The sequence below is a fragment of the Camellia sinensis genome, chromosome 13 (assembly GCF_055761805.1).
Source record: "Camellia sinensis isolate YWXY chromosome 13, ASM5576180v1, whole genome shotgun sequence".
Classification (NCBI taxonomy): Eukaryota; Viridiplantae; Streptophyta; class Magnoliopsida; order Ericales; family Theaceae; genus Camellia; species Camellia sinensis.
The window spans coordinates 153,159,125-153,231,213 of record NC_138973.1 but is presented as its reverse complement, the minus strand read 5'-3'; the positions used below and the strand labels follow the sequence as shown (position 1 = coordinate 153,231,213).

Sequence of the window (72,089 nt, the reverse complement as noted above, 5' to 3'; positions counted from 1 at the left end):
CTAAGTATGTTGATTATGAAATGGAATTTGTGCAAGTGTGCAATTTTGGCCTCTAGGTGAGAACTGTTTCTCTGCTGCTACAGCAATGAGGTAACACATAGATTGGGTTGTTGTCATTGTCCATTTTGGTTCACTTGTATTTTGTCAGCTCTTTATATATATATATATATATATTCATTAGTTGTAACTTTCAGAGCAAAGCTCAAGCCATTTTCCTTGAGTATTTATTTTTTATTTTTAAATGCTTTATTAGTTAACGTGTTAACTGTGAATTGTAAACGAACCACTAGTTCATATAAACCTTCTCTTAAGATAGATTTTAGTGGCCTAGAAATGGCAATATCCAATTTTTTATTTTATGCGCGTTTTGGAGATAGAATCTATCATCTACGTTGATGGCATGCAAGTACTCTCTCCCTTATACAAATGAATATGAAGTTCAATTTTAATTGCAGGATTTTCTTAATTCTGTTTAGTATTGTGCTTTCCTGGTGGAAGTTTGGGTATCAGGGAGAGAGAAAGATAGGAATAGAGCTCATGTATTTTTCCCTCATGAAAATGCATGCAAGGTTTTTCATGGATTTGAAGGAGAATTGGTTTTGTAACTAACCTCATTATTTGTCATTTGACACCCAATGCTTGAACTTGCTAGTATTGAGGATATGATGTGGGAGTCTCATGCACGTGGGATGCCTTTTTTATTAGGAGTGATATTTTTTACTTAATTTGGCCAGTTGGTAACAGGTTTTTTTTTTTTTTTTTTTTTTTTTTTTTTTTTTTTTTTTTTTTTTGGGAGGAGGGGGGGGGAGGGGATCCCTTCCACGACATGTAACTTCACAAACACAAGAAGTACCCACCATCACATTTTGATCTTCATACATGTTCCGCAGTTTCAGGGTTAGGAATGTGGAGGATGCCATTGAGGAAGTGATTTGTGATGTTGAAATTTGTTAAGTCAAATTTTTTTTTTTTAATTTTATTTCATCAATATATAAATGCTTGTAAATGTTGTAAAAGGGGTTAACTTGAGCCCACTAATTAATTGGGCCTAATCAGAAAGCCCAAAATTAATGGGTCTAGAGAAATTATTGCCAAATGAGCCCAAGTGAAATCTATTGGATGGGCCCACGAGAAAGCCAACAAATTGGGCCGAGGAAAACCCATCAAGCTGACATTTCTAAAGAGAGTCCAACAAGTCCATCCGAGGAGGCGCAGATCATATGGGCATCCGAGGAGGTTAACCGTTGCTTTTAAAAGAGATGAAACCCTCGGAGGAGATCCATTCTCTGAGGTATTGGCTTAGTCTTGAAAGGGTTCAAAACTACGAACCTAGAGACCTATTTGAGCTCGGACTCGAAAGGATTCGGATCCACGAATCTAGAGATCCGAAGAATTTGGTTTCGTATGGATTCAAACGCAATCTAGAAGTCGCTCCGTTAATGAGTCCTAGAACACTTGCGGGCTCGGAGCTTTCCGGGATCTACGCACTAGAACCATGGGCGTGATGGAGTCCGAACAAAGGACTCGATCCCGAGGACGGTGAGTGTAGATAAATTCACTCTTCGGTTAAACTAGCCTATACTCGGGTCGATGTGGCCCGATCTAGGGGGTTCCTAAGACTCGATAATATTTGCGGTAGGGCGTTCTCTAGAACTACCCCTAACCCTTTTGCGGCAGGGCATCCTCCGGGTCTACTCCTGACCCCTTGGGATGATTAGGGATCATTGGTTAGGTGTGGCTAAGAAGAAGGGTTTGTCAAGAGGTTGATCTCCTTTTCAGGATTTTCTTTATCCTCGGAGAGGTCACTTCCTCGGACAATGTGGTTAGAGAGAATATTTTCCATGTGCCTTGCACATGGGCTCCATTTTACATCATGAGGTGCCTATAAATAGCATCCACCCATAGCTTTACAAGGGATGGATTTTGGAGAGATAATTCTTGGGAAGAACTAATTTCCCTTCTCCATTATCAACCTTGAGAGTGAAAGTGGGAGATATATGGGAGAGCCTTGCCATTATTCTCTCTCTAACTACTTTGCCTTCTTCTTCACCCAATCTCTTATCTCCATCATCTCTTTGATTTTGTGTTCTTAGTTGTGACTATTGAAGAATCTAAGCCTCTCATCATTTTCTAGAGAATTTGAATTTTTCTTTAAAGATCTTCGAAGATCTTTGAATTTTCTAACGACGTTCTTGAACCCTCTCATACATTTGGCGACTCCGCTGGGGAGGCAGATTGGTTACTGGTCTCAACGAGATCTGGAACCCACACAACTCCAGCAAGGATGGCGGAAAAGATGAAGTTCACCAACAAGGATCCTTTAATGGTGGCGATGACAGGACCATGGCTCCAGATCAACCACTTTTACGTGAAGCCATTCAAGGACTTCAAAATACTCAGCAAGAGATTCTTACCACTCTTCAGAATCTCACTCACACCATGTTGGTGATGAGTTCTAATTTTGCACCGGCGCCAAACGGAAATCAAACTGGTGGTGGAGTTATCCCTGCCAGAGTGCAAAATCAAATCTAAGGAGAAGTAGGCCCCAATCAACCTGTGGCTCATGGCAACATAACTGCAGTAACACATGCTCAAACCACAATAGGCAGTAACAGTTTGCCTACGTTCGGGATCCATGGCGTGCCAAGCCAAGATCCAATGGTGACTAGGGGAGGTTCTGGTGCAATGAATGGCACTCCGGTGACTGTTGGTGTCCAGGTAAATATAAGGGGCATGATGGTGCAAAAGGGGGCTCTGCCCGGACCTAATCTTATTACACCACCAGTAAATGTTACTCAAGTACCAAGCGGGCCTCCTTTGGTGTCGACAACAAATTTGCAAGTCCAACCTGGTATAGCTGCGCCGTGCAGTGGACTTACAGGCCTCAATTCAATATCCCATCCCCAACTGGCTTGTCCATAGGCGCTGATGGCCAGTATCGTCAAGTGTCTTCACCAATGATGAATTCTCAACACCATAATGGCCAAATCGCTCCTAGCTTGGTCTTCAGGTCTATAAGCCAAGTTCTGGGAATACCACTATCAAGTTCTCTCCCTCAACAATTTCTCACCCTTGCAGATGTGCAAGCCATGTTCAAGCTAGAACGGAGCAAGAAAAATTTACCCTTTTTGCCTGATTCGAATGTCAAACCACCATACCCTATCGAGATGTTGAGTTATCCATAACTCGAGGGGTACACAGTGTCGAAGTTCGTCAAATTCGATGGCAAACAAGGATATGCTTGAGAACATGTTGTGCGATTCATCGAGACTTTAGGTATTCATGGTTCAAATCACGTCCTTTGGCTGAGAGAATTCTCTAAGTCCCTCACTAACTGAGCATATAGTTGGTACGTTAACTTAGCCCCAAACTCTATCCGAAGTTAGGAGGAGATGGTTAACAAATTCCATGCCAAATTCTTTCAAATAGCTGAGAAAGTGACCACACTTACCATGTGTAAGGAAAAACAACTAGAGGGTGAAGACATTCTTGAATATATGAAGAGGTTCCAAGACAAAGCTGTGGACTGTCATGAGGCTGTAGAAGAAAGCTGCTTGGTCCAAATCTGTGTTGAAGGGGCATTGAACGGGCACAAGATGCTTCTTGTTAATCACAAGTTACCCACCTTCTCGGCACTAATTGAAGCATCTCGGAACATCAACATACCTCAGTCTTAGGAGATTAGGTTCGAGACTAGTTATAAAACCAGCTTCAAGTCATCCCGAAGACCTTCTGTCACTATGGCTTCTGCGTCTTCTACCCGAAAGTCGTAGGGAGAGGGATTCAGAGGTCAGAAGAGGAAAAGTTGTGAGGATGACACTTATTTTTCATGTAGTATTGAGAAGGTGAAGGCCTTAGTCAAAGAATGGGTGGCAGACGGGGAATTGAAGTTGCCTCCTATCGAAGAGCATTTATCGAAGAAGGATCGCGACGGCCCTAATTATTGTGTTTTCCACCGATCATTAGGACATCCTACAGAAAAGTGTTGGACGCTTAAAAATTTTTTTAGAAAGAAAGTTGAAGCAGATGAGCTAAATTTCAAAGAACAAGGGCTCTAGGGCATCCTACAAAACGTGGCTATGATGGCGTATGACAGGCCAATGATTAAAACAACTGAAAACTCGGAGGATGAAGAGCACTCCCTTAAAGACGCCCTCGAGCCAGAGGATGAAAAACACTTCCTCGAAGACACCCTTAAGCTAGAAGATGAAGAGCACTCCTTTGAAGACACTTTTGAGCCAGAAGGCAAGGAAGTTTCTTCTAGTGAACCATTTAATCCAGAAAGTAGAGTTGGTTACGAAGCATCCTTTAATCCAAGAAGAAAAGCATCATGTTTGTATGCCATCTTACTTTAATAAGACTGAGGAGTTGGTTAACTATCAGCCGCCTAGGATAGCGAAAAATCCATATCACTATGCAAAGACTCTCCAGAATAACATCAAGTTCAAATAGTTTTTCGATCAGCTCGGGCTTTCCAGAGAAGCAAGAACTGAAATTACCAAGTCCATTATCAACATTGCCGAGGCACACCATGAAGGAGGCATGACAATTGAGGGATCTATTTCGAGGAAAGCAAGGGAGCAGACTGATGCTATAATCTTTTCTGAGGCAGACTGGAAGTAGCCTTTTCCACACAATCGACCACTCTATGTGACTGCTTACATCAATGAGGTTGAGTTCAATAGGGCTTTGCTATATAGCGGAGCTTCCATCAATATCATAACCCGGACAACTCTAGAGAAGGCCAGGATTTTCGAAAACCAAATCGTGAAACAACCAGTAGTCATCACAAGTTTCAGAGGAGAAGAGAGAGTTACTCTGGGGTATGTGACAGTTGATTTGGGCGTAGGGGTGATTCGCTGGGCCACCAAATTTGATATCGTTGACTCCGAGACAAACTACCACATTATCCTAGGGAGGACTTGGATGCATAAGTACGGTGTCGAGCCTTCAAGTTACCATCAATGTGTCAAAGCCAAATGGGGAAATGAGACAGTGACTATAGAGGCTTCAGAAAGACTTTTTGGTACATGCGAGCCTTGTTACTGGAATGACAAACCAAAGGTCGAGTCAAGCAAAAGGCCATTGTCCCAACTCTCCTCTTTGCCCAAAAGCTATCTTGTCCCTCGAAAGATGATAAAAGCCCGAGAGGGAGGCAAGACGGTGTACTACTTATGAATGTGTGGGGGGTCAGTTTGTTCCATAGCTGGCCCCGAGTTGAAGGAAGAACCTTCCGATGAGGGCATAGTGATAAAGCTCGAAATAGCTCTAGAAATGTATACAAGATAGACCGAAGTCGCAACTTGAGCAACTGGTGAAAGCTTTCCAAATGACCTTGCAACTTTAGGGTAAAATGTCAACATTCCGTAGAAAAAGTTTATCTATGACATTTATAATTTGTATTTACGGCATTGTCCAAGAAGTGTTATCTTTCTTATGTTATAAAGAAATTTATTTCCTCCATATTGTATATCTCTATTAGAAGTTTATTTATTTTTCTATATTGTGAATCTTCATTATGTTATGTTGTTTAAGGCAGTTTTCAATTTTTGTTACCCCTCAAAGAAAAAAAGAGGAATAATAGACTCGGTTACCAACCTGAAGGGACCTTTCTTGACGCAGTAGAAGTGTACTCTCACTCAAACTTTTGAGGGACAGCCTTTGCATCCATTAGTTGCCTAAATAGAGTGTACTCCCACTCGGACTTCCGAGAGACAGCCTCCATTAGTTATCGAAATAGTGTGCGCTTTCACTCTGACCTCCAGAGAGCAACCCTTACTTCTATCAGTGCGAGCTTCCGAGAGAGAGACAACCCTTGTTTCCATTTGGACTTTCGAGGGACAACTTTTATTGCTATCAGTGCAAGCTTCAAGGGTCTTTCTTGCTGAAGTAGAGTGTGTGCTCCCACTCACACTTTCGAAGAATAGATCTCGCTTCCATCAGTGTGAGCTTTGAGGGATAGCCTTTGCTTCTATTGATTGCTAAGGAAGATAGTGTACATCTACTCGGACTTCCGAGGGACAGCTTTGCGTCTACTTGGATTTCCAGGGAACAATCTTTACTTCTGTTAGTACAAGCTTGGTAGACTCGGTTGCCAGCCAGAAGGGATCTTTCTTGCGGTTGCCAGCCGAAAGAGATCTTTCTTGCCAAAGAAATGAGTGTGCTTCCACCCAGACTTCTGAGGGATAGCCCTTTGCTTCTATTTGGGCTTCCAAGGGACAACCCTTGTTTTTATCAGTACGAGCTTCGATGATCTTTTTTGCTGAAGTTTTTCGAAGAACAGATCTCGCTTCCATCAGTGCGAGCTTCGAGGATCTATTTTACTAAAGTAGAATGTGTGCTCCCATTTAGACTTCCGAAGAAGAGCCCTCAAGACTCGGTTGTCTGCCAAAAGGGATCTTTCTTGCCGAAGTAGGATGTGTGAGCTACCATTCGGACTCCTAAGGGATAGCCTTGCTTTCATTTGAACTTTCGAGGGATAGCCCTTACTCTCATTAGTACAGGTTCTAAAGGCCTCGAGATCGTGGATTTTGCACAATAATTTATTTGCCTGAAATAGTAAAGTCGACAAACAATATCAATTTTAGATCATGATTCAGGCATTATCGAAATGGGGCAACATCAATAACTACACATTTGTTCTATTCTCTTCAAATTTTCAACAATGGTGCTCAACAACAAATTGCAATGGCCTTCAACAAGCCCACCAAGATTCAACAAATTTTTAAATTATTGCAGGGCTAAATTGTAAAATATGAATTTCAAGACTACATGTCTCTCACAAGTCAAGAGTCAACAAAAACCTTATTTCCCTCAATAGCAAAGCACTAGCTATTTTAGAAGTGAAAAACACAAATCCCAAATATATTTTTTGCAAGCCCAAGTTCATGAACAACAAAAAATATATATATATACACACACACATATATATATATATATATATATTCAAGAATGGGGTTTCAACAATCTGAAATAGCAACACTGTTAGTAATGGGCGCCCATGTGGCATGACCATTTGAATTTGAATTTGAATCTTATCCAAATAAGTTTTGAAATTGAATTCAAACCTATTTAGGATAGCCACTCAGGATACAGATATTATCTCCATTGCTGATATGGATAGATAATAATGACATATTATATATCTGGTATATGGGTTATGGGTGATTAAGAGAAAAACAACGTATGATCTGAGTTTTACCCATATACTGACTCTCTCCCAAAAAACAACGATCAAGTCATTTGCACTGTGATTTGTGTGGGTGATATTCATTCTGTAATATCACTTCACTGCTGGGTTGGTTTACCAGATTCTGGAAGCATGTGATTTACCCACGAGGTTTTATCATCTAAAGGTATGATCTAAATATTTTATCTGCTGTATTTTTTATACTTTGATTTACATTGGTATCAGAGCCATAAATATGGGTATTTTCGTGCTTATTTTATGCATTAAAATATGTGTATATTTTTTATATAAATATATATACATGTATATGCATGAATATTAATGGAGGAGGAAGATGAAGTGCACGGTTTTTTGCATTTTAACTCCATTAGATTGAGAGAGTGATATGCCTCTTTTTTTTATGTTATTTAAATGTCATTTTTAATGCCATAAATGTTTTTATTGTGAAAAATGGAGTCCGATAGTACAAAAATCGGACCAGAAAACACCCGGGAAGGCGGCGCATGTGATTCACGCGCTGTATGACGCCTCCCACCACGCGCTTTCACGCGCTAAGATGCGCTAGGCGCGTTTCCCACGCGCCCCCATGCGCGAGCTGTCCCCTCCCTTCCACGCGCGCGCGTTAGCCGTGCCGTTTCGAGCCGCGCCACGTGCGTAGCTACGCGCGCGCCATGAGCCGCGCCGCGTTGAGCCGACTCGCGCCGAGTTGCGCTGAGCGGCGGCGAGCCGAGCCGAGCCGAGCCGTTTTTTCCACGCTGGCTTGGCTCTAAGGCTCTGTTTGTTTGTTTTTAATTCTGAATTGCGTTAATTGGCCATAATTTATTCGTTATAGCTTTGTTTTAAGCATGGTTGGTACCGTTAGACTCAGAATTAAATTTTTTATCTTCTGTAAAATTTTGAAAATTTTATAAAAATAAAAAAATATTTTTCCTGAAATAATAATTCATTATTTCTAGTTTAAAATGCATTTGGTGTTGCATGATTAACTTTCTGGGGCTGAATTTTTTATTGTAGACTATTGATGTAGTTTACTATTTACTGGTATAGTTATAGTATTTTATCAGATTCTGGAATATTTATTTCTGATTTTATGTGTGTTTATTAGTTATTTAAAATTCCAGAAAATACCAAAAAATTTCAGAAAATTTCAGTATGATATACTTTCTGTTATGGCATAATTTAAATATTAAATACAGCATATTTTTAAGGTTTGTAATATGTTGTAATTAAAGGAGCATGATTATTTATTTATTTATTAGAATTCTATTATTAAATAAATATAGCATGAGTTATTTGTAGATTTACATTAAGATGCTATTGTATGGAATTTATCATGCTTTTTATATGCCATAGTCAGTGGGAGGTTATTCGGTTGAGAGAAATCTTTGTAGATTAACTCCCGAAAACCAATATTTTGCGCATAAATTAAACTAAATTTTGGATAATTGTCACTTGTGGCGCAAGAGATGATTACGAGCATAGCGGATTTTTGATCTTGCGACTTGTGTAATATTGTCACTATTTAATTTAGATTTTTGCGGCAAAATTATATTATGCTAATCAAATTAATCCTAATGCGAATTTGTCTCTAAATTGATTTAGCTTATGGAAGTTAATTTGGTTGACCTAGACTTAGTAGAGATGTTCAAATGTGAACAAACTAATCCTATTCTTTAGATGAGCAAAAGTCTTGGAGACTTTAGGTCAAACCTTAATTGAGCCAAAGTAAGGAAACATGACTCAAAGTCGCCGTGGTTTTGTTGCCTTGTTTGGCACAATAAAAACTAATGTGTGCGCTATGGTTAGCGGCACGCTACATAGTTTTGGTTGGCGAGTTTTGGAGTTATGAAATTAGTAAGCCCTCAATAGATTTGTATATGATCTTGACTAATGAGCTGCGCGGATTGACTTTGTAATTTGACTTGTAAATAATGTTACATCATTGGATGAAGTAACATTCAAGAGTCACGTCATCCAAGAAATGCGAGCTTAAATAAATTAGTCATTAAGTGTAAGACGAGTAGCCAGTATGAGCAGCATTTTGCTCTCTACCCAATTATTAGGAGTGGATGGAGCAAAAATTTCATGCACTATAATAGTGTGCGTTGAAGTATCACTTGAAGATTAAAAGATTAGCGCTTAGTAGCAGCAAAATCTATTAACTAAGTGAAAAGATTAGCGCCAAGTGGTTGCAAAATCTATTAGCATTGCTAACTTGTCTAAGTCTGGACACTTTGTTTCCACACTCAAGTGTGAGACATGGATGAGGTGCTTCTTTGTGTGATTCCTTTACTAGGCTAACGTTTTGAATAACATTTACCACTAAGCGCAAACGTTGCAGCATAGTAATGAAAAGGTCAAGGCTGACAAGGTTGTTATGACTCTAAGAATTTGACGCATGGCTCGTGAGAGCAAGAGCATTGTGTTGAATTAGACTATTTAGCCTAATTCGCGCTTAAGTTACTTCAGGAGCTGTCATAGTTGATAGCTTATTCTCTCCTTCTTGTGGATAGTAGAATTAATTGCAAGTAACTATGAAGCGAGAAATAGATATGGCAAGAGGAGTGTCGTCATCTTTCAACTAGATGTATTAAAGTGTATGGAGAATGAAATTGACTTGAAAGTGCAGGGGATTAGCACTTACTAGTTAAATTTGCGACTTAGGCGCAGTTGATATCTCCATGACATCCTTTTTATGATCTAGTGAATATGACTTAGTCGTGAGTCATTACCTAGTTGGGCCTAAACCTTTAAAACTTGTCTTCGAGAACTCACACATTAAGATGATTGGAATTAGTTTATGACGTTGGTCATGAACTAGTGGCTTATTATACTTAATCACATTAATGAGATGATGACACGATGGTTTGAGTAGGCCTTCTCGGGCCCACTCGCTTATGACATCCTGCTCTCATGTGAATGTGTAACTTTGTTCGCAATGGGTGCGCACAAGTAAGTAGGAAAGCCGTAGAAGGTCATTTGTTTTGGCGCATTTAGTCCACTATGATATTTGTGACTAGATATGTGTAAGGGTATGATAACTAAGCCTCAATCTCGACACATTTATAGATCACGATACGCATCTGAGTCAAGACTATTTGATCTCCCATAAGTCAAAAGTTTTGAGATGATTTTTGACATTGCACATATGAGGTTGAGATCAATTAGATAACAGCATTCATGTTTTTAGTTTTTGACCAAGGTGGCGAGTATCTATTTGAGTTATTTTTAGAAAACTCTGTGAAGAGAGATGGATGTTAGAAAATTGATTATTCCTAGTACTCAACAACACAGTGGTGTAGTAGAGAATAAAGAATTAAATATTGTTAAAGTTAGGTGGATAATGGCGCAAAATGTTTCCCAATTGGAAATTGCACTAGTTTGTTGCCTATATCCCTAACTATGAGCCCTCCATATCAGATTTTACACTCCAATTTTGAGTAATAGGTTAGTGGAGAGCCATCTATGGGCGATCTGTAACCGTTAAGCAGCTTATCTTTATGTTACTTCTCATAAGATTGTGAAGTTAAGACCTAGGGTTCTATAGCGCATTATTGTATGCTGTCTTGTAAACACAAAGGGTCGTGTGGCGCATTATTGTATGCGGTCATGCAAACCCTCCGGGTCATGTGCATATAGGTAAGCAGCTTTGTGGTAGTGTAACTAAGTCACATAAAGTTTTATTAGTAAAGGTGACGTGAATAGAGTTTTCGGAAGTCTATAAGATGGAGAATTCCAAGCATAGCGCTCTATGTAGCCTAGTTGAGAATGGAAAGAAATTTCCAATATCCTAGGGACAGTGGGAGCGATGTGCCTACTAATGGATTGCTCCATTAGAGAAGAATACTCTACATTCTTAGTTGCGTGGTAGCGAATGTGAAAATTTTCCACGTCATCACTGGGTGATTGAGAGGGAAACATTCATGATTGCTCCGCAAGATGATAAAGAGCCTAGGATAATGCCTAAGGCTCTAGTCTCCTATTTTTAGAAAGTGGATCAATGTTGCGCAGTTTAAGACAAAGTCTTTGAGGATTAACCATTTTTTATAATTTGGTTGACTTTCCATTATGACGCAAAACTGTTGTAAAGTTATGCGTAATTTGGATAGTCATTGTTGAGGCATAAGGCTCACTAGATACCAAAAAGTCGCACCATTGAGGAAAGTGTAGACCATGAGAAGACTTCCTCTTGGGGAGTGAGGTTATTTTGACTTAAGCTATGATTGACATAAGTTCGGAATATTGATTTGTGGACATTGTGACCCAACATTCTCGTTAGAGAATTGGATAAGTAGATCCGTAGGGATTTACCTTCTGCTTTTATGGTGAAAAGTTTGGAGCGTAAAAAGGTTGCTAGCTCTAATAAATCTTTTACAGCCTAAAACAGTTATCCAAATAGTGGTTCTTAGATTTCGTCAAGCCATGATAGGCCAACGATGATCGATGAAGACCACTGAGGCATGATCAATGGTCCAAAAGAAGTTTTTCCTTACTTAGTCATTATGAGCCAGGAATTTATAAGGTTGTCGCCACCTAGGGTGGGCAGTCCTCTATTTTAGATATGATGGACATGGGTGATGTAATTTATATGCTCGGATGTATGATCCTTAGGGATTGTTTTAGGAAAATTCTCGGTTTGTCTTCGATGACTTACATAGAGAATATCCTAGAATGATTCTAGATGCAAAATTGCAAATCCATTGACCTACCTATCGGTAAAAGCCAGAGCCTTAGCTATTGAGTGAATCCTCGTATTGTCTTTGGGAGAAACAGATGACCTATATTCCTTGATCTTTTGTTTGTTGTGGAAGCCTAAAGTACGCTATGTGGGCGTATTCGGCATGATAAGTGTTATCTTTGGTAAATGGTCAACTGAGTTGTTTAGACATTGACCTTGCTCATTAGACTGTGGATAAAATGCTTTACTAGTAATATATTAATTTGCTCATTGTAAGATACAATGCGCTAGTTGGGCGCATCTGTGCTAGTTGGGCGCACTAAGAATGAACGCAAATTGGTCACCAAAATATCTTTAGAGAGGTTATTGCGCAAGAGGTAGTGATCTTAAATTACTTCATGTAAGGCGCACATGGTGGATTCCGTTGTATATACTTATCGCAAGAGGTGCTGATAAAGCTTATGTTTGGAATCTATAATTGCGCAAGCTGTGTTTTTTTTTTTTAAATCGATCACTTATTTTGAGATGATGGGATGTTGACACTATTATGGTTTGTGTCATAATGATTAGCAGATGATGATGTCAGCAGGCAAGATTGGCTCACTCACACGAGCAATCGCCCTTGGCGCTTGGGAGCGAGCAAGGATGAGACTAGTGATATTTTTATTTGGAGCCAAGAGAGGTTTAAATAATCCACTATGCATGTCGCCTTGGTTACAACCAAGATGAGGTCGCGTTACGGACCAAACATGGATGTTAGTACCCACTTTCCATGTTGTGCCTGTTATGATTAGCCAGATGCGAGATCTCATTTGGCGCCTAGAAGGCGAGCAAATAGAGAATTCGGGTTAGGCGCTAGAAAGCGACTAAACTAATATCTGTACGGTGTATCGAGTATGACGTCACTCTTTATGAAAGAGTTACTCCATCGTAGCATGTATTCATACTATATGTGCTTGGCGACCGAGTAATGAGGTGAGAGAATGGATCCCTGCTTTCTCACCGCGTGAGTCTTACGTGTCATTATTGATATGACTTTCATTTATGTACCCTTTTGTGACTTTTGACTATGTCATAAGGTAAGGGGTTGATGTTCTGCTACTTTGGTATGTTGCCTGCAGTCATGTATGATTCGGCCTTAAGGGACATCACTGGGAAAGCGGTCAATCCTAAACTAAATGGCATGAGGGCAAAGGGAAGATCATCTAGTATTACACCACCGTTGTATATTCACTGCCGGCAACTCACATCGCTCTGTATGAAAAGCGAATTGAGTGTAAATATATTGCAAGAATTGAGAGGGTCAAACATGCTCTTTTTGAGGGATTACATATGTTTTTTTTGGACCGGTGTAATTAGATGGGTCTAGGGTATATGAGAAACTATTTCTATTCTGTTTGGGTTGATGTCTCTATGCTGGCTCATTTTGAGTTTCTAGTATAGAGCTCCCACATGCAGGTGTTCTCAGCAGTCGCACGGTGCAGTGGCTAGTATGAGATTGTTTATTTTTGGGAGATTGAGATAGAGATGTGGCAGTGTCATGCCAACTCATGTGCGAGTGGGAGATGTTAGTAATGGGCGCCCATGTGGCATGACCATTTGAATTTGAATTTGAATCTTATCCAAATAGGTTTTGAAATTGAATTCAAACCTATTTAGGATAACCACTCAGGATACAGATATTATCTCCATTACTGATATGGATAGATAATAATAACATATTATATATCTGGTATATGGGTTATGGGTGATTAAGAGAAAAACAACGTATGATCTGAGTTTTACCCATATACTGACTCTCTCCCAAAAAACAACGATCAAGTCATTTGCACTGTGATTTGTGTGGGTGATATTCATTCTGTAATATCATTTCACTGCTGGGTTGATTTATCAGATTCTGGAAGCACGTGATTTACCCACGAGGTTCTATCATCTAAAGGTATGATCTAAATATTTTATCCGCTGCATTTTTTATACTTTGATTTACAAACGCAAATGAAGATGGGTCAATGAAATGCTAGAATCGGCATCGACACAGAGGATGGGCTGACGATGAGCCGAATTTGGTGTTGGTCACTGCCAAATCCAAGAAAAAAAACAAGTCGTGTGCCCTGTGTGAGCTGGGTAGTCATACGCACAGGGTAAGACTCCGGTTGACTGTCTCATGGGCTGACGGGGTGCTTGACGACGTTGGTGAAATCTGTGCTGTAACAGAGCTGCGGCAATGAGAAGTGATGCAAACGGCGATGATCCTCGGCAGTGGCAGAAGATAGACGAAGCGTTGGTTTAATGTTTGTTTTGTTTTCTTTTTTTTTTTTTTAAAAAGTTTCTTCCCGGTCTCTATTTTCGTGATATGTAGAAGAAGAAGAAAGCTTGGTGGTCTAGGTGGCTGTATAAAAAAAGTGAGGGGCTATTGCTTAGGGTTGTTGTCTTTTTCTTTAAATAGAAAAAAAAAAGAGGTGTGATGCCTGGAATATTTCCTCAGATATTCTGAATGTATATATATATATATATATAGAAAGGGCCAGGCAGGTTATCAATTTCAAAGAAGGAAAGTTGGAACCAAAATAATGAAGAGAGGTGGTGTGGCCCAAGCAAAGTCATGTTTGACTAAAAATAATAATAATAATAATATTATGGGCCTTATCTTTCAAGAATAAAAAAAAGATGATGAAATGATGATGCTGGGTGCTTTGTTCTTTTCTTTTCTTTTTTTTTTTCTTTCTTGGAGTGAAAAAAAATATATTCGTCGGATGTTAAAAAAAAAATCTTGATCGTTCTTGGTGGGTGGATTATTAAATATGCAAAATTTTGATTTTTCTTTGAGAGAATAAATCAAGAATATGAAAGTATATATGGGCCAAACATTGCATAAAGACAAAAAAAAGATTTTTTTTTATTATCTTTATTAGTTGTCAGTCTTATTCTTAAAATTATGATGAGTCATCAATGTGACAACCCTCACTACTGTTTACTGATAACACCACTGATTATTGCTAAACTGAGACTGATCATGATAAGTAATTGAATTAATTGAAAATCTGAACTGATTGATTGAGTGTGTTAGTTAAATGCATTTCTATCTGCTTGACTGTTAAATGATTTGTTCGTGTTTTATGTTTTAAACTGCAAATTGAAGGCCTTATCGGCGGCTGAATCTGAAATTGATGGATGTTTTATACTAATTGGAATTTATGTGATTTTATGCTATATTTAATTGAAATTTGATTGGGTATGATTAAATTAGATTTAATAATGGTAAATTACAAGAGTTGACTTTAATCACCAAATTGCCATCTAGTGGATTTATCTAGGCAACCCCTCTCCACTTCATACATGTTGATACAACATTTCTTTAGCCCATTTCCTAGAGCAAAACCGACTAGAGAGAGAGGGAATTGTGAGAAAATAGAAATCATCAAAGATTGCTTGGAGAATTTGAAGAAGAATTGCATATTGAGCTTCTACATCTTGAACTTAAGACATAAGGTAGAGAATTTCCCTTCTTGATCATGAAATTTAGTAGATTCTTGCATGGTACATGGTAATTGAGTGAGTTGAGTCAAGAATTGGATTAAATTGTTGAATTGGAGCTTGATTCATGCATGCATGTGCATATCTTGAAGTTTTGAGGTTGTTTTCATGGGAATTGCTTCATGCATGTCCATCTTTTGACCATGGCCCATGATTTCATCTTGTTTTTGAAAGAATTGGCTCTTAGGAGCATGAATTGGAAGCTTTGAAGTTGGTTAAATTCATGCATGTTGCATGTTCATCATGTTCTTGAATTATTGTTGAAATTGTGTTTAATTGAATTACCTTTGGGCTTTGATTTCTCAAATTGATCTTTGAAACATGTAATATTATGGGTTTTGAAGTGTTTTTCAGAAAATTAGCCCAAGAGGATCGATTTTGGTGCATTAAAATTGAGTTTTGAGCTTGAGGTTCAAGTTAGGAATTTCCAGATTTTGGACTTACGTTCGAGCAGGGGATTCCACGCTTGAGCGTACCTACTGAATTCATGCAGTCCGCTCGAGCGGGGAAAGTGACGCTCGAGCGTGAAATGCGTGTATCCAGTACTTTGCATGTTTTTACAGTCCGCTCGAGCGGGGAAATGCACGCTCGAGCGAGGACTTGTGTCTCACGCTCGAGCGGATATCGAGCGCCCATCGAGCGTGAATTTCATGCATCTAGTACTTTTGTCATGTTTTGCAGTCCGCTCGAGCGTGGAAAGTGACGCTCGAGCGGGGATCCTCTGTCTGCATGTCCGCTCGAGCATAGAAACCCACGCTCAAGCGGGGCCCCTATTTTCTGAAAAATTTATAAAGTGTTTAAAAGTGCATCTTTGCATCATTCCATCATAGGCATTCCTAGGCCTAGTTTAAGGCATCTTAATGAGGATATTCATGTAGAACCACACCGAGGCAAATTAGGGATTAAGTTATTATTTCCCAACTGTGTAGCTTAGTGTGTGTTCACTCTGTAACTGTGTAGGGTTGGCATCCGAGGACGCGTACTAGCCTATATGTAGCCCAAAACTCTGTGAGTAACAATGTTGTAAAGATATGTTCAATTGAGATTATTTTCTGAACAATGACTGTACTGCTTTACGAAATGACACTGTTTACTGAATGAATGTTTGTCCTATTTGTGAACTGTATTCGTGGCATCCATAGCAATTTACTGTTACTGCTACTGTTACAGAGATCTCTGTCGGTTCCCATGTTTGGAACCATTACTGATGGCCATTATTGACTGCTCGGTCTGTTAAGACCTACTGTACTGTTTTGCTATCGGATGTACCACATATGACTATTATATTTTCTGAATGACTGTTATGGCATGGATTATGAGCCACAAACTGAACGACTGATATACTGATAAATGATTGTTTTCAATACTGAAGGGACATTCATTCTTAACCTCTTTATGCATATGTTATTCACTGGGCTTTAGCTCACTGCTTATATATATATATGTAGGTGTACAGGCACCAGACCGTTGATAGGAGCGTCGGGCTAAGCTCCCATTTTGTCAAAGCCAACCACCGTGCCTCACTGCAAGGTTCCAAGTCCTTCAAGCTATGGCTTTTTTGGGTGTTTTAATTTTCCCCCATTTTGTATCTGGTTTTGTAACACTCTATAGACTGACATGTGTACCCATACTGTACTGTTATGGTAGGGATTTGGTCCCTAACCTGAACGCCTGTAAATGATGTATGTATGTATGTATATACTGTTTTGTTTCTGAATGTGAATATATATGAAAAGTCTTTTTACATACAGACTGTCACAGCTTATTGGACATCTTTTAATTATTGTTTTGGCTTCCGACAGCCCCTGTACTCTATATTACTGTTATTACTGTTAAGCAAGCCTTCGGTAATCTCGGATTACTGGCCGGTTACGGTGCTAAACCCATAGGGGCGGGTTTGGGTCGTGACAATCAATCTTATCCAAAAGCCACGTAAGGACAAAATATTCCCGAGGGCGTGATGCGAAGCATGGTCGAAGAAGTGGAATATGCATGTCCGAAAAATTCAACATTTCCCATACATGCAAGGGGCAAAATGTAAGAAGGGTTAACTTGAACCAACTAATTAATTTGGCCTAATCAAAGCCTAATCAAAAAGCCTAAAATTAATGGGTCCGGAGAAATTATTGCCAAATGAGCCCAAGTGAAATCTATTGGATAGGCCAACAAGAAAGCTAACAAATTGGGCCGAGGAAAACCCATCAAGCTTACATTTCTAAAGAGAGTCCAACAAGCCCATCCAAGGAGGCGCAGATCATACGGGCATCCGAGGAGGTTAACCATTGCTTTCAAAAGAGATGAAACCCACAAAGGAGATCCATTCTCCGAGGTATTGGCTTAGTCTTGAAAGGGTTCGAAACCACGAACCCAGAGACCTATTTGAGCTTGGACTCGAAAGGATTCAGATCCATGAATCTAGAGATCCGAAGAACTTGGCTTCAAATGGATTCAAACGCAATCTAAAAGTCGCTCTGTTAATGAGTCCTAGAACACTTGTGGGCTTGGAGCTTTTCGGGATCTACGCACCAGATCCATGGGCGTGATGGAGTCCGAACAAAGGACCCGATCCCGAGGACAGTGAGTGGAGATAAATTCACTCTTTAGTTAAACTAGCCCGAGTTGATGTGGCACGATTTAGGGGGTCCCTAAGACTCGGCAATATTTGCGGCAGGGCGTTCTCTTGAACTACCCTTGACCCTTTTGTGGCAAGGCGTCCTCTGGGACTACCCCTGACCCCTTGGGATAATTGGGGATCATTGGTTAGGTGTGGTTAAGAAGAAGGGTTTGCCGAGAGGTTGATCTCCTCTTCGGGGTTTTCCTCATCCTCGGAGAGATCACCAACTAGGACAAGGTTATTAGAGAGAATATTCCCCTTGTGGTTTGCACATGGGCTGCATCCTACATCATGAGGTGCCTATAAATAACATCCACCTATAACTTTACAAGGTATGGATTTTGGAGAGATAACTCTTAACGAAGAACTAATTTCCCTTCTCCATTATCAACCTCAAGAGTGAAAGTGGAGGATCCATGGAAGATCCATGTGAGAGTCTTGCCATTATTCTCTCTCTAACTACTTTGCTTTCTTTTTTACCCAATCTCTTATCTCCATCATCTCTTTGATTTTGTGTTCTTAGTTGTGACTATTGAAGAATCTAAGCCTCTCATCATTTTTTTAGAGAATTCGAATTTTCTTCAAAGATCTTCAAATTTTTCGACGATGTTTTTGAACCCTCTCATACAGATGGAAAGAAAATTATTTGGGATGATCATTGAATATTTCTCAATTACATTTGTAAATTTGTAGCGAGTCTACTTTTTTTTTTTGGTTCCCTCCTGTAAACATGTATATGCATGCATAGATGAGCTATGTACACACACTTTTACTCACAAGAGATTTTTTGGCATAGTCTAAAAACACATTTTCAAGAGATTTTGAGTCCATTTTTTTGTTTGGTAATGGTCTGAATTCTATAGTTTTCTAGTTTTCCATTGCAAAATGATTAAGTTGTCTTTCAATATTTTATGATTTTTATTTTTCTGTTGTTTATATGAATGATATTTTAATACTTGTGGAGAGCCAAAAAATGATAGAAGTCAAATTACATCATGATGATATTTGCAAAAAGACTTAAAAAAGCAATTAGGTTGGTTTTTAAATTTTTCACCTAAACTTTTCATGCCAAACGCAATATAAGAAGTTGGATTATTTTGACCAAAAAATCACTAGAAATATGGATTCCAAAAAAGACCATAATTAGATGTTCACAAGTTGAGGCAAATTTTCAATTAGATAGAAGTTATGATACAAGAACTCAATTCATTGCATGGAAAATAAAAATTTAAACGATAAATAAACAAATGAGGATGCTGCTTCTTTTTTGAAGAATTTTATTATATACACATACTTATCATATGTATCTTTAGTTACGTTATTTTCTTCTTTTGTTATAACTAATTTTCGTTTTTAATTATGATATTATTTTGATATATTTAGTCATGACTTTTTGTATTTGGTTATGATTTTTTCTTTTAATTATGACTCAGAAAGTATAAAATTATATTATTTTTTATAATTATAACGTGTATATGGTACACACCCATAGTTTTTCTCTACTTTTTAAAAAAGAGTTGAAATTATGACTCAAAAAATATGAAATTATATATATATATATATATATTTTATAATTATAACGTGTATATGGTACATAATTATAGTTTCTCTCTATTTTTTTTAAAAAAAAAGAGTTGAGACTTTTATATTTTTACATCTAAAAATAAACCATAATTTAGAATTGAACCAGTGGGTTGGAGTTGTGATTTTATTTATTTATTTATTTATTTATAAAAATGCGTATTATAAAATAAAATTTTCAAATAAATACCTTGTAAAATTCTATATATTATGTGATTGAGGGTAACATAGTTAGGCCTATTTTGAAAAGAAAGAAAAAAGTTTGCTTGCCAGTTTATTTGAGCAAAAAAGGATTTAGAAAGTTCGAAATACGTTAACAAGTGAAATTATCAAAATACCCTTGTGTGTGAATAAACCCAAAAAAAAAAAAATTTACATAAAGGTAATATAATCAATTTATAATTTTATAAGTGATATGACATTATATTAAAATAATTTAAAAAATATAAAAAATTTCTTATTTTCATGTTCACAAAACAAGCCTAAATAAATTTTTTAAACGTATGCCAAGAATAGTATAATGTATAAACTTTTATTGTCACTATCTTATTCCTATTTATAGTCAATTGTCAAGTTGATCTCTCAACATTAAAAAAATTGAAAAGACTTGCATTTGATTATTTAATAGAATCGAATCATGTTCCTTAAAATAGACTCAATCCAACCTAACCAATCCAACCCAACATAACCCAACAAAAAACAAAAAAGAAAGAAAAGAAAAATCGAATTGATTCGGTTAACATGAATTTTTGGGTGGGTTTGGGTTAGCTGACCTCACTCGCACCAATCACCGAAACGTAGAGGCCTTGTTTGGTAAAAGTTATTTTTTTGTTTTTTAAGTTAGAATCTATAAAAATATAAAATAGATTAAAATTATTAATAAGATAAAATATCAAATTAAATTTATAATCATTTCACAAATATCATATTTAATTATAAAAAAAAAATCTAATAATCTTTTTAAATACAAATATTTCAACATACTAAAATAGTGACAAACTAAAATAGTTACGTCTCGTTTGGCAATATTACTTTTTAGTTTAAAAATTAAAAAGTCAACAACCTATATTAAAAATTTAAAATTTTCATTTTCTCTCTATTTTTTGTATATCTTTTCATAAAAAAAATTAAAAAATATCCCAGACATACAATTTTTTTATACATCATATTTAACCAAAAAATCAAAAAATTACATAAAAAAAACCTGTTCCAAACGAGGCCAAACGATATTTATTTCCAAAACCCAAAACCCAAAACCCTATAACCCTAAACCCTAAACCCCAAACCTATAACCCTAAACCCTAAACCTATAACCTATAACCTGTAACCCTAAACGCTAAATCCTAAACCCAAAATCCTAAACCCGAAACTCGAAACTCGAAACACAAAACCCCAAACCCCAAACCCCAAACCCTAAACCCTAAACCTTAAATCTTAAACCCCTAACCCCAAACCCTAAACCTTAAACCCTAAAACCCTAAACCCTAAACTCCAAAACCCTAAATCCTAAACCCTAAACCCTAAACTCTAAACTCTAAACCCTAAATCCTAAATCCTAAACCCTAAACCATAAACCAGTCGCGATAGTATTACCAGTGGGACCGGGCACATGGATAGCTGTGGTGGGTACATATGATGCAGAGGCCGCGGCCGGCTGCGGTTGTTATTACTGCAACTTGGTTATAATCTCGGCCTAACGGGTCGTATCTTGCTGTAGTGTTTCAATTGTTTACTGCAACTGAAGTATTAAGTCCTCCATGTTTGCTGGGGGATACTGTGCCATTGGAATATGTGATTGTCTTTGAGCTGGATTGGAAATAGATGACTATGCTTGAACCGGACTAAATACAGGTGAGCTGAGACATGACCGCTGCAAAAACTAGACTGGTGAATTTTGTCTGATCCTCCTTCTCCTTGTAACTGGTGACAGTGAAGGAAACACATGTTGCCCATGAACTGGATTTGTAACCTGACAAAGTCTATCAACACAAGTCCAAAGTACCCGGGAGATATCCGAGCTTTCTGAAGTTATGGTTCCAGGACTGACTAGCAAAAGAGAAAATAGACAGCACCTTAACCTAATTTCACTAGAACAGATATGATCATAGCTGAATGATTGTACTCCTTACTGAATTCTACCCCACAAATTGATACCAACTGTACCACTAATATAAGCAGTCCTATACGGTTTCACTGCAAAGCACATACGAGTTCAAGAGAGCCAAAGCACCCTTATGAGGGGGTAGGGTTACCCTGTCCTAGTTTTGGCATAAACTAGGATTTCACTACTTCAAACAAGCAATTTCATACAATCCTGCATACGGGTGAGCATTTTATCGTAGTTTGGAACAGTCACTATGGTTTACTATATGCAGCTAAACCAAATGGTTGAAAATGGGTACTTCAACAAGACTACCTAATATAGCTCTCACACCTGACACCAAGAAGTGAAAGGAGGATCAAACGGCACAGCGGTAGTCTAGATTCAAGGGTTGTGTTCCCAACATGGCAGAGCCTACGACTAGTCAACCTTCTGGCAAGCTTTTGGGCAAGCCTCCGGCAAACTGTCCAGGAATAGCAGATGGCAAACACAGTGACTTAAGCGCGCCAATGCAAATGCAATGCAAAGAACATATAAGTGTAGATAAAATTTCACATCATGAATTTCAAGTCAAGTTCTCTATTTTCCCAACAGAGTCGCCAGAAACTGTGGCTTGCTTTTCATGTTCCTTTCGGATACGACTAGCCCTACAGTTCGGACTCCTATGGTTCTGAATTTGATTTCATAAGTGCAATGTGAAATAGATAAACACCAATGAGTTCAAATCTGGCAAATCATTTGGAAAATCGATTTTGAATCCAAATGGCAAAAATGGATTGCATTACCAGATACAGAGTCGCTGTCTAAATATTTTTGAAAAATTTAAGAAACCCAGGACTCGTGCCAAAGGCCACTTATCTGTCATCACCAAGAGTGTCTCGGCTCGAGAACTTAGGTACGAGAGGGGAAGGTCATGAATTGAGCACCTCACTCGCCCGATCAGAGATCAACCTCAACTAATCATAATGTGATTCTTATTTACCTTATATGCTCTTATTCTGATTATTAGGCTATGTTTACTATGTGTTGCACACAAGTATATACTAATTTGTAAAAAGTGGAACGCTTTGATTTTATGTTTGTTTTTGAAAATGTTTTGAATGTGCCACTTGAAAAAATGGGCTCATATGAACATTTAGTCAAGTTATCCCAATTTTAGCAATTAGCCTTCATCCACAGGCATTCAAACAGATATATCAACTAAGCACTTAGTCTCATGGTAATCATGCTTGTCGTGGCAACAATCACACGTACGCAATATGCTAAAGCAATAAAAACTTACCCCAATTCCCAAGGCGAGCCAAAAGAAAGAAAGTAGTCAGAAAAAATGCATGATCTTAACTAATGAAATATGCCTAATGCAACACATGCAATATGCAATTAATAGGCTTGGCTACTAACATGACATGTGAATCAATCTGATAGCATGCAGTTTTAAACACGTTGCCAAAGAAGTATTTTAAACGACAATGCTTATTTAAAATGATGAATCGAGCTTCGTATGCATGCGAGATAAATCGATGCAAACATGGGAAATGCTAAAAAAAACATGATGTTCTAAGTTATCCATCGTAAACAATTAAATAAAAGGGAGAAAAAAGTGGGGTTGGAAGACATACACGCGTTATTACATATTTGCCTTCGCACAGGAGGGTCCAAATAAATGCCCTAGCTAATTAAACTAATTAAGTAGCTATTATAACCCAAATGAGATAATTTAACTATACTAGCTAATTATTTACCAATTGAAACTAATTAATTAATTACGCTAACTAATTAGGTTACAAATTAGAATTATCTAATTGTAACAAGTTCAAAGGAATCAACTAGTTAAATTAACAAATTAACTAAGTGCTATGTAAGCTAATTGAACTCAAGCAGGGGGAGTGAACCGAGCGTGCCAATACGAACAAGGCGAACATCCTCCCGGAAACACCTCTGTTTTGCTACCAGGATTGTTCTGCCTACAGAAAAAGCCTCTGTTTTGCCTCTGCTTCTGCTCTACCTTTCAAGAAAACAACACTGCCTGCTGACACAAAAGTGGGCGGCCGGCTGCAAATAGTGGCTGTCCGGCTACTAATGTAAATATGGCCCTACTGCAACAGAAAATGAATAGAGCAGAAACAGAGTACTTCTAGGGGATATTCATCCTCTCTACCTCTCCCTATCATGAAATTTCTCAAATGAGGGGTAGAATTGAGTCGCAAATCACCAACAATTGCAAAGTTGTTGCATGATGATCCATGGCTCGATTAGACAAAAACTCAATGAGGGAAAATAAATGACCAACAAAACCTCCTCCCTATCATGAGATTGATCAAGGGAAGGGGTTGACATTGAACCTTTGAGTCGTTTCATCACTGACAAGTATGAAATGACTCAAGACTCAAGGGGTTCAATCAACGTTCGATTGAACCCAAGTTGATTTTATTATCTTAGTTCATTTTAGTCCCAATTTTATTATTTCTTTTAATTACCTTTCCATTCGTTAGTCAATTAAGGCCTCGTTTGGGAACAGGCTAATTTAGTAACTTTTTGGCTATTTGGCTAAAATATGAGCTAAAAAAAACTAGTATGTTTGGGATGACTTTTTGGCTTTTTATGAAAATATGTGCAAAAAGTAGAGAGAAAAGAGAATCTTTGACTTTTTGGTATGGGTTGTTGGCTTTTTGGCTAATTTAGTAACTTTTTGACTTTTTGGCTAAAAATGAGGGTTCCCAAACGAGGCCTAAGTCCAATAATGAAGATTGAGTCCACTAATGGAGAGAAGTATCAAACAAAGGGTTGTTTTGGGCATGAGAGAGGTGTCATGCCGTTGGTAATGAACCTCCGAGGAGATTAAACCATTAAGCACAACGATCTCTGTCTCAAGCTTAAACAAATAATCGGTTTGAGACGACTCTCAAAGCAAGGAAAATCAAGAAAGGAGGGAGGTTGCAGAGATGTTTAGAGGTGAACACAAGTATGGAAAGCATGAAATAAATGCCATCAACTCAAATAGGTTGGTGTCTAATGCCTAAAACACCAAACCTATGAGAACCACTACACTACAAGCATACCATACAAGGCATAAATGACATAACCAGCCTAAAATAGTCCTAAAGTAAGCAAAAATAGTGCTGGAATTTAGGTAAAAATAGCTAAAAGAATAAGCTAAAATAATAGAGCAATTAAGCTAGTAAACAAGCTAAAGAAGGGATGGCTAACCCCTCCATTTTTGGGACTTCAAAAGCACTTTTTTAGCCTCTGAAAACCTCTGAAAATTAGTGAGAAAAAGCTCAAAAAAAGTTGATGAAGAGATGGGAAACACAAGGGCAAAAGCTTAGGAGACAAGGTTCAAAGAAGGGTGGTTAACCCCTCCACCTTTGATTGCTTTAAGCCACAAGTTTTAGCCCATAAAAATAGTCCAAAAATAGTTCAAAAACAGCAAGAAAAGAGAAGGAAAAAGTAGTGTAAAGATTGCATAAGTTATACCCCTTGGAGAAGTAACTCGTTTGTTCACAAACCACAAAGCTTACACTCTCAAGGGTTGAGATTTGAGCTCAAGAACTGTAACGCCCCAACCCTTTACACGTCATCGATATTGTCTGCTTTGGGCCACACCTACACGGATTTGTTCTTCCCAGTGGGTCACCCATCCTAGAACTATTCCAGCCTAAGCACGCTTAACTGGGGAGTTCTAATAGGGATTTCACCACTTGGGAAAAGGCCTCGATGCTATATAAGGGTCCAGGTTTTTACTTTTATAGCCCAGGAACTCCCCCTCCATTCTCGATGTGGGACACTGGGGCCTTACAATCCACCTCCCATAAGGCTGCACGTCCCCGTGCAGTAGCCTGCCAGCTCGCAAGCCCGCCCACATGCACCAAGAGACGCCAGGGGCCCACACTCGGTACTCCGGAGAGTCAGCTCTGATACCACTTGTAACGCCCCGACCCTTTACATATCATCGATATTGTCCGCTTTGGGCCACACCCGCACGAATTTGTTCTTCCTAGTGGGTCACCCATCCTAGAACTACTCCAGCCTAAGCATGCTTAACTAGGGAGTTCTAATAGGGATTTCACCGCTTGGGAAAAGGCCTCGATGCTATATAAGGGTCCAGGTTTTTACTTTTATAGCCCAAGAACTCCCCCTCCATTCCCGATGTGGGACATCGAGGCCTTACAAGAACCTCAGCAAGAAGAGTTAAATTTTTGGTTTAAGAAGTGAAGAGAGAGAGTGTGTAGGTTGCAAGATAGAGAAAGAGAGAGTACTATGCAAGTATTGGTCCTTAAGGAATTTTTCTAACCCTAATTTCCTTCACCAAAATTTTCTAACCCTTGTACCAAGAGGGAAGGTCATCTATATATAGAAATACACGTGTCTACCTTGGAAATATCTGTATATGTATAGCTAGTGCAGTGCATGCACCTGTGGGAACAGCTGACAACAAATATCTGCAAAAACCTGTTCTCAGTAACAAGTGGCCGGCCGACCGGCCACTTTTAGTGGACAACCGTACATTATTAGTGGACAACCATACACTCAATGGGGATACTTGGCTGGCCAATCCACTCAAAATGGCCTAATATTTTACAACTGGCCAGCCGCCCACTTTAATGGTCGGCCGCCCACAAAAGACTACACTCAAGTTTGACTTCGAACGGGTATATCTCATTCATTCGGACTCGATTTTAAGTGATTCTTAAGTTTAAATTGAAGTTCCAGAAGTCTACTTTCCAATGGTGATAGCCTCATATTTAAATTCTAAGTGTGCAAAGAGATATGCTTAATTTAGTGAAAGTTGCTCATTTCTAGCTTAATAGATTGATGCCCAACTTTTCCCCAAACTAGTTTTCTTCCCTCCCCACCTATTTCCTTCAACTCCAAACCTATAAATAAGATGTTTTACAGATTTTTCAAAGAGTTCACCTCCCTTCCATGTATTTCCACTTTGTCTTTACTCGGTTTACAGAAAAGTGCAATATTTTAAATGAAATACGAGCTTCGGAACATTGTAGAAACATTTAAAAAAAGATTTCGAGAAAGAGGGTTTTAAGGTTTAAAATAGTTTTGGTCTAAAATAGGGTGTGAGGTTAGGATTTAGAAGCTCTTCTTGTTGAACAAATCGAACATTTGTACGACGTAACTTTTATCATCAAGTGATCAACCTGAGGTACCCAAGTCTTAATAGTGGTCAAAAACGAAATAACTACAACGCTCATGAAGAAGGTTAGCAAAAACAAGTAACTCTCTCTCTCTCTCTCTCTCACTCTAACTCTGTCTTTGCTTCATCTAACATTTCCAATCTAACTTGACCGTCAGAGTGTCTACGGGGGGTAACCGCTCCAATCCTGGTGTCTCCCTGCTAGACCTTCTGCAGGCATGCAGCAAGGAGAAGAAGGCCTACAAACCCATGGAACGTGTGGATCAGTCCGACCCATCATCCATTGACCACATTGTATTATTAATAATATTTTTATGTAAAACCATAGTTTCAACTAATTTTTGTTGATGATATATTCATTATGTGAGGTGTTGATAGAACTTTTTTAATTCCATTTTACAAGTCCACAAGAAATTGTGTGAGAAACAAAGAATATTCTGTGAGAAATTGATATAAATTAGAATCGGTGAGACACAGAATATAAATAAGAATAATAATAAGAAATGATAAATCAAACAAACATGCAAAATATATAGATTTATGTGGTTCACTCCAAACTAGAGCTATACGATTGATGTGATTTTTACTATGATTAAAAAAAAATATATATATTACAAAGTACAAGGATAGTTGTCTTCTCCTAAAAAGACCTGTGTGTTTTAGATGGATTTTTTTTAAAAAAAAAAAAAAATTAATGAACTTTTTTCATATTTTAGTTATTTTTAAATTTTTTAAAAAAACATATAGATTAAGTGAATTTAAAAAAAAAAATAAATATGCAAAATTTCAACAAAGATAAATAAAAACCCATTCAATAACAATTTTTATGAAATCAAACCAAGTAAAATTTTAATTTTTATCTTTTTATTTTTTTTCCCCATTCACAAATCTCCGCAGTACATTAATGTGCCAAGGTGGGCCTTTCATTTTATGGTTGTGTTTTGTCCCTAATTGGATAGGCTAAAAGGATGGGGATTAATCGAGAGAATTATTATTTCAAGACTATCAAATCATTTTGAGTTGGGACAATTATATAAAAAAAAATCTCACAGTTTAAGTCTTTTAATAAAATAATTTTTTTATTTTTAATTATATTAATTTAAATTTTAATATTTTGATTTATTTTTAATTTAAATCATTCATATTTCATTAAGTAAAATCAATAGAAGAAATAATATTTTAGTCATTAAATTTCATATAGGCAAATATAAAATATTATTTTGCATTGAGTTAAATGACTAAAATACTCATTTTTAGATTTTACTTAACAAAAAATAAGCAAATAATTTAGATTAAAAATAAATTAAAAATTCGGAGTCTAAATTGACAAAATTAAAAGCTCATAGTTTATTTTATTACAATAGTCAGAGCTTGAGATTATTTTTTTTTTTGTGATTTCCCCAAAAATATCATTTTATGGTTATACACTCTCAAAAGGATGTATATTATATACAAATTATGATATTATAAGAAATATATAATTAGAATTAAGATGATTATTTAAAAAAGAATTGAAATTATTTAGATGTCGAAAGAGCTACAAGCATCACTCAAATTTCTTGAAAAAAAAGTATGTACATAAAATTAGTGCACAAAAATATTAAGAAAATTGTTATAGGATCCAAATTTAATTAATGTATTATATAGAGTTTATATAGAACAATAATTTTTTTGAAATATTTTGAGATAATTTTAAAAAAAAAATTCAAGGTTTGAGCCTTGTAATAAAATAAACCATAACTTTTCAGTTTTGTCAATTTGACTCCAATTTTTTTTATTTGTTTTCAATATAAATCATTCACCTATTTTTTATTGAGTAAAACCTACAAAAAAAAAAAAAAGAAGAGAGAGTATTTTAGTCATTGAACCCAATATTTTATATATAAAATATCATTTTTTATTAAGTTTAATAATTAAAATACCATTTTTTCTATTGATTTTACTTACTAATAGAAATAGATAAATAATTTAGATTGAAAATAATTTAAAAATTTAAGATTCAACAAAATTAAAAAATCAAAATTTAATTTGTTTTAAGGGTTAAACACTTCTGCTTGGTTCAATTTTTGAATTAGTTTTTCATAACCCAAAACCCAAAACTTGCTTGGTTTAGGGTTTTTGAAAACTCATTCAAAAATTCAAAATTCAAAACTCAAAACTTATTTAGTTTAGGATTTTTGAAAACTTATTTCAAAATCCAAAATCCAAAACTTGTTTAGTTTAATGTTTTCACAATTCACTATTTTGGTTTTCACAAATTGGCCAAATAATTTTTATGTTTTACAATTTGAAGAACGCAAAATCAAATTTAATAAAATATAAAATATTAAAGTTGTATTAATTTTTAAACTGGGTCAAGTTTTTGTGTGTATATTTTCTATTCTTCAATAGTTTTATAAAAAGTTACATTTAAATGTGAAACGTTTTAAATGTATATAAATTGAGTTGATATAAAACTAAAAAAGAAGTATTAAAAGTTTTAAAACATTCATAAAAAATTAAAAAAATGGAGTGAAACTTTGCCCTATAAATTATAGAAAAATGTTTGGGAGCTCTAAATTGGGAGCACTAAAGGAGCTCTAGAGAGTGGGTCCCACTGACTGATGTGATGTTTTGGTCTTAAGTTTTTTTTTTAATTTCCACCTCATTAGTGGTCTATTAGTGCTCCCAAATTAGTGGGATGTATCATTGTTGTAAATTATATTCGATGCATGAAAAAGTAAGGCTCCGTTTGGTAAGCCTCTCAAATTATAGTTCTACTCATTGATTTGAGTGTGGTGTTTATTTTAACCTTTCAAATCATAATTCTACATCCATTTCTCAAAACTCAATTCAAAACATAATCATTACTTTTCCAAACTCATAACCAAACACATAATTCAAAAATCTTTTCAAAATTCAATTCAAATCAATATTTTGTTTTTTTTAAATATTTTAAAAATATTTTAATTTTGTTAAGATTTAAAATATTTTAATATTTAAATATGTTACGATTTTTAAAATTTTTAAATTTTTAATTTTTTTTGAATATTTCTAAATATTTTAATTTTTAAATATTACGATTTTAATTTTTTAAATTTTAAAATATTTTATAAAAATAAATTTAAACTCTATTTTATAAAAATATTTTTAAATATTTAATTTTTTTTGTTATGTATTTAGTTACGATTTGAGTGTGGAGTTGTGAAAGTAGTATGAAGTTTCGAGTTATGTGTTTGGTTATGAGTTTTAAAAATAGCTTCTTAATTGAGTTTTGTTTTATGTGTTTGGTTACGATTTGAGTATAGAGTTGTTTTTAAATTTAAAATATTAAAATTTTAAATTATTTAAAATTTTTGAATATTTAAATTATTTAAATTTTTACAATTTAAATTTTTTGAATATTTATTTTAATTTTTTACTTATTAATTTTTTTAGAATATTTAAATTATTTAAATATTTATGATTTAAATTTTATGAATATTTATTTTGAAAAAAATTTATTTCCTTTGTAGTAGTATTTTCAATTAAAAAATTGATTAATGTTATTTTCTATTAATAATAAATTTTTTTAATTGAATTTTAAAAAGAGTTTAATTATGAGTATTGATCAGAATTTTTAATAGTGTGAAAGTAGTGTGTTTTGTTATGAGTTATAATAATTTGAATTAAGTTTTGAAAACTTTTTCTAAAACTCATAACCAAACAAATTTTCTTATTTCACATGTCAAATTAAACTTTCAAAACTCAATTTCACGCTCAATTCAAAACTCAATTCAACATTCTATTAAAAAATCATAACCAAACAAATTTTCTACACTCAAATCATAATTTCAAAACACACAAATTCAAAATACAACTCATATTCTCAAATCATAGTTAGAAAGTCTGATCAAACAGAGCCTAAATTTAGATTAGATATACAAAACAAAGTAAATAAACTTTATTATAATATGGTAAAATTTTTTTTTGATTACAAGACAAAAAAATATATGATCAAAAAAAACTCAAAAACTAATTTTAAATTCAACAACGATAGAGACCACTAATTTTGGAGCTTTAAAAAGACCACTAATGACATGACACTCAATAAAAAAAAAAAAATACAACACCAAAGCTAAAACATCAAATCATTCATAGTGAAGCCCACTGCTACATCATTAGTAGTAGCACTAATTAGTCCTCCCATTCATTTTCCATTAAAATTTTCAAATTTCTAAAAACAATTTTTAAAGTACAGAACTCAAAACTAGTTGGAAAACTTATAATCAAACAGGTTTTGAATTTTTAAAACTCTTTTCACAAAATTATCTTTCAAAACTAATTTCAAAACAAAATGAAACACATAAGAATTTTTGGTGGCGCCTCTTCTTCGCAAAAGATCTCTCTCAGGCATGGCCGAATCTGCAACAACTGAAGCCTCCGAAACCCTCATAGAAGCAGAGCCCTCCACCCAAGACATGGACCTTGAAATCCCAATCGCCGCCACCGAAGAACAACTCCCTGCCGCCGACTCGAAGCGTTCCAGGGAAGATTCCGGCGAGGATAGCGGCGGCGCCAAGAAGCTGAAGGTTGAGAAGTCCGCCGAGGAAGACCGATTGGATCAACTGGAAGGAACTGAGGGAGATAAGGAGTCGGATCGGGTCAGCGTTGGACCAAGAATTTCGGATCCTCTGTGGAGATGTTCGATTACTTCTACAAGTTCCTTCATTATTGGCCCCCCAATGTCAATGTCAACAAGGTAATATACTTCAAATGTACCTATTTTGTTTTTTCTTCATCTTATATATGTACTTTTTGTTGTGATTTGCTTTTTTATTTTATTTTTATGAATTGATTATTTACTTTGTGATCTAAATATGATTGATTATCTGCAAGTAATTTGATTTAACCACTGGTTATATGTCTGTCTTGGTGAATTGAAGATATGATAGTGTAGTGAAACCTCATTTATGAATTTCAGTATTGATGATGTGGTCATATATCAGCCGATAAAAGACATGATATATTGGTGAATATGTGTATCTGAATTCCAAAATCCCGATACAGATAGGCGAATATTTATGTAAATTTTCTTATATTCTTCTGCCAAGAGATAGTGTAGTGATGTCGCTTTGAGTGCTTCTTATGTAAGCTGTTGGTCAGTGGGCTTTAGCAATTCAGGCTTTGTGTCTCATGAGATTGAAGACGGGAGTTGGAATCACCTAATTGATCAGGATGAGATTTGCTTGAAGCAAGTTGGAGATTAGAGGCCTTAGAATTTCATGAATAACCCTTTTGGGAAACTGATTTTGGAATTTAGGGAAGAGTAATATTCTTGTCTGTATTTAACTAAGGCTGTGGTGGGTTTTCATGGACAAAAAGAATATAGAAAATGATTCTTTCGGTTAACTAGGATTTTTATGGATTCAGTGGGATTATGTAACTTTGACATTCTGATGTGGAATTTGTGCGCCCATGTCTTTTTTTTTTTTTAAAAAAAATTCTTCCGTTTTTTTTTTCAAGCTTATTAAGCCAATTTGACACATCTTTTTGATGCAACACGGTGCCCTTTACCTCAATTTGGTTGTGAAGAAGACATCCTTAACCCTTGTGTGGTACACGAGGAGAACCCCATAATTATCTATAATTTTCCTCTAATTCTGCCTCCGGTGCTATCCAGGGATGTAGCCACACTATGGCCAAAGGTGGCCATGCCCCCCCCTGTGTTTGCCATAACCTATGCATATATAGTATATATGTGTGCGGGGGTGATTTCCGCACTATGAAGAAGGGTTGAACTTCGTGGATGAACAGCAGGCTTTGGGAATTGAAGATCTGCACAGAATAACAAACGGTGAGGCTACCCGACCGGGGTTTGGTCGGAAACCCCTCCGATGGTAAAGTCAGGGACTCAGGGAGAGGAAAAAGAGAGAGAAGAGAATACAAAGAGTGTATATGTGTTAAGTGTGTGGATTTCGGATCCCTTCAGAGTGAATAGTGTTCACCTTTTATAGGAGAAGGTTGTTTGTCGTTCAAGTCTTTCTCTCTCCGCCATCTGTCCAACGTGTCTTATTCGTGGTCGTCTCCTATTGGAGGAGGACGCCCACTCCGCCTGACACTCAGGTGCAGGTCTGTTTTGTTTGTCTCATTAGCGGACATCTCTCATTGGAAGAGGACGACCACTCCACCTGCCATTCAGACGCAGGTCTGTCATATATGCTCCTTGTCCCTCTGCACCTCCATGTCTCCACGTTATGTTCATACAGAGGGAGAGGAGCAGAGTTGTTTGTCTCTAGTGGACCCAAGAAAGATCTTCAGTGAATTGGCCTTCTCTAAGTTGGTCTGCTCTAGAACGGTTGTCCAACCAGGAGGTCCAACATGTTGCTCAACCCACTTCGGAGTGGTTCTGTCCATCCAGAAGGTCCAATATGTTGCTCAATCCACTTCGGAGTGGTTCTGTCCATCCAGAAGGTTCACCATGTTGCTCGGCCCACTTTGGAGTGACGCTCGTACATTGGGCCGAACTCCTATGATTGTCTTACTTCGGAGCAAGTGTTGGCCATAGGGCCGAGGTTCGACCTAGCTCCACCTTGGAGTGAGTGTTGCATTAGGCCTAGCTCCACTTTGGAGTGACGCTCGTACATTGGGCCGAACTCCTATGATTGTCTTACTTCGGAGCAAGTGTTGGCCATAGGGCCGAGGTCCGACCTAGCTCCACCTTGGAGTGAGTGTTGCATTGGGCCTAGCTCCACTTTGGAGTGACGCTCGTACATTGGGCCGAACTCCTATGATTGTCTTACTTCGGAGCAAGTGTTGGCCATAGGGCCGAGGTCCGACGTAGCTCCACCTTGGAGTGAGTATTGCATTGGGCCTAGCACCAAGACTTGATTAATTTTCACCCACTTCATTTGCCCCCTGGCTTGCGCTTACGTTTGGCGAAGCGGAAGCCAATTCTGTCACCAACTTCGAAGTTTGGGTGATCACAACTTAATTTGAGCTCCATGAGCTGGATTAAAAATTATTGTTCGGTCTAACGTATGCGTCTGCCCAATGTTTTGTAGCTCGGTTGTGCCCCCAAACTAAATGTGTCTTCACTAGCCTCGTAATTGTCTAGCTTGGTGTTTTTTTTTTTTTCTCAGTCGGCTGAGCGTCATTGCTTGACTTGAAAAAAATATATATGCATAATAGTATATATATATATATATATTTTTGCAGTGTTCGTCGATTGGGCCGAGCAACACAGCGACGCTTCAAAGCAGGCCAAGTGTGCTTTATCGCAGCTTTGTTCTAATTTGAAAGACATTCACTATCTTTTTGCTCGGTCCTACTTGTAAGAGATAAATTGGTGTTGGTCTCAATGCTTGGTCGACCAAGTCCTTCCCCTCCACTCTGCTCGGTCTCGAAGCATAGCTTGCTAACATTGCTTGATCATGCGGATCATGCACCATTTTCTTGTTTGGACATGATTAACACGTCCATTTGTTCAGCCCGTTTCTTCATATATTAGTCGGTCGTTTTACCTTCAGCTTAAGGATTGTCCGTCACTTAGTTAGTTGGTCGTAGCAGCTTGTTTGCATAATTTTTGTTTTTCAACACCGAGTTGCTTGGTCGGCCCTAGCAGCTTTGGCGTTGCGAGTTTGTATTTTTTAATTCGGTTTCTCTACCACCAAGCTACTGTCAATGTTAGCACCTCTTATCTTGAGAGTTGTCTAGCACATAGTCGTTATAGTCTTGGTATCGACTTCGATAATATTGACTCTCGTCGGGCACTGCACTCCTTCGACCTTTGCTTGTTGTTTGTAGTGTATTTATTTGGTAGAATATTGCACTTCCAACTTTGTTTGTTGTCAATCTTTTGGTTGTTTACTCGAGCTATGAAACTTGGTCTTGCTTAGCTAGTTTTGACTTGCTTCCTTTGCTCGGTCCATTTTGGAGTGGATGTTAGGCGTCCAATCAGCCACTATTGCTTGGTCCACTTTGGAGTGAGCATTGAGCGTCCGACCAACTTTCATTGCTCAGCCTTTGTTGCTCGGCCTAGGCATTGGGTGTCTGACCAACTTCTGCTACTGGGCCCAGTCGTTGGGTGTCCGACCAACTTTTGTTGCTCGGCCCAAGCGTTGGGCATCTGACCAACTTCTACTGCTTAGCCCAGGCATTGGACGTCCGATCAACTTTTGTTGTTTGGCCCAAGCGTTGGGCGTCCAACCAACTTCTATTGCTCGGCCCAGGCATTGGGCGTCCAACCAACTTTTGTTGCTTGGTCCACTTCAAAGTGAGCATTAGGTGTCCGACTAACTTTCGTTGCTCGGCCCACTTCGGAATGGGTGTTAGGCATCCAATTAACATCCATTGCTCGGCGCGCTTAAGAGTAGGCATTGGGTATCCAACCAACCGTTGTTGCTCGGTCGAAGCGTTGGGCGTCTGACCAACTTCTATTGCTCGGCCCAGGCATTGGGCGTCCGACAAACTTTTATTGCTCGGCCCAAGCATTGGGCGTCCGACAAACTTTTGTTGCTCGGTCTACTTCAGAGTGAGCATTGGGCGTCCGACCAACTTCCGTTGCTCGGCCCACTTCAAAATGGGTGTTGGGCGTCCAATTAACTTCTGTTGCTCGGCCCAAGCTTTAGGCGTCTAACTAACTTCTATTGCTCGGCCCAAGCATTGGGCGTTTGACCAACTTCTATTGCTCGGCCCAAGCGTTGGGCGTTTGACCAACTTTTGCTGCTCGGCCTACTTCGAAGTGGACGTTCGGAGTCCAACCAACCTCCATTGCTTAGCTCGCTTCAAAGTGGGCGTTGGGCATCCAACCAACCTCTATTGTTCATCCCTCTTTGTAGCTCTTCCACTTCGTATCACCTTCGTTAGGCTGAGGTCCTTTTGTAATGAAACTTTAAGTTAATAAAGTATCTTCGAAATTTGCCAAGTGTTGGACTTGTAACTCGAACTTTCAATTTCTTCATGTTTATGTTGTTTGCCCCCAGCCGAGCAACAAGGATGTAGCCCTACATTGTTCGTTGTTCGACTAGACTTCGCCTTATGCCTTGGAAAAGTTAAGTTGCTCTTCCAGTCGAGCAATAATAGGGAAACCTTGCAATATTTCCCGTTTGGCCTTAATTGAATTAGTTGTCTTGCCCCCAATCGATCATCATTGTTCGGCCGTTACTTGACTCGGTTACACCTCTGTTTATCCCACTTTGGAGTGGAGAGCAAGCTTTGACCTAGCTTCTGTTCAGACTTCATTGTAGAGGGCTCGGTTTAACCTAGCTCTTGTTCGGTCCACTTCGGAGTGGCATTTGTTCGGCACACTTTGGAGTAGACGGCTAGGTTGAACCTATCTTCTTTTTGGCCTACGTTGGGTGGCCTCTATTCAACCCACCTCTTAGTGAAGGACTAGCTTCGATCTAACTTCTGTTTGGCGCACTTCAGAGTGGCTTTCGTTCGTCGCACTTCGGGGTGGACAGTTAGGTTTAACCTAGCTTCTATTCGGCCTATATCGGAGTGGCCTTTGTTCGGCCCACATCGAACTGGTCAACTAGGATCAACCTAGACCTTTGTTAGGCCCACACTAAGGTGGTCGGCTGGGATCGGTCCAGACCTTTGTTAGGCCCACGTCAAGGTGGTCGACTGGGATCAGCCCAGACCTTTGTTAGGCCCACGTCAAGGTGGTCGACTGGGATCAGTCCAGACCTTTGTTAGGCCCACATCAAGGTGGTCGACTGGGATTAGCCCAGACCTTTGTTAGGCCCACACTAAGGTGGTCGGCTGGGATCGATCCAGACCTTTGTTAGGCCCACGTCAAGGTGGTCGACTGGGATCAGCCCAGACCTTTGTTAGGCCCACGTCAAGGTGGTCGACTGGGATCAGCCCAGACCTTTGTTAGGCCCACATCAATGTAGTTGGCTGGGATTAACCCAAACTTATGTTTTGGTTGTACCATACCCTTGTTTGTTGTTTTCTCCATCAATGGAGTCTTTCCTTCCAATAAATGGAACAACTCAATTGCGAGGATATGGTAGAGCTTCACCACATCTAAACTTTGTTTCGTCAATACAAATCTCATATTTCAGAAGACTCAGGAGCATCTATCCTTTGTCATTCGTCTTCTCCATCATTGGAGTTCTTCCGTCTAGTCGGTGGGACAACTGAATAGTTTGATACAAATCTAGTATTTTGACACTGTTAGGATTATTGGTTTTTTATCATTCGTCTTCTTCAATTGGAGTCCTTCCGTCTAGATGATGAGACGAGTCAGTAACAATGATGCGGTGGTGTTCCATCGTATTTGGACTTTGTTCTTCGATGCAGATCTGGTCCTCCAACACTTTCATAAAATATAGTCCTTTATCGATCATCATCTCTTTCATCGGAGTCCTTTAGAATGAGGCATTAGAACAACTAAACAATAGTACAGTGGTGTACGTCGTGTCTAGACTTCATCTGTCGGTGCAGATCTGGTCTCTCTATATCCATTAGTGCAGATCTAGTTTTCCGGCACTCTTCGAAGTGTTAATTTGTTATCCTTTGTCTTCTCTGTCAACAAAGTCCTTTTTCACAGTGGCAACAAAGGTATCTCTTTCGTTCCCCTCACCAGAGCTTGTCATAGAACAGTGTGGTACTCTCCCCCTTTGGTCGCGGTTGTCTCTATCAAGGGAGTTATGTTGGGGTGACTCGCCGACGATGACATGACGTTGCTCTACTACATCGGTGCTCTATTCGTTAAGGTCTGCAAGGTCTTCATGCCTTCTAGGGAATGCTGGACCGTTATCTTTGGTTCTCTCTGTCATTGGAGTCCTCTTTGCTAGCCCAGAATGGGGTGTATCTTCGATTCCCATCGCCGGAGGTCGTCACGAAGCAAACAGTGGTTTTCCCACAGACGGCGCCAATTGTGCGGGGGTGATTTCCGCACTATGAAGAAGGGTTGAACTTCGTGGATGAACAGCAGGCTTTGGGAATTGAAGATCTGCACAGAATAACAAACGGTGAGGCTACCCGACCGGGGTTTGGTCGGAAACCCCTCCGATGGTAAAGTCAGGGACTCAGGGAGAGGAAAAAGAGAGAGAAGAGAATACAAAGAGTGTATATGTGTTAAGTGTGTGGATTTCGGATCCCTTCAGAGTGAATAGTGTTCACCTTTTATAGGAGAAGGTTGTTTGTCGTTCAAGTCTTTCTCTCTCCGCCATCTGTCCAACGTGTCTTATTCGTGGTCGTCTCCTATTGGAGGAGGACGCCCACTCCGCCTGACACTCAGGTGCAGGTCTGTTTTGTTTGTCTCATTAGCGGACATCTCTCATTGGAAGAGGACGACCACTCCACCTGCCATTCAGACGCAGGTCTGTCATATATGCTCCTTGTCCCTCTGCACCTCCATGTCTCCACGTTATGTTCATACAGAGGGAGAGGAGCAGAGTTGTTTGTCTCTAGTGGACCCAAGAAAGATCTTCAGTGAATTGGCCTTCTCTAAGTTGGTCTGCTCTAGAACGGTTGTCCAACCAGGAGGTCCAACATGTTGCTCAACCCACTTCGGAGTGGTTCTGTCCATCCAGAAGGTCCAATATGTTGCTCAATCCACTTCGGAGTGGTTCTGTCCATCCAGAAGGTTCACCATGTTGCTCGGCCCACTTTGGAGTGACGCTCGTACATTGGGCCGAACTCCTATGATTGTCTTACTTCGGAGCAAGTGTTGGCCATAGGGCCGAGGTTCGACCTAGCTCCACCTTGGAGTGAGTGTTGCATTAGGCCTAGCTCCACTTTGGAGTGACGCTCGTACATTGGGCCGAACTCCTATGATTGTCTTACTTCGGAGCAAGTGTTGGCCATAGGGCCGAGGTCCGACCTAGCTCCACCTTGGAGTGAGTGTTGCATTGGGCCTAGCTCCACTTTGGAGTGACGCTCGTACATTGGGCCGAACTCCTATGATTGTCTTACTTCGGAGCAAGTGTTGGCCATAGGGCCGAGGTCCGACGTAGCTCCACCTTGGAGTGAGTATTGCATTGGGCCTAGCACCAAGACTTGATTAATTTTCACCCACTTCAATATGCTTAATAAAATATTATTTATTTTGACCAAATAAATATAAAATAAGACATAAGACCAGAAGGCAATAACTAATTCCGTAAATTGAAAAGAAAATTGCTGAATAATTAGTACAAATTCAATCATAGATGAATTCTGTTATAAAAAAGAACGCTAAGTTCAATTTTGATAGATGTAATTGAAGAAAAAAAGAACTATTTAGTTTTGATTTGTCAATTTTTCCCTTTTTTTTTTTTAAAGTATCTTTGTTTATATTAACTATTTGATATATTTTGATATGTTGTTATTTTCAAACTAAAATATATGAAACGTAAATGTAGCTGGAGTTGGATATACATATTGTTTGGCCCCCCCTATCTTGAAATCCTGGCTCCGTCCCTTGTGCTGTCATTTATCTCCCTTGTAATCTCCTAAGGTTTCCTCTTCTATGTATTTTGCTGATTTTTGTATATACTAATTTGGTGTAATCCTTTTGCTCTCTGTCCTCTTTTTGGAAGGGTAAACTAAAAGTAGAGTCTTGGATTTACAGTCATTCCCTCCTCATATCTTTCTTGGAGTGTGGGAGGTCTATAAAATGATACAAGTTCATTTACATGTGTATGCTGTGGAGGGACCACTGGAGTTATGAATTGTGCTTTATTTACCTTAGTCTCCTCCCCAACCCTTCTTGATTGGCTGGGCTTGACGTTAGCCTTCTCAAACAAAGGCAGCAAGGCATCTACTATCACTCGGTTCTCATATGCAGACATGGAGCCAATGCTTGTTGAGTGTGCAGTAGAAGAGCCCTTCTTGGATCAGTAGGAGGGCAACTGGATTGGCCAGTTTTGGCTACATTTTTTCTATTTCCTTAACCTATTTCCTGTCTGGCCATTGAATGGCCATCACCTAGGTTGTCTTGCACTCCTTCAACCTCACCTCCAACTCTTCTCCATTTTCAACCCTTTTCTCAGGGTCTTCAAAAACTTCGTGTTGTTTCTTCCTAGCCATCACTCCAAATTAGACAGGTCCCACTAGGCGTGCCAAAATATGTTTGTAAAAATGTAGTTTTGGTCAAATCGACTGAGAAACCAAACTTCCACAAACAACAACAAATTAGACAATTGTGGCTGGTGTTCTATGCCTCGACAGCTTTAAGGACTTCTTTGGAGGTTGTAATGTGAAAAACAAATATAAATAAACTGAAATTTGATTGAAGAACAAGTAAACTTGCCACTTAATTACAAGAATTAAGTTACAAGTTCAAAATGCATAACAATCGACAGAGGAAAACGTGGCCACGGAGGCTGAATTACAAACAAACTACTCCTAAGTGCAAAAGTTACTTCTAATTAAGTTATATTACTCCTAATTCCACATGGGTTGTGAATTTTGTTGAAGGTTCTTTTCTCTTTGAACTTCCACCTTTTATATGACTTTCAATGGCCCTGTTGTGCTGCCATGTGCCTATTTGCCATGCTCTTATAACTGCCCATGAATTGCAACTGCTGCAACTGCCTCTGAATTCCCTTTTTTCCTGGTACTGCCATGTACTACCTCCTCATTCCTCTTTCTTGGGCCACTAACTTTACCTCCTTTATTCTTGGCCCTCTTCTGAATGTGTTTGAGCCTCTGTCGATAGAAAATTTTAAACTTTTGGTGTAAACACCTCCTTAACAGCTTGCTTACGCATGCGTTGGCAACAAAGATTCTTTGTTTGTTGTCATTTTCTCCTATACTTGTAGATGTTGCCTGAGCTTTTATCATGCTGATTGTGGATTTCAGTAGTTTGCAGGGCAAACTTTGTACATTCTTCTCTTTTAGTTCATTTCTATTGGAATGAGTATTAGATAATCACCACATAATAAGTTACAGAGACCCATGTTTCAGAGGTACTTCAATCCTGCACTTGCCACATTTCTGTGTGCCACTAGAATCCTGTCTCGAGGTCTGGTATGGACAGAAAGTAGAATGAAATTCCTACCCACAACCTTCCACACCAGCAAAACAAACGTGCCACTAAGGCATCAAATAAGGGGAGAAGATAATGGTAATGACTAAACAATTTTATAGATGCCTCAGATTCCAAAATCTATTTAATATAGAATTTACTATTTCCTCTCGGTTCGTCTTCTCACCAAACTACTAATTTCGAATGCAAAGAAGTGATCAAATTCAAACTATTTTTTCTATCCTCAAATGTATTAGACAAACTTTGCACTGCAACTAACTTAGTAACAGTATTGTTCTAAGAAAAAAAAAAAAAAAAAAAACTTAGAAATAGTAGGTATTACCTAGATAGCTAATGTGCAGAAAAGTTAGCCCAGTAAATCATATAGAAGACTTGAATATGGCCATTTAGCATGAATTCATACATACATATATTTACACACATAAAACTCATCAAAGCCATAAGCAAAAAGATTAAATTCACTAAACAAAACATGTTCCACAAACACAGTAAGTACCATTTAAAATTAAACTTTGGAATCTCTTGTCAAATTAAATAAGAAAAAAAAAATCAGAACCAAAGAAGAACATCCAACACTAGAAATCTAATCAATGTGCTTTTATATTTGTGACGGAACTATAGGTAGAAACCGTCATACTTAGAAGCCTGCTCATAGCTGAAGAACTTGACTGCTGAATTTGGAACAATACGTGCACAATTAGTACCATTGCCTTTAAATAATCCTCTGAATCCCTCAGTTCTCCATATATATTTCAGGCCTAATGGAATCCATTTTTTAACTAAAATTTGAAGGGGAAAAAATCCCAAAAATAGTTTTAGGAGCAAGTCGTCAAACAAGATTACATGTTTCTTAAAAAATAAAAACAAAAAACAAAAATGATGCCAAACAAGCAATTTAAGGGCCACAATATTTCTTTGAAACCGAATGGATTGGGATGTTGACAAACTTGTCAAGTTGAGTTAGATTGAGATTTGAGTTTATAAAACCTAATTATAATCTAATTGCATAAAACCCGGTTCCTAGCACAAATTGGTTGCAACAAAACCTTTTGAGTTGGGAGAAAATTTACAGTGAATGAGAGAAAGATCACCTAGAGATACAGTCTGTCAACATAACAACAACAGCAAAGAAAAGTTATGGACTTGGAATCAAGGATCATCATCATCAACATCATCACCAACATTATCTTTATCTTCTTCTTCTTCTTCTTCTTGAAGTAGCATCATCATCATCATCATTCTTGAAGTATGCATGCGCAAGCGCATCAAGAGCTGATATTCTTCTAGCTGGATTCAGGCAGAGCATTTCCTGCATGAAAGTAGGCAAATTTAACATAAACTCGATGGTCTAAGAGAGTGAGAGAGGCAAAAAAAAAAAAAAAAAACAAGAAGAAGAAAGATCTTTTTAATATATAGAGATCAGCACATACTCAAATTATAAATAGAAACATCATTCAGACATTAGCAAGATCAGTAGCCATGAAGTGCAATAGAGAACCAAATCAAGTACAACTAATATAATGTAACATTTTCATGGACGCAAAAGTTGGCACATCACCACATAGGGGAGAAGAGGGATAGAAGTCGAGTATTGACCTCCGTAGGCAAACAATTTGGCCTCTGTTCTGTTGGTACCCAACTTCTAGATGAGGACATTGAGTATGTTGGATGACAAACCATAAATCTTTGTAAAGTACTCAACAACATACTTCATTGTACCTCTTTCATTAACTGGGAATCTAATAAACATGAGCAATAAACCAGTCAGACAAGGAACATGCGAAAAGAATCTCAAGACATGTGTGAAGTTGCATAATACAAAGGTAAGTTCTTCCATTAAGAATCATAAACTAGACCCTTACCACTGTTAGAAATGGAGGCCTTGTTTGGTTTGTTTTTCAGAAAAATTTTTGGGAAAAATTCTCTACAAACAAATTTTCAAGAGTAATCAAACCAAACAAATTTTTTCAAAAAAAATCTCAAAATTTGTTTGGTTACCTACTTTCTAAAATCACTCTCTCTCTCTCACATGTACATCAAATCAATCACGTTTTTTAAAACTCTCTCTCCCAAAACAATTTTCCAAAACCATTTCTGAAAAAAAGCAAATCAAACCAGTTTTTGTACCTTTTATGTCAAAAATTACTCTACAAACACAAACCAAACACACCCGTAGCTTTTTGCGTCTATTTTTTTGGGACTGATTGTTTGGCCGTCGCCAAAAAAAAAAAACAAAAAACAAAAAAAAAAAAACAAAAATTGCAATAGCAAATCAGCCGAAGCAAATTAGGAATAGCAAAAAAATCACTTCATTTTACTTGCCATTCATGTGCGCAAGTTTTTTTTCTCATTTTCTTTTATTTATTTTTCATTTTACTTAAACCCCCGATTATGTAAAACTTGCCTAGACTCTCGTTTCCCAAATTTGATTTTGCTCGATTGTGATTTGGAGAATCCAAGAGAGAGAAGGACAATTGTCTAGACACAGAGGAGAATCAAGGAGATCGTGATCGACCATGGTTTCTCTGGCTCGCTCTTCTCTCCCTTCACTTCTTATATACGAAGCACATATGAGAATCAAAGAGAGAGAGAGAAGGAGATCGAGGCCATATGATTTGGATCTCTTTTGATCTGAATTGATTTTAGGCCTTAGTGATCTGGATAGTCTGATGCAATTGCTCTGCCCTAGTTAATTAGATGATCTGATTTAATCTAATATGATGCTATTGTTCTGTTCGATTAGAGCTTTGATTTCAAAAATGGAGCAATGACCAAGGGCAATGAATAGTTATGGAGTTCTCTCTCACTCTCTTTTTGTAATCTCATCTTCTCTCCATTTTTATGGCTAGGGCTTTTTTTTTTTTAATGGATTTTACTAGTTTTTAGATTTTATTGTTGATTTGAATTCGGTTACTCTATTACATTGAATATTCATTTGAACATACTACAAATTGGAAAATTGAATTGCTCTGCATGTATATTGTTCATGTTTGTGAAATCAACTAGTTTCTATTGTCACCATTCAGTCTTCAATTATTGCTGCATTTGGTGAATTTTGTTGTTTTGTGAGTTCAATATATAGCATCTGTGAATTTGCTATTTCATTGATTATCAACAAGTTTGAATTCGTTGAGGCAAGAACTGGCAAATTTGAAATTGGAAGATAAAATGTCCTAGTTTTGAAATAAAATAGGACAAATATGAGAAATATATATATGCTCAGTTTCACTAACAAATAACTCTTGCTTCCTGATTACATTGTAAAATAAGATCAAAATTTTGCAGTTACCAATTAATTTTACAAGACATTTACAAATTTGTGGAAAGGTTAGCAATGATATATAAAAGAAACTAAATAAATGGTAAACAACAGCAAAAAGCCAAATGACAATCAAACTGCTTAATTTTTTATTTTTTTTACTTGCATTTCATTTATCTAGGAACACAACAAATTTAACTCTATTCTTTTTTTTTTTTTACTGTAAATAATTAGTCAAACAGTAACTTAGTATCATTTAGTTGAAGAATAAAAAGAAAATAAACAACGAATTTCTAAGCTCAAACAGGTGGTCTGATAAGATCTTTTTTGGAGGTTAGGAAAATGTACCCTGCATAGTTTCTATCTGATTTTAAACCTTTTTTGTATGTTTCACAAGAAGTACCTGTAATGTATTATATTATTGTGTAGTGCAGGTTTACGTCCCTTGAAAATACTACTAGTTATGAGCAGTTCTTGTATATGTAGACACAATTTTATTACATGGAATTCTTATGTAGACACAATCGTATATGTCGGCAAGCTTGTCCTCATGTGGTCTTGATAACTTTAACAGTCCATTTGGTAACCTAGGTGAGAAAGAGAAGAATGAAAAGATTATAGGTGCTGGATGCATCTAGTGGGCAACAAACTTCAAAAGAAGATGAACAGTATGCCACTATTCGAACAAACATTGAGCAGTCCATAATCTGAATAGTGAGCTTATTGATTCTTTTTTTTTTTTTTTTTGAACAGTGAGCTTATTGATTCTGTTCTTGATGTTGTGAGGAAAGAGGCTAAGAATTATGATTATGTTAATAATTGCTTGTTGCTTGTAGTGTTTCTTTTTATTTTCCTCCAAATGGTGTGTATTGAGATCATGAATTAGATATTTAAGTATTAATTCTTATTTTTATTGATACTGCCAACTTATGAAAATCATGCTCAGACATTAATGAATATTGTTAATTCCTTTTTCTTTGGCTTTGCAGGTATGATCAGACGTTAGTGAATATATTGTGCAATAGTTGGGTTCTGTTAAAAAGGGGTGGTGCTACTGTGTTGTTAATATTGTCTGCCTTCCCATTTTACCATGTGCAACACTTTCAGAATATGAATAGCAATTTACTTATCTAGTTTTCTCATATTCTATCTATGATTTTGGATTATTTATGATCTCTCTGTGCATCCTTAGGTTTGCAAACTTTGAGTTAAAGTTCTAAGTTTTGCAGTAAACATTCAATCGAAATTCAAGCTGAAACCCTAGCATCTTTTGCACTCTCAGTAGGCCAAACTAGTGTTGCCACCATTTCTTCTGCAAGGTAAACTTTACTGCTAAAGTTCAATTTATGTTTATAATCGTGTATAGATGATGAAATATTAAATTCTAGGTTAGTTGTTTGGTGCTTTGGATAGATGATTGATAATAAGGGATTTATGTTACTTGAGCCTTGATTTGTTAAAATTCATACAAAAATCTTTACAAGAATGATGTGGCAATGCTCAGAGAAGAAATTTAGGGGTTGTTTGAGGTGTCCTAAATAAGTGTACTTTTTGACTTTTTGGACTAAAAAGTTGAGGAAAAAAAGATGGTTGTTTGTGTTAACTTTTTGACTTTTTACAAAAAAATGTGTATTAAAAAATTGTATAAATTAGTGTGTAGGAAAAGATAAGGACAGTAGGCAGTACGGCCGTACCGTCTGGGGGAGTGAATTGATGATAAGAAATGGTTGCCTACTTTTCGGGCATTGCATTGGACGGTGCTGTTGGCCTGTGGGGCCCATCACGGGTCCCGTTTTGATAATCTGAACCCTTTAATGTTTAGAACTCATCAAGTACTATATGCCTGTAAAAAATCACGTTGATCGGATATCGATAGCTATCTAATTGGATTAGTTTTTTTTTTTCAACCGTCAACTATAACACCATCCATTTTTTTTTATATAAAACTGATTTAATCATGTAGTTAGCGATATCCGATCAACGTGATTTTTACAGACATATAGTACTCGATGAGTTCTACATATTGAACAGTTCAGATTATCAATACGGGACCCGTGATGGGCCCTCACGGGCCGAACAACACTGTGCTGCCTGTGCACCTGTGCAATTTTTCCAAAAAACTCAGCAACAGTTTGTGGGATGTCAGACTGAGTTGTAATAATTTGTGTGTAAAATTAAATATTTTTTTTGGTGAATAATGATAACGTTTTAACTTTTTTAGTAACTTTTTGGATTTTTTTTGGGTATCCCAAACCAGGCCTTAAATTTAGTATTGTTGGAATTGATCGTATAATTCTACATAACTTTTAATTATAGTTGCTTGCATTATTATTTTCCTATTTCCTTTCCATGAGATTGTGATGCATTCACAGAATATTCCAGCATGCTGATTGATTAATTATATAAAAACCAGAGCCCAACCAGTGTCACTAACTCACTATGAAATCAAAATGGACTAAGAACTTGTTTGTATGCTCCATGAAAATGGAAATCTATAGACTAGAATAATCAAGAAAATACAGCCATCATGATGAAGAATGATTAAAATTTGGAACAATGCCTTTAATTATTTTCTTATGTCTGTAGTAATTAGATAATGTTTCACTTTTGTGATTCACTTAAGTGAAAAAAAATCTAATTTTGTTATGTTATCTACATTCTGCATGCATTGAACACACAATACATTATGTGTGAGATTTGAACATGGTCTAACTGATTCAATTAGAAAGGGTTGCCTTTCTTTAGACCACAACATGAATTTTTAAGTAATCATCTTAATAGAACCTGAAACTTAAATGAATGTGATCAACCAATGGTGTTAGAGAGTTTAATCATAAAGTGACACCTATATTTATGAGAAAAAGTTGTGCTTCCAATTTGAGTGTTGATGCCCAATGAAGCTTTTACCAATGTTTTAAAAACCGAACTGGTGAGCGAATCGGAAAAGGGATCGGGTGGACGGGTCACCGGTTCAACCGTCGGGTTGAACCGGAATCAAACCGTGACGTAATAAATATATTAAAATTATATTTAATTAAAAATATAAGTAATAAATTTATAAATTATCTTAAATATTTGTCTTAATATTCTTTTACTGAAAAATATAATAATATATTTTAAAATATTATTAATTTCAATTTTGGAAGATGAAATCAAATATTTAATATTCCCTCCATATGATTTTAATTCAAATAATTTGATTGAAAGGAGAGTAAAAATTTTGGAGGGATATCAAATTTTCAATATTCCTTCCAATAAATTTGATTGAATCCCACATGGATTTCTTGAATTTTTTTGAAAGAGTTTTTTTCTTATAAATAGGTGAAGACTTTCACAATAATTTCATCAAGCTCTTAATGGGATTCCTCACAAGAGGAGACCCTTGAAAAAGAGTTTCAAATTAAAATTTTCTTATATTCATATATTTTATATATATATATATATAAATATATATAAAATAAGAAAGAAAGAAAGAAAATAAAAAAAAAAAAATTTCCGATCCGGATCAACCCGGCAAACTGGCTCCGGGTCGACCGGTTCGCCAGTCCAACCGCCGGTTTTTCCGGTTCTCCTTAAAAACGCCGGTTTTCATTTCTGGCCGGTTTAGAGGGTTGATCCGGACCGGAACCCCGACCGGTCGACGGTTCAACCGGTCGAACCGGCCGGTCCGGTCCGATTTTCAAAACCTTGGCTTTTACCAAAAAAAAAAAAAAAAAAAATGGTTTTGTTTGTGGAAGGCTAATGGGTTTAGGATTTAAAATTCAAAAAGGGTGGAAGGAGGTTGTAGGATGAGTTCTATTTTCAAATTGATTAGCTGCTGGATTTTAGATAAAATGTTGCAATAGTTATCTATTTTCAAAACAACCCCTGCTGCAGCGAAATTTTGTCTTTCCGCTTTCCCTCTATTGGTTTGCTTCATTTTCCCTATGGAAATGTTAACTTAAAGCTCCCTCTTCTTAGCCATTCTTGAACGGTTGGAAAGTGCCGTGGGTTCACTTCTCCATAGAACTTTAACTATCAGCCCCTGTTGTGGGTTCACTTCTCTGAGCAGGAAGTCTTCTTAGTGTGTCTTTTCATCAATTTCCAGTGAGGTGTGTGTGTGTATGTGTATGAGAAGGCAAGTGTTCTCATCTATTTGGAGTGTGATACAAATCACTTTTGTAATCCTTTGTTGTTGCTGGATTCTAAATTGTGAAGTCAAATTTCTTCTTGTTGCTTCCTTCTAAGGATAGAGATTATGTTAATTATGTTCATTTTAAAAGCCTCCTTGCTTTAAAAGGATTTTGTTCCAACATCGTGTTTCCTCTTTCTATCTACTTCTTATATTTCAATTGTTGTTTATTGAGGCCATATTTATATTTCAATTCTTGATAATTTTTATTGTGATTTCTGAGCATCAATACTTTTTTCAACATATGCAAAAATTGCTACATATATAGGTCAATGGTGATATATATAGAATTGTGGACCTTTGATTAATTTCATTGATATACCTATAGTTGTTGCTATGGATTGCAATTGAATTCCTTTAGATTGTGTTTAGATTTTGCAGTTGTTAATTTTATTATTCACGAGTGTTTCTATTTGTCTTGATTATTACCTTACATATAGGATTGAGATTTTTCTCTAGTTAATTTATGTGCTGTTTTCTAGTGCATGGTTTCACTAAGTTTTTTCCATAACATGAAGTAGGTGTAGATTCAATTTAATTCATTCAAATTGTAGGTGAACAATTTGATAGTAAAATAGGAAATACTTTCTTTATAATTTTCTTTTACTTGCCTATAATGTGGAGTTCTTTTATTCAGGTGCATTATATACTAGGTGGTGTAGCAAGAAATGTTGCTGAGTGCATGTCAAAGCTCAGAACAAAACCTTACATGATAAGTGCTGTTGGATTTGACATGGCAGGTGAATTCTTATGTGAGATGTATGCTGCCCTTAGTTTCATATGTATTTCTCCTAATTGGCTGGTGGGACTGCATTACAACAACATAAGTCTCATAGATTGCTATTATAAGTTTCATAGCAAACAATGTTAAAATTAATATATATATAGAAAGAGAGAAAACAAATTATGTATATATATTGATGTATTATTGATTGATATTTGATTGATGTGTAAATTACAGATGGTGAGGTACTCATTATATAGGAGAGGATTGTGAAGTAGGTGAGTGTGTGTGGTAGGTGAGTTGAGTGGAGGTGGTAGGTGATGATATATTTTAACAGCCCCCGCAAACTCAAGGAGGATAGAAACTAACCAACTTGAGTTTGGAGAGAGGAGCAAAACAAGAAAATACATAAAAATAAAAAAAGGATAGGAGACACTGTATGGTCGTGTCAGACCATTGGTGAAGACACTGAATGGTGGTGTCATAACGTTGTAGAGGACACTGTATGGTGGTGTCATAACGTTGTAGATGACACTGTATGGGGGTGTCAAACCGATGTAGAAGACAGTTTATGGGGTCATGTCGGACCGTTGTAGAAGACAGTTTATGGGTCATGTCGGACCGTTGTAGCAGACACTGTTGTGACAGTTGTTGTGACAGTTTACAGAGTCTTGCTGGACCGTTGTCCGCCGAGCCACGCACCACCGCCGGGGCTGACAGATTGCTCAAGGATTGCAACCTGAACTGATGGATTCTTGCTGAGCTCGTAAGCGCAGGAAAGGCCAGCAGACCCAGCGCCGACGATGACAACATCGGTGTCGGCGTAGGTGATCATATCCAGCATATACCTCCGGGTCATTTCCCGAGAAACGATCGATTCCTTGATTGGCTCAAACTTGAACGAGTTGAGATCGTATGAGGCGGACATGGAGATCGAGAGGTTCTGTGTGCCTGATTTGATAGGTTGGAGGAGGCGAGATGGGGAAGAAATCGGGACGCCATGGAAGGAGGTGGAGAGTGAGCTGGGTGTTCAGTTTTGTAAAAGGTCTGTTTGGCTCTTGGGACACTTTACTGATGGACCATTGGGACACTTTGCCATCCATAGATAAAGGTCTTTATGTTTGCTGTAATTAATGCGGCGAGAACAAGTGACCAAAACTTTCTCTTTATTTCTAAACCCAGAAGTGTTCTTTTAGGCCTCTCTTCAGCACTCTCATCCTTCTTTACAGTTACAGCAACCTCTGCTTCACTATGTTTCCTCTTCTTTCCCATTGTTCCTAGAGATCTGAACCACAGAAGAAAGAGAACGCAGAGAGTGAGAGAGAGAGAGAGAGTTGTTGGCGGGGATGTGTTGCAGAGTTGTTGGCGAGACTGAGACGACGACGGAGGATGGAAATTCACCAGCTGAAGATTCTCGCAGCAGATATGGCGGTGCCGTTGCCGGAGAACGGTAGAAAACGTCAGAAATTGGATGTTGACGGCCACGGTTGCTCACATGTGGCGATGAAGTGCAAAGATCGATTGCACGAGATAGTGAGAGACGAGCTCGAAAGCCACGAAGAAGATTCGTGGAAGGAAATGATGGAGCGAAGCTTCTCTTCTTGCAGAGTTACGGCTGTGGAGAGTGGAAGGTATGTGTAGAAAATTCTAGGGGACTAGGTTGAGGTCCGGCGGGCGGCCAAGGCGAAGTTGCCGCCCGCCGGTCAAGAAAAATATTAGGTTCTTAAACCTGCTCTGATACCATGTTAAAATTAATATATATATAGAAAGAGAGAAAACAAATTATGTATATATATTGATGTATTATTGATTGATATTTGATTGATGTGTAAATTACAGATGGTGAGGTACTCATTATATAGGAGAGGATTGTGAAGTAGGTGAGTGTGTGTGGTAGGTGAGTTGAGTGGAGGTGGTAGGTGATGATATATAAACAATATGAGTAGTTCATATTTCTCCTAATTGGATGGGAATCTAGTATTTGTGATATCCTGTGAAATTATAAGTCTCATAGATTGCCCATTGCTTAGATTGAAATATATTCGTTTTGTCCTTATTTCTAGGTTAAGAAAGATTTTAACCCTTAAAGGCCTTAACTGTTGTTTTGAGAAACTTCTCGTTTTGATGTATTTAACTGTTCCCTTTTCAGGTTTCTAGTGTTTGAAGACATAGAAAATGGAACCCTGAAGGCGCATCTGAATGGTAACTTTTGGAACACAAAATTTACATGTTTGCCTAATTTGATTCTGTTATCAAAGTGTGGCTCTTGGCAGATCCTCTTAAGACTCCCTTGAATTAGAGAACAAGGCTACAAATAGTCATTGGCGTGGCAGCTGCACTAGTAAGTTGTAAAGCTGCATTTTGTCGTACTCATATATAAATAAAAAGATGTCAAATCTTTTTTACTCTCTCCTTTTTTTTTTTTCGCAATGATAAATTCTATGAGAGGATAACCTGTGGTACATAAATACCATAGCCAAGAAGCGAAGTCACTATAACATCTACTTATAAGGGAAAGTCTGCTTCCATGGTCCAACATTTGACATAGGGATTCTAACACATTCCTTGGTCTGATGAATCTGAAAGACTAGTCGGAGTACTTTGGAAGCTTGAAATGCTCAATGCACTTATATTGTTGGGCAAATTATGCCCATGGTCTCTATATTTTGCTTTAATAATTTTTTTTTTTAAAGGTTAATAAGACATTAAAGCCTTTAATAATTGAAAGTTAAGAAACTTGACTTAATGGCATGATCCCACTTGAAAACTTTTCTAGTCCAATAAATTCAATCTTAAATGTGCTCATACTTTTTCTTTATTTACATGTTAGTTGGAGTTATCTGGAACATAATTTACTTTTCTGAATCAAATAATATGGTAATTATTTGCATCGTGTTTCTTGGTCCTTTTGTATGTTATTGAATTGCCCTGCTCTCTGATTTTTCCCTACAAATCTTTAATATGGATCCTGACGACCTTATGGTGACTGATTTTAACTGGATAGAAATTGTCACCAATTCACCAATATGTTTGCCTTGAATATTTATTGTTTAGCACCTGAGCTCTACATCTGAGGCATCTTGGATATGAGCTATTCTATAGAAATTTCGATTTTGTCAGTGATGACTTGGTGATGGTGATTGCAGCTTCGCATGGCTTGAACTCATGAATCCCAGGAGTTTTATGCCTAAAGTTGCTTATTGTCAACCCTCCAAAAGGCTGGCCTCATGTTCAACGCTTGTCGGTAGACCTGTTCAAATTCATGGAGCCGTACCTGCGCAATGCTGAACTGGGAGAAACAGTTTGCTTCTTCTCTCTCTCTCTCTTCTTCTTTTTTTTTTTGGGACAGATCCTTGAGGAAAATTGTTACTTGCTGACCTCTTCTTTTTTTCTTTATTTATTTATTTATTTATTTATTTATTTATTTTTCCTTTCTTTTTTTATAATTCAGATTCATTTTCTGTACAAAGGCACTTTGAGGGTTTTGCTGGTGCTGCTTCATGATTTTCCAGAATTCCTCTGCGATTATCATTTCAGCTTCTGTGATGTGATCCCTTCCAGCTGCATTCAAATGCAAAATGTCATCCGTAGTGCATTTCCACACAATATGAGGCTCCCTGATCCTTCTACCCCTAACTTAAAGGTGCTTGGGTTGGCTGGTTAAATTTGTATTTACCCTAGTTATCAGCATCAGGGCCGTGATTAATTAATACTAACTCTTTTCAATTCTCTTTGCAGATTGATTTGTTTGTAGAAATCAACCAGTCACCACAGATTTTCTCAGAAGTTGATGCTGCTCTGAAAGCCAAACAGATGAAGTCAGATGTTGATGAGTATCTCAAGGTACTCTGGAGTTTCATTAATGCTGTCCACTCTTATGCATTTCTGCTTCTGTGTTTTTTTTTTTTTTTAAATTTTTTTTCATAAAAAAACTTTTCCCAAGTTTTTAGTTATAATAACTTTCACATATGGCTTCGATTTTGAGACTCAAATGGAATGTCTAATTAAACTACAATGCTATACTATCTGAATTCTTGTCATTGCTATTCCTAGAGTGTTTACACCTTTATGCTTTTGTTTTTTTGCGACGGTAACAAGATGGTCGCCAAAAATCATGTTAGTATTTTTCTTTGTTTTTTGTGATGGCAAAATAGCTGTCGTCATAAATAGTCATAAATAGTTTAGGCGGTTGCGAATAATTAGTGACCGTTGCTTTGCCGTTGCAAAAAGTATTTGTCACCCCCACATTTGCGACCCTCACTTGCCGTCGCCTGGGCCATTGTAAAAGGTTTTTTGCGACTGTTTTTTATTATTTGCAACGGTTTATAGCGGTCGCAAAAAGTGCTTTTTTTAGATAGTGTTCCTTACATATTATATGTAGGCATATATATATATTGTGCATTAAGTCACACCCAGCTTTTTAACCCTTTTGGATGTTTAAGTTGTCAAACACACAAGGAGGGAGATCGAACCACAATGCTGACAGCATATTAGGGGCATCCTCATGGAGCAAGGATCCTCTCCTTATCTTCCCTACTTCACTTTCTCCTTACAATGGTTAAGATTCATTTTAAGAGAATTTAATGGTATAGATCATTCTAAAAAAATTATTTTTTAATTTTTAATAAAGTAATCTGAGCCATTAAATTCTTTTAGGATCATTGTAAGGAGGAAGTGAAGGAGGGAATGCAAGGAGAGAATCTCCTTGCTCATTCTCATGGGGTAAAATTAAACCTTACCTTTTTATACCATTAATATGCAGACTCTAAGATGTAGATATAATCAAAACAAGTCATATGCTACTTTATCAACATATTTTGGTCGTGAAGCATGTACATTTGTAAGTAGGTGATGTATTTATGTCGGACATGACACTTGTTGAACTTGAACATGCCCGAATCTGTGGCGAAGCCACGTAAGGACCAGGGGAGTTACGTGTCCCCTTTGGATTTTGTGATTTTTTTTATATTTTTTTTTTCAAATATAAAGAAAATATTTTAAATAAAAAAAAATTATAAAGATATTATTAAAGTGAAATGTCAACGATATTTTAAAAATTATAAAAATAATAATGGTTGTTTTGATTGAAAATGAAGAGACTATTATAAACCATATTATTTATAAAAATTTTATGAATTTTTTTAAATGTAACGGTGATATTATTATTGACATGCAAGTATAAATAATCTAATTATAAAGATATGTAATTTATTGGATTGTTAGTTACATTTGACATGTGAGATTTACTCTCTATGTATTTATTTACTATTAGTTGGTGATATCGCATACTAATGTTGACGTGATATTACTATTATATTTAATTTTCAATCAATTTTTGTATTAAAAAAATAATTTATCATTATATAATTTATTTTAAGACTTATATTCAACTGTTTTTATATAGTCCATGATATACTAGTTATAAATAATATTATTTTTTTTGAGGTTTCTCGAAATCAATTGTAAAAATTTGTGTGAAATATTTTTGTAAAAAATTTTGATATTGTAATTACTAAGTGTCCCCCCTAATTTAACTTTCTGACTCCGCCACTGGTCCTAAGACATGTTGGACCAGTATAAAAAAATGTATTATCCTATTTTCTTTTTTAATCTTTTCATAACCAGATATATTTCAAAAACTTAGGGGACGCGCATATCTAAAGCTTAGTCACACATGAAACACAAATGAGTCAGCACAATTTTTAAGGAAATAATTTGAGGATCAATGATTAAAATCAAAATGATGTAAAGTCATACCTATTAGCCCTCCTCATTTAGGCTTTTTAATTTTAGAACTCCTATAGCTTAAGACTTGTAATTTGTTTAGGAATAAAGCTCTTTAAGATAGATAAAAAGTTTTTCGTTCACACTTTTCTCCAACATATAAAACATAAAAAATGATATGTTACTATTTTGATACAGAAAAAAGAAATATATTTGTAACATAAAAAATGATCAACTTGGTTATTATTTTATGTACATACATAGAAAAAAAAAATATATAATATTTGTTGTGTCTCGGCCATGTCATGTCCTAATCCACCTTAACTTGCTCTAATGCAGGGCAAAAGACGAGCAAGAAACAGTAAATTTAAAAAAGCAACAAAGATTAAGAATAGGCTTTGTTGTTACGAGCCACCAGTCACTTGGGACCTCTTGAGATCAAGTTTCAGTTTGAATCAAACCTTATATTATGGTTTCTTTATGCTTTTGTGGTGCTCATCAAGATTATAATTTGTTTTTCTTTTTTTTTTTTCTTTTTTTTTTTCAAGTACTTGGACTCTAGTCATTTTTATGATTTCAATATTTAGATTATATGTGTGCTAGTAAATATATATATATATATATATGTGTGTGTGTGTGTGTGTGAGACAGAAAATTGAAAAGCTTCGCCATGACGAGTTGAAGCTGAGATAGGCAGGCGGCAAAGTTTTTGAAGAAAAAACAATTAAAAAGTCCAACTCACACTTCTCCTTAATACCTAGGTAATAAAGAGAGGGAAACTGGAGCCTGGAGCCTTATAATTAGCACAGATGGGACAACTCCAAGCAATGTGAGATATTTTAACACATCCTCCTGATCACAACATACACTAACCGGAGAAATGGCACACTAGTCATAGGCCCAACCAAGTTCCGATATCAAATTAAAAAATCCAACCCACATTTCTCCTTAAAACCCAAGTATTAAAAAAAAGGAAACTATAGCCTTATAACTATCACAGATGAAGCAACTCCAAGTAATGTGGTGGTGGGGGCGGTGGTCGTGGCTGTGGCGGCAAATAAGCTACTTTGAAGCCAGTGAGCAATCACCATTAAAGTTTTCCAAGAAATGATTCACAGGCGAAAACCCACCTCTAGATATTAAACAATTAACAATAAATAAATAGAACAAAAACTTAGAAAGGACTCACAGTGTTTTCTAGTATGCTTTGCCGACTCAATGAGAAGAGAGCAAGAGGAAGAGGCACGGGTTTTGGTGAACTGTGGTGAGAAGTTTTAGTTTGCGGGCGTGTTCGGACAGGCTTGGTTCAGGTTTAAATGGATTATCAAGTAGAACGAGGCAAACCCGCTCGATTATTAAGTGGGTTCTACTCGGGTTGGGTTAAATTGGTTTAGGGTTGGGAATGGATAACCCGTTTTCTCTCTCTCTCTCTCTCTCTCTCTCTTTGTTTTTTTGTTTTTTTGTTTTTATTTTTTTCAAAGGCCTTCTAGCTACATATAGGTTGTGTTTGATTGTAGTATTGTGCATCTTTGAATTGGACTATTTCTAAATAGTCTTAGCATATCAAATGTTTGATGTAATTTGGAGGGTCTTCTTTCATTCCAATCTCACTAATTTAGTGGCTTAAATATGAGATAAATGACCATATCTCATTAAACCTTTTAACACTAGATTGGACAATGCTCCATAACAAAATTGAGAAAGAAGCAAACCCTAATTGAGCAAGTGTCAAAGAAGCTCATCAACGGAGATCGCATAAAGCATGAATTTAGGCACTAGAGTCAAGGATGTAGAGATATCAGGCAATTGGTGATGAAGTCCCGTCACGCCCCAAACCCGTCCCTAGAAGTTTGGGCATGACCACTTGCGAAACAGACAAAAAAATCGACATATGTAACATATGGGGCCTGAACGGAAGCACCTAATAACAAAAATCTATTCCATTGAGCTACCACTAATATGCCAGGATCATAAACATCATATTAGGTAAATAAAACACAGAAAACATACACCCGAGCTTCAGTCACATACACGTACATACATAGACCCAGCCCCACAATTGGGCGTATAACAAAACATTAGCGAAGAAGGGGTTATATATATTCAACAATAGACAGACAATCAAAGCATAAGCCAAAAACCTAGCAACACTTTACAAAATGTACGGGCTTCATCTGAGTGCCTGGACACACTGAGGTTGACAAAAAAGAGACGAGCCTTAAGGGTTAGGACTGGCCTCCCGGTCGATTACCTACAGAAACAGACAAAATACAGAGTGAGCGAATCTCAGTGAATAATAGTACTTAAACAATCAATGACTAATTGCAGAGGCATACGATTAACTACATTCTGTAATTATTTCCAGAACGGCCATGGGCCCAGTTTCCTTAACAGAGTGGCTTTAAGCCCAGTAATATACAAAACGGCCATAGGCCCAGTCTTTAAACAGAACGGCTTTAAGCCCTTGAACAGAGTGGCATTATGCCTAGAATACAGAACGGCCTCAGCCCTGTTCATGCATGTATGAACCCAAGAGGTGTCTCGTACGGATTCTAGAGGTGACTCACACTGTTGCACTTAGTTCCGTACAGCACTTTGTTTCATAACAGAAAATACAGATTGGCATCAGGCCTAACAGATCACACAGAATGGCCATAGGCCCAGATTGGCTTTAAGCCCAGTTCATGCATGTATGGACTCAAGAGGTGACTCGCACTGCAACACTTAGTTCCGTACAGCACTTTGTTCCATATCAGAAATCAATAGGTCTCAAAGACCGAACAATTCACATCATGTCATAGTATAAACAGAACGAATAAACAGAACATACTAACTCCAGATTCATGAGAATACCGTCACATGATAGTGTACATAATTTACCCCATGGTTTATTACAAGTTGACACAGTTGTCTTGCATATAACGGAATAATAACAATAACTGTTAACAGAGGGCACATATATCCTTCCAGTACGCTTAATAAGAACAGAATAATTCACATTCTAACGTGAATTACATAATTATGTTAGACCGTAGTATTTATATCATTGGTTCTGAACAACCTTGGGTCCATGTATAGCATAACAGAATAATCTCAGATTTATTAGTGGCAAAACAGAATGATCTTATGTTCACACAAATTTCATCGTTCAAGGATGAGCATAAGTTCCATTTATTTATTAAGAAACGACATAGTTTGCTTATAGATAACAGAGGGTTAATATTCGTTATTGACAGAATAGAATGATTCCAAAGTCATACCGATGTATGCAAACCTTTCAACGTTCACATAAGGTCACACTGATCTCCAACTGGCATAAATGTTAGTGCAATCACTTACGAGGAACAGAGCGTTAGTAACAATAGTCATTAACGGTAAGTAAAATGTACATATGTCGTATTATTACTCATAATGCCATAATGAAGCGCTTGACCCTCCCAGGTTATGACCTACACACATGCACAACTTATACATTAATTCTTTTTTTTTCTTAATTCATTTCCTGCTTCATTTCACTTCAAACGAATTTACAGGCATCTTAAGGATATCAAACACCGATTTTAAAAATACTAGAAGGTTAAGCACGCGAAACAAAGCAAACAAAATTTTGCAGTATGGGCCGCACGTGCGGCTGTGAGCCCCGCACGTGCGGCAAGGCTTCCCGTACGTGTGGCCATGACCCCCGCACGTGCGGCGATTCTACACAGATTGCAGTTCGAAATTCTAGCAAAAGTCCAATTCTTGGTAAATGTTTACAAGGCTTCTAATAGGTCCAAAATCATGTAAATAGAACTACAATTATATATCAATCTAAGTACAAATTGGATCTTTAATCTTTAAAATTCATAAACATAACTCAATTCTAACATGTTCCAACTTCCCCTCACAGACACACACACACACATACACATATAACCATTTGTTCATATAGGTGAGTTCCAACTTGATGATTGAAAAGGTAAGATGTAGTTCCTCATTAGATGGTTCAAATTGAGTCAAAATAATTAAAGGGGAAGATTATCATGCCAATTATCCAACATACAATTACAAGATCTCCAATGCATCCTTAGGTCACACAACATCAAAGAATTCCTACTCTACATCAAGAAAAGGAAGTGAAATTAGGTAGTTTAGACTCACCTCGAGCTTCAATTCCCAGATAACCCCTCAGTTTTTCTCAATTTCCTCTCTTGTTGGACTTCTCCTCTTCCTCTAAAACCCTCCTCTTCCAAGTTCTTTCTCAGGAGATATTTTTGATTTAACACAAGAGTTCTAAGTCAAATGTTCAAAGGGCACACATATTTATATAAAGTTGAATAGGACAAAACTTAATCAATTTAATCATTTCAAATTGACATTTCACAAAAATGCTTATTATGACTTAAAAATTATGCTAGTCACGAATATAGAATCAATTTCAGATTATCAAGCCTCTAAGGCTCTCAATTTCAGATCCAAACATTTTAATTGTACCAGATGCTCTTCTTACTAAACATATATAGATCTCAAATCACAAGATCCATTAGCTTAAACTTAATTTCACATGATACTTCACATTAACCATTTAAATGCACAGAATAAGAGACTGAAAGTATACCAAAAACATATGCGAGGATCAGGTTATTACAAGTCCTCTGTCAAAACCCATTCCAAATTGTGCACTTTGTAAATTTTGGGAAGCTCTAGTGGTAAGGTTTTAGGTCAACTAGGGTGTTGGGTTGAGTAGGAATGATTTGAGGGTAGCAAAGGTAGGTAGGGAAACTGCAAATGTTAGTAGGGGAGTGACGGAGGTAACTATTTTGTAACATTTGATCCCAAATTCCACGGGCACCATATTTCTCCCATTTTATATATTTATTCTCTATATTTAACACATTCAATTGAGTTCTATCATTATTTAATAAGTTTTATATTTTTATTAGAACACCTATTTACTCACTAAATTAAAAAATTAATAACACACAAAAGTAGACTTCCCATTATCTTGCTTGTACACTTTAACACACTAAGTAGGTGTTTGGCATGCATTAAAAAAGTGCACTTTTTTTGTATATATACACTTATTTGGATCACATCAATCAACATCTATCAACATTTCCTCTCTACTTTTCTACCCACTTCCTCTACTCTTCAATTTTTTTTATATAAAAAAAAAATCAAAAAGTACACTTACTTAGAACATTCCAAACTATCCCTAAAACATGATTTCAACATCAAAATTAGAGTCCCGCTCAAAAAAATATCAAAATTAGAGTTACTCTTAGCTTCATATAAAATAATCACATCTATGTAATGAAAATCAAATGCAGGTCTTCCTAAAATTTGAATTCTCATACAATATGTTAAGTCATCAATTGATACAAAAAAAGAAAAAAAAAAAAATACCACTCCCCCTAATTCACTAGCCCTGTTTGACTTACATTTTTCAATTATAAAAAAATCATTTAGTGCACATTCAAAAGAAATAAAGAAATATAAAGATAAAAAAAAATAATGAAAGCTAAAGAAATCATTTTTCATTTTTCAATTACAGACTCTTGTAGTCTGTTGGAAATTCAAAAGAGAAAATGAAAGAAATAATTTGTTAAGTTAGTACTGAAAAGAAATTATTGTGTTTTCTTTTCACTTGTTTGCTTAAACTAGAGAGACTTATGCCCATTTTCGGAGGGATTATATTACTTAAAAAAAATTTGTTTTCAATTTTTTCTAGTACTTAGATGAATAATTTTGATATTATAAAAACTTAGCAATTACTTCATTTTTTTTATCTCTCAATCTCTTCACTTTTGGAGAGCTTAAAAAAGTGTTTTTAAGATAAATAAGTTTTTTTATTTTTTATTTTTTCCGATTTCTCTCATCTTTAACAATCTAAAGAGATGATTGAAACAAATAGAAATTTATTTTTCTTCTCTCTAAATCACTCCATGAGACCTTTAATATATATATATATATATATATAAACTCTGTTTGACAAATATTTTTCAATTAAAAAAACAGAGCAAAAAAACATTTGTAAGGGTTGAGAAGCAATGCATACCGGACAAGTCCCATGGATCATGATGGTACATGTTGAGGAAGCCAATGATATCATAGCGCAATTTTTTTGCCGAAAATTACGTTTTTAAGGTAGAATCCGAGAAGTTCTTCCTCTGTGGGATGAAATCGAAACCCTGGCAATTCATAAATCTCAAAAGATGTTGTTGTTGCTGTTGTTGCTGCTGATTCCTCCATCATACTCGGTACTTTCTTACTACTCGATCGACTGTGAAGACTCTCTCCATCAGCCAAGCATCCACATGTCCACATCAATAATTAGCTTCAAGATGATCAGAGGAAAAAGACAAATAGCTAGTCTGTAGAAGATAAGGCCTCACTTTAACAAGCAGCAAAATTCACGCCAAAAAACCAAAACAACTATTGTAATTATTTGCGTCTGTCAGTAGTAAGGCTTCTCCTTCACTGACTACTTTAATAGAGTAGATGACCCCTACCTTACTCTATTAAAGAAAAGTTGTGAGAATCCTTACATGTATATTTTATGAAATTATAGTGTCAAATTTTTAAATCAAGAATCAAGACAGAGAGAATTGAATGATGTGCTATGGGACCCAAAGAAGTACTCGACATTTTTATCCTAACTCTTTATTGATTATTTCTCTAGTCGGTGTCTATTAAAATAAGGAGTTTGTATATAATTGTAGTCCTTGTATTAATTACCTTCTAGAAATATTGTGAACCCTATGACTAGGCCTGACTAGGCCTTTAGACTTTTGTGCAAAGTTTGGCCGTAAGTTTGAGATAGACATTAAGTTTAGGCTAAATCTTTGGTTTTTGTTTGTATCCATCAATTGTATTGTATAAATTGGCATTCATGTCAATGGATGATGCAATGTAAATTCTCTCCACTCTTCCTTGCAAAAAATTCCCTAACTTCTCAAGCCCTTGTCTAAAAAATTCCAAGTGTTCATGTCTTTTCGTATCTCAAAGTATGTAACAAAATCTTTGTAAGTGTACAAGCACGAAATAATCTTCTCGTATAATCCTGTTAATCAAGTTTGCGCTCCCTCCAAACGTCGTCGCTTTGCCACCTGAAAACACAAACGTGAGCTGGCCGGCGGGTGTGTGCCGGATACCTCTCCGATGCCTAAGTCAACAAGTAGACAATAGACAAAAAGCTCTGTGTATTCGAAGGTAAGAATTGTGATACCTGTACATAGGTCTTGCTATAAGCTTTTATAGATTCTGTCTGGCACAATCCTAGTAGGATTCCAACTCTCCTTATAAGAGTCCTTCTAGGAACCACACACCCTACTCACTACTAACCAAGTGAAATGGTTTGCACAATCCTAGTAGGACTGTACTCTCCTTAGCAGAGCCCTCCTAGGAGTCTCAAGCTCAATGAAGAATGTCTATAATCATAACACTCTGCTTTCCACCAACCAAGTAAGATGGTTACCTCCTTTGTTTAGGCTGCTGCGACCTAACCGAGCTATATTACCTCAGTCATACACTCAAGTAATGACGTAGATAGCATTCGGCCGAGCTATTCCAAGCCCGGCATCCTTTCTCATCAATACCTCGGCTAACCACTAGGCCCATTTATTTAGGTAGCTCGGTTCAAAGTACCTCTGCCCAGCTTTCATATAACATGGGACCGAGCTACTCGAAGCCCATACCTCAGTTCAGAATACATAGACCGAGCTAATTGCCATAATTTTGGACCGAGCTTACAGAAGCAAGGTCCAGTTGAGAAGCCCTTTTCACTACGGCCCACAAATCGGTCCATTACAATGTTAGGGCCTAGCTCGGCCTTAGTTCATATAAAATCTCTCTCTCAATTGCCCCTTAATTCCATCTGCAGCACATGATTTGGGATTATTCTTCTCCGGCCGAGCTAAAACGTCTAAGTTGACCAAACTAAAGCAAGTAATACCACCGAGCTCATTCTCTACCGGGCTACCCATTTACCCAGTTTCAGAAACGTCTTGTCAATTAGCTCGGCACGTCATTCCGCCTCTCAAGTACATTTGAATCGTTATCTATTCCTCTTAGACACGTGGCTTGCTCTCATTGGTCCAATACAACTGTCACAGCCGTCTTCGTACTTCGAGAATTTTGAACAGTCTCGTCCATTTCCTGTGCTTTATACAAAAAACCTCATTTTTGAATCAAACACACCACTGTTCATCTCCGCTCCTTGCCTTCTGAGTCTCCATCATAGCACCTGCAAAGCTTGTGTTTTTGTCGGCAGCCTTATAGTCTTGACCTTCATCCCTTTATTTTGAAGCTGTAAGTAACTCAATCTTTTCTCTTTCTTTGTTTTACTCTGTGAATATGTGTAGTATAGAAATACATACACATGTTTTTCGAAACATACTCCTACAGTTTTCACACAAATGGGTAAGAACCACCTAAACCCCAAAAACCACATGATAGGTCCTCAATCTCACTCTAACTGGATTCACAAATAATCCGTAATATGATGCCTTTGATCCAAAATAACATCATGACCAAGTTAGGCACCTGTTTTGCAATAGGTGCGTATTAGACCGAACTGAAAACCTCACCCAATGACCTAGCTAGAACTTGGAGCCAATCCTTGTGTTACGACCGAACTAAGAATAGGTTGTAACCCCTTTAACCGAACTAGGGTTTATGTTTACTTATCCTTTCTCTTTTAGCCCGGTTTAGTGATCTGGGCATAACACTTTTTATTTCCACTTTGCAAACTTTGACTAGGTTGGCCAGGCACACCTTTGCACGCTTAACCGAGATATTCAACGTCATTTCAACACCAAGCTAGACTGTCGTGTTAAATTATAAACAATCTAAGTTAGATGGGTAAATATCGGTTTCTTGTAGACTCTCCTGGGGCCATAGCCGAGTTCCGAAAGGACTATTAAATTCCGGACGACGTTCATCTTTCCCTAGCCGAACTACAAACAACACCCTGGGACAAACCGGGCTTCGTCCTGTTTACTGTGATATCGATTGTTGAAGTCGGCCTTCAGTTTCCCGTTCAACCGCTCATATGCGAATTCCTTAGGCAAACAAGACTCTGCCCTATCCAACTTTCCACAAACAGTTATAGGATAATAAATGGCATCGCCAAGCTAAATCGCCGGCTCGGCCTCAACCTCAGATTGGCAGAGCTTTTTCATCAATATTCATTCGGCCAAAATGACGATGGTTGGGTATACTACCTTAGAATAAGAAGAGGCCGAGGAAAGATTATAAAAAATACACCAGACAAAGACTTAAATGACAACGATTTTTTCTGGGTTTCGGGCAATTTTGAAGACCAGGAAGCCCAAATACCAGGATACAACATAAATTGCAATAAGGGGACTGCTGGTAAGGTTACCTCGGTTCTCTTTTTGTTTTGTTATCTCAGGCTATAATGTTTGCCGTGCTAACTGTTGTCTTACCCTTCTTCTGTGCAGATCTAAACCAGCTAAAGTCACGGTACTAATACGCTAACCAGGACGGCCTTCGCGCCGCACTTCGGTACCGCCACTGGGGTTGGGCCGAGCTACTGAACTTTGAACTAACATACAGATACAGCGGAAGGAGGAAGACTAGGGTAACTGATTAAGGCCGAAATGTACATCATTGAGACCGTTAATTAGAATCTCTTAACTTCACTTGTTGGTCAAACTGTATATTTTATGTGTGTTGAGTGTCAATCAGGTTGTACATCGTCAGAGCATAAAATGAGCAAAAAGCCAGAATTTGGGCAGAGTTGACTTTTCCGCACGTGCGTTGACTTTTTCCACACGTGCGTTGACTTTCCTGCATGTGCGTTGACTTTCTCGCACGTGCGTTGACTTTTTCTGGGAAAGTCAAACCGACGTTTTAAACCTGTTTCGACGAGATTGGAAGCATAAAAAGGCAAGAAAAAGGCTGGATTAGGGTTCTGAAATTGTTTTGACCTAAAGAGGGAGGCTAGGGTTTGCAAAAGAGGAAGAAACAAGAAGCTTCAAAGATGTCTCCCATGGTGGTTCCTTCTCCTTCTACCTCCTTCCACTCCTCCATGAGTGGCTAGTCTTCTTTTCTAGGGTTTTGAAGAAACCCTAGCCATGTAATAGGTTTTTCTTTTTGATTTTATATTATGTAAAGGTTTGAACCATTGTATGGTGTGTTAGAAATTCTTTATATATAATTTTCATTATCTTTTCAAATATTTGACTTTCTGTGATTGTTGAATATTATCCATACATGAGTTTTCTATTCCTTCACATTCAAGGTATGGGACGAACCATGCTACGAGGAACGAGTCGTATCACTACCCTAGTTTAGAGTGAACGATTCGTATTGCTTGAGATGGTTCGTACTCGTACATTGAATGTGATGATCTTCTTGTTAAATGCTTAGAGCTTGTAGTTGCGAAGCATTAATCCGTTCAAACCATAGCATAATTAATTTCAATTGAAAACCCTAATTATGTGGTTAGTGGTGAATTCTCTACCCTAGGATTTTTCCCCAATTTAGTAAATCCAATTTCATTTATTCTTGATAATTTAATTCATTAGTTTAATTTATTCATTATTAAATTAGGTTATAAACAACCAATCTTTTTATCAAAATTAATTTAGGAATTTGACAATTAAATTAGTTTAATTTCACAATAGTCCCTGTGGATCGATACCTGGACTTGCCATTATTCTGATTGAATTTGGTATAGTTTAGTATTTAATTTTGGTGTGTTCAATGACCCATCAAATGTTGGCGCCGTTGCTGGGGACTTCTGGCGAAATTAGTTAATTTAAAGTTACATTCTTATTTTAATTTTTAGTTTAGGATTTTATGCTTTTGGTGTTGCTAAGTGTGCAGAGCGTTTGAAATTGGAGCTATCACTGAAGTGCAAGCAGAGCGTAGCCGAGCTTTAAAAAAAAACCGCAGCGCTAAAGTGAGTAAACAGAAGCAAACACTTACAAGCAAAGCACCAAAGTGCTAAAACAGAAGTCAAAGCTCAAACAGAGGTTGGGGACAACGTCTACACGTCAACCATCTGTAAGACGAGTAAAGCGTTTTCGTTAAACCGCTGTGAGTATTTCTTCCTTTGGTATTTTGCTTTCATACTTAGTGCACAGAGTCGGAACTTGTTGTGTGTGTTTGGGTAGTGTATGCACGGGCGTCGTTCTTGTCGCCCTGAATTGTGGAGTTTGGACCTTGAACTAGAAAGGACCCTTAGGAGACTTAGGACCTCTGCCCGTATTCCTAGGCTTGAATATTCATACATTGAGCCATTAGAGATGGAAGATCCTAATGTCCCGGATGTGCCCAACCGGACACTTAAGGATTATTTTACACCTATTGCATATACATCACCATCATGCATCCAATTGCCCAACACCACTGCTGCTCATTATGAGATTAAGTCCAGCACCGTACAAATGCTCCCATCATTCCATGGACTAACTCATGATGACCCTTATAAGCATTTGAATGAATTTCTGAAAATTTGCTCGACAGTAAGGATCCAAAATTTCACAAATGAGGCCTTAATGTTGCGATTGTTTCCATTCTCGTTAAAGGATAAAGCCAAACACTGGCTAAATTCTTTACCTGCTAATTCAATCACAACTTGGGACCAATTACAGCAACGGTTCTTGAAGAAGTATTTTCCCATAGGTAAAACCAACCAACTTAGGCGAGCCATCACAAACTTTGCTCAAATGGATGGCGAGCAATTCCATGAGACTTGGGAAAGACTTCGAGACCTTCTCCAACAGTGTCCCCACCACCAAGTGCCTAATTGGCAACTTGTTCAAACATTTTATTATGGCTTAACTGAGCCACACCGCCAAATGGTGGATTCGTCCTGTGGTGGGACATTTATGTCTAAAAATGATGCCGAGGCATGGCAATTGTTTGAGAACTTAAGTGATAATTCCCTTCACCATGCCTCCGCAGCCCGGCAAGTCCGGCAACCCATGGTTGGAGCCCCGAAAAGAGGGGGCATTTATGAGGTCGGGCAAAACCTAGAGTTAGCCCAACAAGTAGAGGCATTGTCCCGCAAGATGGACCAATTATTAGCTACGGGACATGCTCCTACCCAACATGATCAGCCTCAATTTCACGAGGCATGTGTTATTTGTGCGAGCCCTGCTCATGACTTGAGTGAGTGCCCTTCGGCATCACAATTTCCGGAGTTAGTCCAAGAGCATGTGAATGCGGCTCAAGGATTCTCCAACCCGAGTAATAACCCATACTCCAACACATATAATCCGGGATGGAGAAATCACCCTAATTTCTCATGGAGGCCCCCTTCACAAGGCACTTCTTACAATCCTCCACCACCAAGGCAGAATTTCAATAATTTTGCCAACCAATCATCTTACCGACCACCGCAACCGTATAGACCCCCACAACCATACTGTCAACCACAACCCCCGCCTGTTCCTCAGAGTAACTCTGCCTTTGAGACTCAGGTGTTGGAAGTTCTTTCAGAACTTAAGGGGTTAGCACCGATAGTTCACTCCCACACTCACTCTATTGCCAAGATAGAGACCCAATTGGGTCAAATGGCTAACAACATGAATCAGAGAGAGGAGGGAAAATTACCGAGTCAAACTGTGGCTAACCCTAAGGGACAATACGGGGCAGAGAGTTCGGGTGGGAATGGTAAGCAACATGAGTAAGTGCAGGCAGTGGTTGCTCTAAGAAGTGGTAGGGAGTTAGAGCCTCAATCTGTTGCGTCTGATGTAACTAGAGTTAGGAAGGGTGACCACGGTGGTTCACCAAGTGAGAGCAAGGGTGAGGGGGAAACACTTAAGAGGGATGAGTTAGTCCCTAGCACTCCATATGTGCCTAAGGCACCCTTTTCCCAGTGCCTTGATACACCGTCCCCTTTTAATAAGAAGGCGGCATCTATGGAGGCAATGATGGAGGTCTTTAAACAGGTAAAAATCAACCTTCCCCTGTTGGAGGCGATTAAGCAAGTACCATCATATGCCAAATTTCTGAAGGACCTTTGTATGCAAAAGCGTAAATCTAGGACACATGTGTCCCAAAAGGTCCTACTCACGGAGCAAGTAAGCTCCATCTTGTTGAATGACACACCTCCTAAGCTTAAGGACCCAGGTGCCCCAACCATTGCATGCATTATAGGGGACCACTTCATTGATAGGGCCTTATTGGATTTAGGGGCTAGTGTTAATTTGTTGCCGTACTCTGTGTAGGAGGAATTTGGGCTTGGCGAGTTGAAGCCCACTACTGTTACTCTTCAGTTGGCTGACCGGTCCCTCAAAGTGCCACGTGGCATGATTGAGGATGTGCTAGTTAAGGTTGATAGGTTCTACTTCCCTGTTGACTTTTTGGTATTAGATATGGAACCGGTAGCCAGTTCGAGGAAACAAATCCCGGTGATTTTGGGTCGACCTTTCTTGGCTACGGCCAATGCATGCATTAATTGTTGGACCGGGGTTATGGAAGTTTCATTTGGTAACATGCAAGTGAAACTTAATGTTTTCCAAGCATCACAACAACCTCATGAGAGAGAGGAGTGCTTATTAGTGGATGTTGTGGATGAGATTGTTGAGGAGGCTTTGCCCTCCATTCTTGTAGAGGACCCTTTGGAGGCTTGTCTAGCTCATTTTGGGTTTGAAAATTTTGATATAGATGGGTCAATTGAGGAGGTGAATGTCTTGCTTAATTCTTCTTCTACACCGGATTTTCCTCCATGAAAAGCCCGGTTTGAGTCACTTCCTCCTCTGTCGAGAGAGCCTGCCACACCTTCTTTGGTCACACCACCTACACTTGAGTTGAAGCCACTTCCGGCCACACTCAAGTATGCATTTTTAGGGCCCCAAGATACTTTACCGGTCATCATTGCATCTGACTTGACTGCAGCGCAGAAGAGTCAGTTAATGAGTGTTCTCGTGGCACATCGGAGTGCTATAGGGTGGTCAGTGGCTGATTTAAAAGGGATAGATCCCTCCGTGTGCATGCATTATATACACCTAGAGGAGGACACCAAACCTTCTCGCGAAATGCAACGGAGACTAAATCCTAACATGAAAGAGGTGGTGAAGAAGGAGGTTTTGAAATTGTTAGATGCGGGTATCATATACCCCATCTCAGATAGCAAGTGGGTGAGTCCCACACAAGTAGTGCCCAAGAAATCGGGCATCACTGTTATTGAGAATGAAGGAGGAGAGCTAGTCCCCACACGGACCACTACTGGGTGGCGAGTGTGCATTGATTATAGGAGACTAAATTCCTCGACTAGGAAGGACCATTTTCCCTTACCTTTCATTGACCAAATCCTAGAGCGGTTAGCGGGGCGGGGTTTCTATTGTTTTCTTGATGGCTATTCGGGGTATAATCAAGTCCCGGTGTACCCCGTTGACCAGGAAAAGACCACATTCACATGCCCTTTTGGCACTTTTGCTTACAGGCGCATGCCCTTTGGGCTGTGTAATGCACCGGCGACTTTTCAATGGTGTATGATGGCTATTTTCTCCGACATGGTGGAGAAATTCTTAGAGGTTTTTATGGATGACTTTTCGATGTTTGGACCATCTTTTGAGGAATGCCTTAGGAACTTAACTAGAGTGTTAGAACGATGTACTGAGGCAAACCTAATCTTGAGTTGGGAAAAGAGCCATTTTATGGTTCGTGAGGGTATAGTGTTGGGACACATTGTGTCCCCTCGAGGTATAGAAGTTGACAAGGCTAAGGTCGACATCATTGCAGGCCTTCCTCCACCCAATTCCGTGCGTCAAATTAGGTCTTTCCTAGGGAACGCAGGTTTTTACCGTAGGTTCATCAAAGACTTTAGTAAGATATCACGTCCTTTGTGTAGTTTACTAGTTAAGGACACGCCTTTTGTCTTTGATGAAGCATGCTTAAAGGCATTCGAAACACTAAGAATGGCCTTGACTACCGCCCCAATCATGAAATCACCAGATTGGTCTCTTCCCTTTGAAATCATGTGTGATGCCTCCGATTATGCTGTCGGGGCTGTGTTGGGCCAAAGGGTCAATAAGGCACCATTTGCTATATATTATGCTAGTCGCACTCTCTCGGATGCTCAATTGAACTACACTACTACCGAGAAAGAGTTGCTAGCTGTGGTCTTTGCCTTAGACAAATTCCGGTCTTATCTCCTAGGTTCCAAGGTCATAGTCTTCACTGATCATGCCGCTTTGCGGTATTTACTATCTAAGAAAGAGACCAAACCTAGGTTGATTAGATGGATTTTGTTGCTTCAGGAATTTGATTTAGAGATCCGTGATAAGAAAGGATCTGAGAATGTGGTGGCGGATCATCTCTCCCGAATCCTCGTTGAGTATAATAGTGACCCTCTTATTTTGCATGATTCGTTTTCGGACGAACAACTTTTTGAGCTGTCACAAGCGAGCCCCCCGTGGTTTGCACATATTGTGAATTACTTGGCCATTGGGCAAACTCCGCAGAATTGCTCTAAGCAAGACAAAGACCGATTCTTTTCATAGGTCAGGTATTACTTTTGGGAGGATCCGGAGTTGTTTAAATATTGCTCCGACCAAGTGATCTGACGGTGTGTGCCGGAGAGTGAGGTGCATAGCATTCTTACATTTTGTCATTCTTCTGCATGTGGCGGTCATTTTAGTGGGCATAAAACGGCTGCTAAGATTTTACAAAGCGGGTTTTATTGGCCCACAATTTTTAAAGATGCCCATCAATTTTGTAGAACTTGTTTGCGCTGTCAGCAAATGGGTTCGATGTCTCGGCGTGACATGATGCCAATGTCCCCTATTCTTGTGGTAGAAATATTTGATGTTTGGGGAATTGATTTTATGGGCCCTTTCCCGTCGTCGTTCGAGTTTGAGTACATTCTCTTGGCAGTAGATTATGTGTCTAAGTGGGTGGAGGCAATAGCTACCCGAACAAACGATCATAGAGTGGTAATCAAATTTTTGCATGAAAATATCTTTAGTCGTTTTGGATTTTCTAGAGCCATAATAAGTGATCAGGGTACACATTTTTGTAACTGGTTCTTTGAGTCGGTAGTTAAGAAATACTCTATCACCCATAAAGTTGGCACTCCATACCACCCTCAAACTAGTGGCCAAGTAGAAGTCTCGAATAGGGAGGTAAAGCACATAATTGAGAAAACGGTGAGACCGGATAGGAAAGATTGGTCACAACGGTTAATTGATGCATTATAGGCTTACCGCACTGCTTATAAGACACCCATTGGGATGTCACCATATAGGGCAGTGTTTGGCAAAGCTTGTCATCTCCCGGTTGAACTTGAGCATCAAGCATTGTGGGCCATAAAGAAGTTTAACTTCGATATGGCCGCGGCTGGGCTCAACCGGAAATTGCAACTCAATGAGCTGGAGGAAATCCGGAATGATGCATATGAGAGTTCGAGAGTTTTTAAAGCTCGAACTAAGGAATTCCATGACAAGCACATTAATAGAAAATCTTTTGAACCCGACCAAAAAGTGTGGCTTTTTAATTCAAAATTGAGACTCTTTCCGGGTAAGCTAAGATCAAGATGGGATGGCCCTTTTGAGGTTGTTGAGGCATTTAGTCATGGCGCCGTTGAGGTGCGAGATCCAAAAACTGGCCACACTTTCAAAGTGAATGGCCAAAGATTGAAACCATATATAGAGGGGATTGGGAATGGGGATATGATTGAGTCCATTGCTTTGATGGACCCATTTTACTATGATTGATAAATTGATTTCTTGTTCTCTTTTCTTTCCCTTCTATGCTATTTTGTTTTTCTTTGTTCTCGTTATGCTTTACTTGCGTCTAGGAGACTTTAAATCCTCTAAAGGTGTAATTCCTTTGGTGTTTGCCGTGCCCGAACGGCATCTGACGGTCTGGTATAGCCACCTAACTGTGTTTGTAGTGAGTTCCTAGGAGACCAACTGAGACGGTGAAAACTAGAGTTCGAATGGCAAAGCCTAGAACACAAAGGTTTGGGATTTCCGAGACTAAAGTCTGGTTTAAATACCCAGGGGTGTGGAGATTGCTTCAAAACTACCTCGGCTTGAACTCTGTATGGCAGCCCCATAGATTGAGGTAGCTTTATGCGCTTCGATTCTGGATACCAAATCAACCTAGTCTGTCACCCTGTTGGAGAATAGGGAAAGTTACAAATACAGTTAGGGAGAAAAGTAGTACCCGTAATTTTCGCGTGAAGATTATACCTTTAATGGGCATTCCGTATGTTCTTTTGTGCTATACTTATTCCGGATGTCAATTAAAGGTAGAAATGTTTATTCTTAGTGTTTAAAAGCATGCTTTCATGTTTATTTTCTATGTTTACTCTTGATCAATTTTGAATAAATAAGATTTAAAAAAAAAAAATCGCTGCACGTGCGGCCTTGACTCCCGCACGTGCGGGAAAATTCCTCAAAACCAACCTTGCACTCTGCTAAATAAGCAGGTGCGGAGGCCCGTGCATTGACTAGCCGCAT

General features: G+C 37.8%; 1 protein-coding gene across 8 annotated transcripts; it reads left to right on the top strand.

The window, feature by feature from the left end:
* Positions 1-31,085: 31,085 nt before the first annotated feature.
* LOC114310548 (uncharacterized) lies at positions 31,086-55,512 on the top strand. Of its 8 annotated transcripts, none has more exons than XM_082903770.1 (8): positions 31,086-31,566; positions 45,277-45,366; positions 51,092-51,144; positions 51,216-51,283; positions 52,089-52,243; positions 52,394-52,585; positions 52,681-52,785; positions 55,428-55,512. In XM_082903770.1, the coding sequence occupies exons 1-4, from the start codon at positions 31,220-31,222 to the stop codon at positions 51,239-51,241; spliced, it is 516 nt and encodes a 171-aa protein (XP_082759896.1). In that variant the 5' UTR covers positions 31,086-31,219; the 3' UTR covers positions 51,242-51,283; positions 52,089-52,243; positions 52,394-52,585; positions 52,681-52,785; positions 55,428-55,512. The 8 variants fall into 8 exon arrangements, with proteins under 8 accessions (XP_082759896.1, XP_028112398.2, XP_028112402.2 ...); XM_028256597.2 differs by lacking the exon at positions 55,428-55,512 and adding an exon at positions 55,006-55,257; XM_028256601.2 differs by lacking the exon at positions 55,428-55,512 and having other exon boundaries at positions 52,681-52,988.
* Positions 55,513-72,089: the final 16,577 nt, after the last annotated feature.

Coding starts and splice junctions, on each gene's coding strand:
- LOC114310548 (XM_082903769.1), top strand. CDS start 31,220: ATGGCCGAATCTGCAACAACTGAAGCCTCCGAAACCCTCATAGAAGCA. Junction 31,567..45,276: donor CCAATGTCAATGTCAACAAG/GTAATATACTTC, acceptor TAAGTTTTGCAG/TAAACATTCAATCGAAATTC. Junction 45,367..51,091: donor GCCACCATTTCTTCTGCAAG/GTAAACTTTACT, acceptor TTCCCTTTTCAG/GTTTCTAGTGTTTGAAGACA.